The following is a 71,643-nucleotide window of genomic DNA, read 5'->3' on the forward strand; positions in this document are numbered from 1 at the left end:
CTGCTCTGCACCCAAATTGCTCACCGTTTCTCCATCCCTCTGGCTTCCCACTGATATCTGTCTCATTAATTTTACCGAATGGAGTCTTGCCGAATTTGCTCCCGCTTTTGCTGCCCCAAAGCTCAGTGCCGCTGTTCCGCTTTTTTTTTTGTATCATCATCCATCCATAGCTATGGCAGCATCTCCCTATCTTTTTGCTTCATCTCCTGAATTTAATTTAATGCGCTTCATGGCTCCCTTCCCAGATCCTTTGTGTCTCCTATTAAGTCAGCGGAGTCCCAGCCTCGTAGTGAATTCCCTAAAGGCACCGCTTGCGTGGCTTTTTGTTTACCATTCTCTGCCAGCTTGAGTCCATGTGAGCATGCCTCATTCAAGTCCGTAGAAATTAACTTGGGAAAGGTGGGGAAGAGGTCGTGTGATATAACAGTCCAGGTTCTGCAGCAAAGCTTAAATCATTACCAACCAGAAAATGGTGCTGCTGCTGCGATGCGGATGCAGTTTTCAAGCTAAATACACCTGTGACTGAGTAAAAACTTGAACAGGTGGCTCTGTTTTGCTAGGCATTCTCCACTGTTCAGGGCTAGATCTAAGGAGTCTGTCATTCCCATTTGATCTGCCGTTAGATTTAGATGTTAAGTAGGCGTCAGAATTGTTTTAAGAAGCACAAATGTTCACACTTTTTCTCATTCCCTTGGACCTGACGAAGCGATTGCCTTCTTTTTTGCAAATTATGTACTCTCCACTTGGAGAAAAGGAGAAGCTGCCACCATGTGTCCTGTCCAGTTGTACAGAACAAATTGTACACTTGGCTAGTGTCGGATTTTCCTGTACTATCACAGAATAATTTCCGCTAACACTTCAGGGAGGCGGGCGAGGTACATTCGAATGGCGGGATTAAGATCATTTCACATTCTTGGTTCAATACTAAAGCAGTAAAGAATGTAGCCAAATACCCTTTTGTAGATCTCCTGCGTGTTTCCAAAATAGTGAGTCATGTTCCAGAAGGCATGAAAAACTGGCTTATGTACTCTGCAGGATTTGGGGGGTGGTTACTTTTACTTGCTGTCTGATATCAAGAGTACATTGCAGTTTTACTTGCAATCTTTAGCATTCCAATACATTTCTTTTCATTTTTTTAATCTGGCCATCTGTGAAGATATGAATCCTGTAGGTTGACTGTCAGAAGGAAGGGCACTTGGGTTAATGCCATGGGAGAGGAAGGACTTGTTGGGACAGAATGTCACATGTACTCCACTGTTAGACAACAGTGAGTTTGAGTAAATTCCAAATATCTTATTCAGTAGAAACTTCATACTTCAAGAATATACCACTTTTCATTGAACATTAATATGAGAAAATAATTTTTCAAGTAAACGTTCAGTGGTGAGAGATTCAAAACAGATAAAAGGAAGTATTTCTTCACACAACTCATGGTTAAATTGTGGAACCCCTTGCCCCAGGATGTGGTGATGGCCACCAGCTTGGAAGGCTTTAAGAGGGGAGTGGACATGTTCATGGAGGAGAGGGCTATCCATGGCAACTAGTCAAAATGGCTACTAGTCATGATGTATACCTATTCTCTCCAGGATCCAGATGAGCTTGCCTATTATATTGGGAACACAGGCAGGACAATGCTGCTGCAGTTGTCTTGTTTGTGGGCTTTCTAGAGGCACCTTGTTGTGTGAACAGACTGCTGGACTTGATGGACCTTGGTCTGATCCAGCATGGCCTTTCTTATGTTCTTATGGCTAGTTATTACCTCCCCTGTTTGGGGTTTCCTTGGAGGCCTCTGGCTGACAGCTCTGCAAAATAGGGTACATGCTCCAGCGAGACTCTCCTTGGGTGTCATTAGCATAGAAACTAATTTAACCATCTTCGAAATCTTCAGTTTTATCCTATGTTGTGCAACGGGAGCGCGGTCATGAACACATTCTTACCAGCTGTACAATTTTTTTTTGTCTACCTCAGCTTTGATAGTTTCCAGTACTGAAAGGATGCCCTCTCGCACCACTGGTTGCTAGGCCTCTCCACTTGCTTTTTAAGCTAAACCAAAGCTTGCCGAATCAAAAATATACCACCAGTATCTCATTTGAGCCTCTACAGCACAGGAGAGGCCCGAGGAGCTAGGAGGTGAAAGTGGGGAAAGTGGTCCTTCAAGATCCTCCATGGCTTTCTTATTCTCTGAGGTGCCAGATGGGAGGGATCTGTCCACAAGGGGGCAGCAGCTCCCAGGCGTGGCCTTCTCTTCTTCCTATTGGGCAGCTGGAAGAGCAGGACTGGAGCATTTTGCAGGCTCCAGAGAGAAGCTTGGAAGGGGAGGGGCTGTGGCTCAGTGGTAGAGCATCTGCTTCACATGCAGAAGGTCCCAGGTTCAATCCCTGGCACCTCCAGTTAAAGGGACCAGGCAAGTAGGTGATGTGAAAGACCCCTGCCTGAGACCCTGGAGAGCCGCTGCTGGTCTGAGTAGACAATACTGACTTTGATGGACCAAGGGTCTGATTCAGTACGAGGCAGCTTCATGTGTTCAAGTGTGCTCGCCGGGAGCAGAACATTTGCTTGGAATGAGAAGTCTGGTCAAGGTAAATGCAGTCTGTTTCAGGTGGCTCCTACTTCCAGTCTCGAGCTGTGTCATTGGGGGGGGGGGGCTGTGGCTCAGAGGTACCGTATCTGTTTGGCATGCAAAAGGTCCCAGGTTCAATCCCCAGCAACTCCAGTTAAGAGGGGAGGTGAAAGACGTCTGCCCTGAGACCCTGGAAATATTGACGTCGATAGACCAAGGGTCTCATTCAGTACAAGGCAGCTTCATATGTGCTCATATGTGATTCTGACTGGCTTTTCTCTTCCTTTGGCAGGTAAGACGATGAAGCAATAGAGATGCTTCCCTTTCTGATAGCCATCCTGGGCTCAGCAGAGGCCAGCTGCCGGTCCTCCAACTGCAACAACAGCACCAAGGATTACTGCTACAGCGCTCGCATCCGCAGCACTGTGCTGCAGGGCTTGCCCTTCGGAGGGGTGCCTACTGTGCTGGCTCTTGATTTCATGTGCTTTCTTGTAAGTACCCTGGCACGGGGGTAGCCTGAATTGAACCAAGACTCCACTCCTTAGTCAGGGACAGCCCAAAGGGTATCTTGGGACCTGAGGCAGAAACCCCAGTTGGCACCTTACACAGTGGTAAAAACCATAACAATAAACCAGTTAATTGTTTGTTCATTTTCATTCTTCGGTGAAGCCCCACATATGGGACTGCGCCTGCGCGCAGGCCTGCCACCGGAAACTTTATTAGCCTCAGACCTCTAAAGGGGATGCCCCTCCCTTCAGCCGCAGACGGCTTCCCACCGAACCCACCTCGTGCTCCTGGGCGGGGCATCCCCTCCCTCCTCAGTTCCTTCTTTGCCGCCGCCGAGTAAAGAGCTTTCTAGACCTCAGAGTTAACTACCTCTTCGGATTGCTTTCATTTTCGTGAGTTTTGCTATACCGTCTGCCGCTTGGGTTGCCCCAACCAGACGTTACCATTTGCTATAAACGCTTGGAGGACTGCTTTCGTTTTTGCCTCGGTCCCCTCGGTCATGTGCCGAGGGCCGGTATGGCTTCCAAGATGCCGTTTAAACTGTGTCCAAAGTGCATAACAAAGATACCGCACACGGACCAACATGACTTGTGCCTACTTTGCCTGGGCGAGGGACATAGTGTCTCTGAGTGCAAAATTTACCAAAAGTTTTCTACCCGCGCCCGCAATGCACAGGCTGACCGCCTCAACGCGGAGCTGTGGAAGAAGGCGCTAATGGCCCCCTCCCCTTCGGCGGGCTCTAGAACGCACGAGACGCTCAGTCTGTTCGATCGGTACCGATCACCAAGAGCCCCGGATCCGGCTCGGATCCGAAGCGCTCTGACCCGACCCCATCATCGGATCCGACGCACGTGTCCAAGAAACACAAGCACAAGTCAAAACACAAGGATAAGTCCGGCAGCATCAGCCTCCCCACCTCTAGAACGGCTACCCCGGCGCAGACGGCTGCGGATCCGATGACCATCACATCGGATCCGATCCCGGTATCGAGGACCCCCTCCTTCCATTTGGGATCCCCACTCCTCTGCTTTTCTGACGTCGAGCTGGATCCTCTTGAGAAAACGATCCTTCCCTCGGATCCGGGCCCCTCAGATCCGAAGAGAGTCGTCCAACCTTACCTGACTCCTACTCCCCAGCCATCCATCTCTCCAGCTTTACTCCAAGAGTGGATTGAATTTTGTAGGTTTAAGCAGATCAACCTGCAAGGCAAACCTTTGACCCAGACTACTCCTCTATTGGGTTCACCTCTCTATCCTCTTACTCAGAGGAGTCCCAGAACCGAATCTGAGCCTAAGGAACCTGAGACCAGAGCCTCAGTTGACAATTCAGAGGGAGCGTCTGAGCCTTCCCCAGACGAGCTGGTGGGTGACACGGAGGCTGTCTCTTCTCCTGAGGATTTAAAGTTGAGAACAGAACAGATGATCGGCATGGCGGAGGCGCTGGACATAAATATCACCACTTTGGATAACAAACGGAAGGACAAGATACTTAGCCGCCTGTATCCAGATTCGCCTGGTATAGCGGCATTTCCAATCCTCGAAGGCCTCTCTGAAATATCTAAGTCAGTCTGGAAAAAGCCAGCTTCTGTGACCCCTTCAACCAAGAAGATGGAGAACCTATATAGGGGCCAACAGAACTCTGCAGAATTTCTGGTTGTACACCCACCACCCTCCTCCATTGTCACTGGCGAAATGCAGACCAGACAACGCCAAGGTCAGCACTCCACTCCTTCAGATAAGGAGAGTAGGAGGATCGATCATCTGGGCAGGAAGGCATATACATCTGCCACTCTAAACTTCAGCATCGCAAATTACCAGACCATAATGGGTGGTTATCAACTCTTCCTATGGGAAAAGGCTACCCCACACATTGAATTACTGCCTGAGGAGTCAAAATCTGCCCTAAAACTGATCCAAGCAGAGGCGACCAGGCTGTCCAAGCAGGAAATTTCTTCTGGCAAGCACGCTGCTGAGATCGCAGCCAGGTCCATGGCCACAGCTATAACTTGAGGCGCCATTCCTGGCTTCGCACCACTGCCCTCCCTTTGGACACCAGAGTTCAGATCGAGGACTTACCCTTTGAGGGTGATACTCGCTTTGCTACAGGAACCACAGAATTCCTCACCAATATTAAAAAGGACCGCCAGACAGCGAGATCCTTGGGCATCACCCCAGCTTTTCAGAGCCAAAGAGAGAGATTTACACCTCGCCAACAGGGCTTCGGGGCACCTTCCTACAGAGACCAGCGATACCAACGCTACCAGCCATATCCTCCCCAGGGAAAGTTCCACCAGCAGCATAACCAACCAGGCCAACACAAGCAGAGCTTTAAGCAAAGGCAACAGGCTAGTCCACACCACAAGGAGCAACGTCAGCAGGCTCAGCGCTTCTGACTATTGGGGCAGACCACTCAAGGAGAGTTCCCATTCCTTGAAAGGCTGGCCCACTTTGCTGATGCCTGGCGCAGCATTTGTTCAGATGCATGAGTTCTCAGAGTTATCGTTGAGGGCTACCGCCTAGAGTTTAAGGCCCAGCCCAGATGTTCACCTGCTACTTTGTCCCGGGACAACCCCTTCCCAGATTTTGCCCCCCAGTTAAAGGAGCTCTTATTGAAGGGCGCTGTTCAGAAGGTTTCATTGCCACGTTTTGGATTATTCTCCCGCATTTTCATGGTGGAGAAAAAGGATGGGGGCTCTAGACCCATTATTGATCTGAAACTCCTAAATAAATGTTTATGTGTTTCAAAGTTTCGTATGGTCTCATTACCCTCTGTAATGGAACTGATCACTCCAGACACATGGTTCACGGTGTGAGACTTGGCCTCATGGTCAACCTTAAGAAGTTCAAACTAGTTCCCTCATCGCAGGCCCAGTTTATTGGAGCTGTTCTAGACTCCAACAGGGGTAGGGCCTTCCTCCCTAGGGAGCGGGTGTTAAAAATCAGACGCATGGACCGGCATTTTGCTAGATGCAGACACCAACCGGTTATCTCTATTCAATGCCTATTGGGCCTCATGGCCTCCACTACTGCTGTAACACCCTTTGCCAGACTGCAGATGAGAGAACTGCAGAATTGGTTTATTAGGTCGTTTGACCAGTCCCGTCACTCCCAAAGGCATAGGTTGTCTATCCCAAGGGGAATTCTGAGATCATTGCAATGGTGGCTCTCTGACCATAACCTGCTCAGGGGTATGCCCTTTGGTTATTGGAACCCTGAATTCACTCTCACCACCGACACGTCTTCGGAAGGTTGGGGTGGTCACTGTGAGGGTATGTCTATTCAGGGCCAGTGGGATGTGAGGGAATCCTCCCTTCACATCAACATGCTCGAGTTAAGAGCTGTCCGTTACATACTTACCTCTTTCTCAGATATCCTACGGGATCCCGAACACTTCATCAATCAGACAATACCACAACTGTTTACTATATAAACAAGCAAGGGGAAACAGGGTCCCTCCCTCTATGCCGAGAGGCACAGAAAGTATGGCAGGTAGCCTTGTCCAACGAAATCCATCTCAAGGCCATACACATAGCGGGAGTCCACAATACTTGGGCGGACTCTCTCAACAGAAGATTCACTACGAATCACGAGTGGGAACTGCAGGAGAGGTTCCTGCAACCGATTTTCCAGGACTGGGGGGTCCCCCAAATAGATCTCTTTGCCACCAGAGAGAACAAGAAGGCAACGAGATTCTGTTCCTTGGCAGGAAGTAACCCAGAATCTCTGGGAGACACTTTTCAGCTGACTTGGTCGGGTACCCTCTTTTATGCTTTCCCGCCCTTTCCCCTACTAGCAAGAGTGCTGGGAAAGATCAGAGCGGACAACACAGAATGTATACTGATAGCCCCACAGTGGCCACGCCAGATATGGTTCACAGAATTGATGTCACTGGCAGGAGGGGTTTACAGGCCATTCCCAAGGGATCCTTCCCTGCTCAAATGGGGACACCTGTACCATCACGACATTGACAGACTGCACCTTGCAGCGTGGAAGATAGACCCCTGGTGGGGGAGGGACTCTCATCTCCAGTAAAGTGAGTCATTCTTCAGGTGAGAAAGCCCTCTACGCGTTACTCTTACAGTAGGAAGTGGGAGAGGTTTGACAAGTGGTCTGAATCTCAAGGGATTTCCCCCTTTTTATGTCCTCTACTAGATTATTTGCTAGAATTGACTGAGGCGGGTTTGTCTGTGGCCTCAGTACGTGTGCACCTAGCTGCGATTTCCGCTTTTCATGGCAAGCTGGAGGGCCATACAGTCTTTGCCCATCCCCTTGCTAAGCGTTTTTTTTGAAGGGGCTCAATAACCTGTTTCCACCAGCCCCCAGGTTAGTTCCCCAGTGGTCACTCTCCTTGGTGCTAGCCAGGCTTATGCTACCTCCATTTCAACCGCTAGCCAGTTCTCCCCTGCCTTTTCTCTCGGCCAAAGTAGCCTTCCTGGTGGCAATCACTTCTACCAGGAGAGTTGGAGAGCTAGCAGAACTTATGGTGTATAGCCCTTTCCTCAAGTTTTTTAGTGAAAGGATAGTCCTGCACCCTAGTCTTAAGTTCATACCCAAGGTGATTTCTCCCTTCCACATGTTTCAGGATCTGGTTCTCCCGGTTTTCTTTCCCCATCTGACGTCTCCTGCTGAGAAGACACTCCATACACTAGATGTCAAAAGAGCACTCTTATATTATATTGACAGGACCAAGCAGTTTAGGAGATCAAAAACGCTCTTTATTTGCTATCAGGGTCATAGGAAGGGTCAGGCTGCATCTTCCCAGTCTATAGCCAGATGGGTAGTCTCGGCAGTGAAATGGTCCTATAAGGAAGCCAAGCAGACTGTGGCAATGCCACAGTGATCATGAAAACAGAAGAATACAAAAAGAAGATTGAGGAACTTCTGGACCCTGCCACATACAAAAAACTAAAACGAGATCCAACTTGCAAAATTACCAGGAAAACTAGCATTCTGATCAAGAATTCCACTCTTCATCCCGACACACACAGAAAACTATGCAAGACTGAAGCACAACCACCACGATTATATGGACTACCTAAAATTCATAAGGATTCCGTTCCACTCCGACCCATCGTGAGTGCCATTGGTTCCCCAACATATGAATTAGCTAAATATTTGACCACCCTCCTACAGGACCACATTGGAAAAACCACTTCTTACATCAAAGATTCAACTCACTTCATCAACAAAATCAGTCCGTTAAGACTCAATCCAAAGGATATATTAATCAGTTTTGATGTTGTATCCCTCTTTACCAAGGTTCCAGTTAAAGACACAATCTCATTGATTAACCAGATTTTTCCAGAAGATATAACAGCCTTATTTCACCATTGTTTGACAACAAGTTATTTCCTATGGGATCAAGAATTTTATGAACAGATTGATGGAGTAGCTATGGGAAGTCCACTCAGTCCAGTAATAGCAAACTTTTACATGGAATATTTTGAAAAGACAGCATTAGAATCAGCACCTTACAAACCTACAGTCTGGTTCAGGTTCGTAGATGATACATTTACCATTTGGAGCCATGGTGAAGAAAAATTAATGGACTTTCTAAATCATCTTAATAATATCCATCCAAACATTCAGTTTACCATGGAAAAGGAAATTGAGGGTAAACTCCCATTTCTTGATACCCTTGTCATCCGTAAATCAAACCTTCAGTTAGGTCACAAGGTCTACCGGAAACCAACTCACACAGATCGCTACTTACACAAAAACTCCAACCACCACCCCCGACAGAAAAGAGGAATAATCAAAACATTAATGGACCGTGCAAGACGGATCTGTGAACCACAGTTTCTCAAGGAAGAAACTAACCATCTAAATCACGCACTGCTAGCAAACGGCTACTCCAAGAATGAAATCAGAAGGGCCATTGAACCAAACAAAAATCAGAAAACTCAAGAAAAACAGTCTCCCATAGGAAAGGTATTCTTGCCATTTATTAAAGGAGTCACTGATAGGATGGAGAAACTTTTGAAAAAACATAACCTACAAACAGTGTTTAAACCCACCAAGAAAATACAACAAATGCTACGATCAGCAAAAGACAAAAGAGACCCCCTCACCTCTGCAGGAGTATATCGTATACCTTGCAGCTGTGGAGAAGTTTACATCGGGACCACAAAACGCAGCATACAAACAAGGATAAAAGAACATGAAAGATACTGCAGACTTGGCCAACCTGAGAAATCAGCAGTGGCTGAACATGGACTGACACAAACAGGACACAGGGTCTTATTCCAAGACACTGAAAGACTGGACAGTTCTACCAACTATTTTGTCAGATTGCACAGAGAAGCCATTGAAATTCACAAACATCAGCACAACTTTAACAGAAAAGAGGAGAGTTTAAGAATGAATAAGGCTTGGCTTCCTGCCCTGAAAAACCTCCAGACAAAGACAACATTCAACAATAGCCATACAGATTAGTTTTGGATTACACACATTAACAGATCACTTCAGGATACAATGGTTCCATATTAACATACCATATCCTCATTAGCACATTATCTTGATACTTACAGGACAATACTTTTGCAGGACAATACTCAGCTCAAACCCAACCCCTTTCTGACTATATATTACTCTTTCTACACCCTTGACACTGAGAGACACTGTCCTTCAGTGTTACTACTCTGAAGATGCCTGCCACAGTTGCTGGCGAAACGTCAGGAAAGAAAATTCCAAGACCACGGTTACACAGCCCGGATAACCTACAAGAACCAATGAACTCTGACCGTGAAAGCCTTCGACAATATTTTGAACGCCTCTACGGGGAGGAAATATTTCAACAGACCCGGAGATTGGAAACACTTCGGAACAAGAAAGCACATCTACTTTGTTCTTTAACTTTTCTACTGCGATGCAGAGACACTGGAACCATTCCATCTTTTCTCACAAGTAAAAGAATCTTTAAAACTTCCCGAGCTAACCGCATTTATGACCATCTAGAACGGGCTCTCTTACGAGAGAGAATTCACACTACCCGCAGAGAACTTGCTGCCACAGACAAGGAGTTGTTTTCCTTACATATCAATACTAGCCACAAAATGAGAAGCCATGATTGGGACAAGATTGATAATCTCACCTACAGAAAAATGGAACAGGGGTTAACCAGCCATACTTCCAGACAGAAGCAAAAGTTTAACAAATTACAGGAAAGAAGACAGAACAGTCCAAAACTTGACAACAAACGGATTATCTTCAATCTGACAGACCGACAACTCTCACCTGAAGAAACTTCCATCTTAGCTAAGGGAGGAAACTTTGCAGTCACTCCCAACCAAATTCCAGTGGAAGACATCATTGCAAATGTAGAATCTGCCATTCGTAATCTACCTGAAGAAGATGCTGAGGAAATAAGAGGAGAGACAGCAAGAATTCTACGAAAAGCAAAGCCCCCTGCTAGCAATATAACACGCAAGGAGAGAAACGCCATCAAGACCCTCAATGCAGATCCAGAAATCATTATTCTACCAGCTGACAAAGGCAATGCCACAGTGATCATGAAAACAGAAGAATACAAAAAGAAGATTGAGGAACTTCTGGACCCTGCCACATACAAAAAACTAAAACGAGATCCAACTTGCAAAATTACCAGGAAAACTAGCATTCTGATCAAGAATTCCACTCTTCATCCCGACACACACAGAAAACTATGCAAGACTGAAGCACAACCACCACGATTATATGGACTACCTAAAATTCATAAGGATTCCGTTCCACTCCGACCCATCGTGAGTGCCATTGGTTCCCCAACATATGAATTAGCTAAATATTTGACCACCCTCCTACAGGACCACATTGGAAAAACCACTTCTTACATCAAAGATTCAACTCACTTCATCAACAAAATCAGTCCGTTAAGACTCAATCCAAAGGATATATTAATCAGTTTTGATGTTGTATCCCTCTTTACCAAGGTTCCAGTTAAAGACACAATCTCATTGATTAACCAGATTTTTCCAGAAGATATAACAGCCTTATTTCACCATTGTTTGACAACAAGTTATTTCCTATGGGATCAAGAATTTTATGAACAGATTGATGGAGTAGCTATGGGAAGTCCACTCAGTCCAGTAATAGCAAACTTTTACATGGAATATTTTGAAAAGACAGCATTAGAATCAGCACCTTACAAACCTACAGTCTGGTTCAGGTTCGTAGATGATACATTTACCATTTGGAGCCATGGTGAAGAAAAATTAATGGACTTTCTAAATCATCTTAATAATATCCATCCAAACATTCAGTTTACCATGGAAAAGGAAATTGAGGGTAAACTCCCATTTCTTGATACCCTTGTCATCCGTAAATCAAACCTTCAGTTAGGTCACAAGGTCTACCGGAAACCAACTCACACAGATCGCTACTTACACAAAAACTCCAACCACCACCCCCGACAGAAAAGAGGAATAATCAAAACATTAATGGACCGTGCAAGACGGATCTGTGAACCACAGTTTCTCAAGGAAGAAACTAACCATCTAAATCACGCACTGCTAGCAAACGGCTACTCCAAGAATGAAATCAGAAGGGCCATTGAACCAAACAAAAATCAGAAAACTCAAGAAAAACAGTCTCCCATAGGAAAGGTATTCTTGCCATTTATTAAAGGAGTCACTGATAGGATGGAGAAACTTTTGAAAAAACATAACCTACAAACAGTGTTTAAACCCACCAAGAAAATACAACAAATGCTACGATCAGCAAAAGACAAAAGAGACCCCCTCACCTCTGCAGGAGTATATCGTATACCTTGCAGCTGTGGAGAAGTTTACATCGGGACCACAAAACGCAGCATACAAACAAGGATAAAAGAACATGAAAGATACTGCAGACTTGGCCAACCTGAGAAATCAGCAGTGGCTGAACATGGACTGACACAAACAGGACACAGGGTCTTATTCCAAGACACTGAAAGACTGGACAGTTCTACCAACTATTTTGTCAGATTGCACAGAGAAGCCATTGAAATTCACAAACATCAGCACAACTTTAACAGAAAAGAGGAGAGTTTAAGAATGAATAAGGCTTGGCTTCCTGCCCTGAAAAACCTCCAGACAAAGACAACATTCAACAATAGCCATACAGATTAGTTTTGGATTACACACATTAACAGATCACTTCAGGATACAATGGTTCCATATTAACATACCATATCCTCATTAGCACATTATCTTGATACTTACAGGACAATACTTTTGCAGGACAATACTCAGCTCAAACCCAACCCCTTTCTGACTATATATTACTCTTTCTACACCCTTGACACTGAGAGACACTGTCCTTCAGTGTTACTACTCTGAAGATGCCTGCCACAGTTGCTGGCGAAACGTCAGGAAAGAAAATTCCAAGACCACGGTTACACAGCCCGGATAACCTACAAGAACCAACCAAGCAGACTTGTCCCCTGGGAGTCCATGCCCACTCTACTAGGGCCCAGGGCTCTTCTGCTGCTCTTCACAGACAGGTTCCAGTCCAGGAGATCTGCATGGCAGCAACGTGGTCAAGTCAGGACACGTTTGTTCGGCACTAAGCGTTGGATCTACACGCGAGACGAGATGCCGCGGTGGGAAAGACGGTCCTTCAGACGTTGTTCTCCTAGGATCGACACCCACCTCCTTGTATGGTAAGCTTGCTAAAATCCCATATGTGGGGCTGCACCGAAGAATGAAAATGAAAACAGAGTTGCACTTACCTGTAACTGCTGTTCATTGAAGTCTTCGGTGCAGACACACATCCCTCCCTCCGACCCCGCTGTTGAGCTAAAGAAAAAAGGGAAAAACAAACAAGTTAATAAGTAAGAGAGATTTGGTGACGGGGAGACTATGCACTGTCCAATTTTATCTTGGCTAAGATATCAGGACCTAAGGTCCCTAGTCACTGGTCGGCGGCAGGCAAGAAACTGAGGAGGGAGGGGATGCCCCGCCCAGGAGCACGTGGTGGGTTTTGGCGGCAAGCCGTCCACGGCTGATGGGAGGGGCATCCCCTTTAGAGGTCTGAAGCTAATAAAGTTTCCGGTGGCAGGCCTGCGCGCAGGCGCAGTCCCATATGTGTGTCTGCACCGAAGACTTCAATGAACAACAGTTACAGGTAAGTGCAACTCTGTTTTGCCCTTTAATGGAACCCTAAATCTGCTATCTGAGGCAAGTTGCCTCACCCTGCCTACTTCTCCCTTTGACTCTCTGGCCACGTCTTCAGTGCCAATGTAATTGTCATTGTGAAGGGGCCTGGTAGGGTTGCCTACTCACGTTTGCCCCCGGTCTGTCTCGATTGTTCCTTGGAGTTATGCATGAGTTTTCCGTCCATTTGAGATGACCTTCCTGCCAGCCCTCACAAATCCCGGGACCTCCCCTCTCTCTGTTAACCCGATTCTTCCCTCTCACCTGCGCTCAGCCCGGGTGAAATCCCCATGCATAAGGCAATGCGCAGGATGCACAAGCTTGGTTTCTATCACAGAAAGCATGCAGCCAATTACAAAGCAGCATGTATAGAGGTTCAAATGCTTCCTGCTTCCTCAGAGCTCTTTCTGAGCAGAAGAAAGGCTTTTTTAAAATGAGGTTTGGATTTCTCCCCACCACCACCCTTTCAGATTGCTCCATTTTTTGTTTTTCCTTCTTAAAATGCTTTTTTTATTTGGCAATTGGGTTTGGGGGGATTTTCTCTCACAGTAAGCTCTACAAGGTAAGCCAATTACAAAGCAGCATTTAAAGGGACGGGGACTTGATTTGAGCTTGGAGACTGCTGGTGCATAGATTCCTAACAGGAAGGTGTGGGGTCCAGCAAGCAATGAACCTCAGGTAAAACTCCCATGCATAAATAACCATAGCCTCACAACCGGTGGAAGATGGCCCCCTCACAATGACAAAAACTTTTGGGCGAGTGCTAGAGTATGGCCCCAGCATGATACCGGCGCTTCCAGTTCACTCTGGAAGCATCAACCTGCTTCCACCTGCTGACCAGCTGAGTGTCAGCGGCCATAATAACCAGGAGTTTGCCCACTGTTAGCAGGCACCTGGTAAGCCTAGGGCTTGGCCACAGGATGAAGGATGCAGCCATGGCATTTTTGCTGCTGAAAACATGCCCATTTCTATCATTGTGTCTCTTTTGTACTTCATAGTTGTGAAAAAGAAATTACAAGGTTTTTTTCATTTTTGTGTGCAGGGATCAGTTTTAAAAATTATTGCAAGGCCAGTTCACTTGATTTTATTTTGAGTTTGAGTTTTAAGGGAGGTTATTTATTTATTTGTTTGCAAGAAGCATTCCAAGCAGGTGTTTAATGGGAGGAGTTACTTTCTCTAGCCCAAAGGAGTCAAGTGCAAGTAGTTTAGAAGGACGTGTTCACTACCTACCAATACCCCAGGGGCCATCAATTTTTTACTGAAAAAGACAATTCCACATAAATTTAATACCAAACCATGCCCCCCAATTAGATACAAATATGAGAGAAATCCGACATTTCGCCTGTACCTGTGGCAAGTTCGCAGACTCTGGAGAGTGAATGAGAGAGATATTCCCTAAATAAATACATTTCCCATCTCTTATTAGCTCAGCAGCACCTTTCCCAGTGGTGCTTTGCCACAGAGACAGGGCTGTCAGGCTGTTAACATGTGGCTGCAACCCTTTCCACCCACATCTGTGGTAGGCGGAATGGCATGGGTAAGTGAGGTGCTTTAAGAATACTTGCAGATAGATGATGCATGCCTTCAAATCTGTTTCAACAACTGTGAAGGCTAAAATCTTTCACAGTGAAAGCTGAGAGAATACAAGAAACTAAATGCACAAACTTCCCTACAGTTTCCACCGTGTGCAACTACTACTAGTATTCTGCAAACTGGTTAACTTTGGGGGGGGGGGCAAACAGACCAAATATATGGTTTTCCATATGCCAAAAGCTGAGCTTCCCTATTGCATGAAATTTAGAGCTGATAAAGCTATCTTCACCTGTCGCATCATTTGAGCTGGGTGGACAGGAGCAAGGGAAGCCTTGCCTTATTTTTTTCCCTTATTTGCCTTTCTGCAGGCGCTGCTGTTTGTTTTTTCCATTTTACGTAAAGTGGCCTGGGACTATGGGCGCCTGGCTCTGGTGACTGACGCTGACAGGCAAGTACAGCTATTTCTTTTGATCAGACGGGGGAGAAACATCCTCTTGTGTAAAATGGCAGCTGGGGTGAGGTTAGAACTTAAGCATTCCCGAAACAGAAGCTCTAACCGGCCCTACAGCTTAAGACTTTGAATCAGAAGCTCTTCTGGCAACATAAAAATATGCCCCTCCTCCTGGTATACTGGCATAGGCCTAAATGAAGTTCGTTAATGAGGTTCATGAAGGAGTCTCTAGCCAAGATACTTGACTTGCAGAAGACTCTGTGTAAGGTAGCCTCTAGATCAGGGGTGTCAAACATACGGCCCGGGGGCTGCTGGACCCTTTCTAGATGATACAAGCAGGAGATGGGGTGTTCAACAAAAGGAAGTTTACTGAACAGAGCAGTTCCTGATGATAAGAACATTAAATAACTGAAACTGTATTTTGTATTTTCATTTCATTTCTATCCTGCCTTTCTTCCTGGGAGCACAAGGTGGCACATACAGGGTTTGAACCAGGCCCAGGGCTGCTGAACTTTTGAGGCCTTTGGTACTAAATAGAGATTAAAGCCAAGAGTTCCAAACGGCCCACCTTTATGTTCCTACGGCCCAATTCCAGACTCTTTCTCACGAATTGTATATAGATGGCCTAAATACCAAGTGAAATCTAGATTTGAGTTTTGCCAGTTGCTGGGACTGAGAAAAGGCATGGGCACTTGAGTTTCCAAACCCCATGTTCATTCTTAAAAGGAAGCCAGTGTGGTATAGTGGTTAGAGCTAGGATCTGCGAGACCCAGGTTTAAATCATCGCCCAGCCCTTGAAGCTTGCTGGGTGTCCTTGGGCCACTCTGACTGTCACACACTCTCAACCTAATCTACCTCATGGTTGTTGTGAGGAAAACATGGAGGAGAGGAGAACAACGTATGCCACTTTGGGTCCCCACTGGTGAGAAACCGGGGTATAAATTAAGTAAATAAATAAGTTATTAAAAACGCAAAACCTATATACTGGATGCAAGCTTTTGACTCCCTGATGCCATCACTTTTCCTTCCTGTATACCAGTGGTTTCCAAACGTTTTGGGCCACCGCCTCCTTGGCTCCACAGACTCAACCCCAGTGCCCCCTCCCCATCCTATAAAAAGCATTATTCCAAATAGGGGTTTGCATGACTCACTAAAGAAGATAATAACAATAAAATTTCAAAACACTAACAATTAATTGCACATCTATTCAAAATCAAATTAAAAAATTTTAATTGAAATTTATTCTACAAAACTGACGAACTTGATTGTCTGGAAAAAATTCTGATAGTTTCCACAAAATTTGCTGGCATGGTGCCATAGCTTGGTCTATTGTAAATTAGTAGGTTTGCCAATTGCCCAGTGGTGGCGGGTAAACTACCCCCCATCCACCGGGCTCCCCGCTGGCCAGCTGAGGGCCAGCAGGCACTGCGGGCACGTGCACGCAGACACGGTGCGCACGCAGACGAGGCGCACGCGTTACTTTTGGGTAAACCCAAAAGTGATGCGGACGCTCTAGTACCCTCGGCCAAAACTTTGGCCAGGATCGCTAGAGCGTCCCCATCACTTGCACATTGTGCTCTAACGCCACGGCACCACAAAGCTCCCACCGGTGGAGCTGTGGAGCCTGGCAAGCCTATAAATTAGTGAACAACACAGCTGGAGGGGGCCCACCTCTAGTGCCCCCGCGCTGTCCCCTTGCCTCTTAGTACCCCCCTAGGTAATTGCACTCCCCCCAGGGGGTGGTACTGCCCACTTTGGGAACCACTGCTGTATACCAACAGCCCAACTAACTTTTTTTTAAATCCAGAGTCCTATTCCAACAGTCAGTGATGGGCCAGCTCATCCTGTGAGCTACAGAAGGCTTTGGGAGACCAGAGGACTTGATTATCACAGAGCAGTTCAGCAACAGGAAGCATCCAACTCTTACACAGGAAAGGATGAAGAAATTCCAGAAAAGTACTGTGGCCCCTAGCCCTGCTCCACCCGTGGAGGTTCTGTCAACTGCAGTCAGGAACTGGAAGTCCCACTAGAGAACCATTAGGGCCCTTGGTGATACTGTGCCCAAGGGACCCTACTGCATCTGTTTACAACCGCTTCTCTCTACACAACCCCTTGTTGGACAAATCTAATTGTAAATTCTCTAACATTATGCCACCCTTCCTGCCTTAGCTCCAGGCATGAAAGTAATATCCTATGACTTGCATGGCTTTGCTTAGAATCCTGGATAACAGGATGTCAGGATCTCCCTTATCCTGATTCAGATGAGTGGTCCAAAATGCCCGTTATTGTCCGCTGTGACTGGCGGCAGCAGCAGCTCTCCAGGATCTGAGTCTTTCTGATCCCTGTTTCTTGAGAGCCTTGAAATTGAAAATGAAACCTTGGGTCTTCTATCTCTAAAGCATTGTTTTCTGAGTTGTGCCTCTCCCCCCCCCCCCACAACATTTGGGAGTACTTGTATTGAGAGCATTGGAGAGTCGTTAGCAAAATTTATTTCCTCAGATGCAAGTGGGATCACGTGACTGACATACGAAGTTCTTAAACGGAGATCCTGTTAGGAGCATCCAAAGAAGTAGATGGCAAATTTCCCACACGTCTTGTCCCGTGATGGTGCTACATAAGTAAATGTAAAAATACTGAGTGTTTCTTAGTGGCATCAAGGAAGAGCCCTGCCTTGATGCTAATGTGTTCTGCATTAGTAAAATGTATCCAGAACAGCCATTTAGTCTTTTATAGGGCTGTGGATTGGCCAAAATACCACAGTCCTTGCAAAATCAATTCCCACTGGTTTCTTCTAAGCTCAAGATACTAGAAAACCTACATAACCAACAAGGAAATTTCTAATGTTGTTGGTATTTGGAGTAATTTTTCTTCCCCAGGAACGCATCTGTCTATGATGAAGTAAATGTCCTTTAGCAAAAGCTCATTGTTTGCGGCAGCCGTCTGAAAACTCTTAACACTTCAGTCTTCCCAGGATCAGTTTTTCCTAACAAAAACTTATGGGACACCTTTTTTGCCCTAACATATTACATTGACTGAGGTTAAAAAAAAAGACCACAATGGTAAAATCACTAGATTTCTGGAGCTGTTTTATGTTCTAAGTCCTTTTTTTGTTTATAGGAAGGAAACAAATGGTAAATGGCTGCCCATGGAGGAAGCCAATGGGCTTGGAAGGGGGCTGTGACTGTGCTTAGGATGGGGCTTTTCTCTGGAGGCCATTCCTGCATATCAGTTGAGGCTTTTCTCCAGAGGCCATTCCTGCATATCAGTTGGCACATTTCCTCTGGGACAAGCTATGATCTCTTACACTGTATGAGAGTTGCTGCTCGAATGGCACAAGCTCACTTCCTTGGGAGTACAGCCACATTTGGTTCCCCTTTAGATTTTGTCTAACAAAGTGCCGGCTTTCAACAAGAAGGCAGATGTTTTCCGCGTAAAAATAACCCTTTATGTGTGTGCGCGTGTGTCTGTAGGCAACTTTCTCTTCTGTAGTCCTCCCCATCTCTACCTCTGAATGTCTTCATGCGACACCCAACCGTGAGGGAAATCTGATGGCAACGGAGATTTCTCCCCTCACCACCAAAGTGAGCAGGATTAAGGGAAAAGATGAGCCCCAGCTCTTCTGAGCCGTTTATACCAATGAACTATCAGAAAGCCACAGGAGTAAGGCTATTTTCTTCCTCTAGTCATTCTTCGCCAAGGGATTCCTCCCCAAGACCTTGAAAGACCACTCAGCAACAGAGGAACGTCCTGTTTCCGTTTGTCTGCAACTCTCCTTTTTCATTTTTTTCTCTCTCTGTTCTCAGGCAGCGACGCTGGCAGTTGGAGAAAGAGGAACGGGAATAGTACGTTATGGGTTTTTTCCCCCCAGGGTGCTTTCTTCCCTTTCCACCCATCATCTTTTCCCCTCCTTTTTTCTGCTGCTTCTATTGCAGTGCTCTCCTTTTTGCTTCTGGACTAATCTTCACTGGGAAAACTGGGCTTTCAACTTTTTATCCAGTTTGATCACTGCGCATTGTTACTGTCTTATACTTTGGTGTGAGTAGGGAGAGGAGATAATAAGCAAGAGGCCTGGCTTACAGCATCACAAAGCCGGCCAGAGGTATATGGATGGGATTTAGGTTGGTAAGATTTTTGGAAACTTTGGAGCCACGAGGGACTGAGTATTTGGGTTGGGGGGCAGAAATGAAATTTCAGGACAGACTGAAATATGTGCAAACTTATTTTCTTCTCGCTGCAATATTTCAAGGACATTATATGCTAAGGTATATATATATATATATAATGCATTTTAGGTTGCTCTGCTTGGTGTATTAGTGAAATGTATACACAGTTTCATTCAGACAACAATTACTGATATGCCTGTTGTTAGAGGTGAAGCAGTCAGTCCATCCTAAGTATGTCTTTGTTTTTTTCCCTAGTTAGGGAAATAGGGAAAAGTAAGACGCAATATATAGCCCCGTGGTGCAGAGTGGTAAAGCTGCAGTACTGCAGTCCAAACTCTGCTCACGACCTGAGTTCAATCCCAACAGAAGTTGGTTTCAGGTAGCCGGCTCAAGGTTGACTCAGCCTTCCAACCTTCTGAGGTCGGTAAAATGAGTACCCAGCTTGCTGGGGGTAAAGGGAAGATGACTGGGGAAGGCACTGGCAAACCACCCTGTAAACACAGTCTGCCTAGAAAACGTTGGGATGTGACATCACCCCATGGGTCAGGAATTACCCGGTGCTTGCACAGGGGACCTTTACCTTTAAGACACAACATATCCAAGAACACAAGAAATTCATATTTGGAAAGAGGGTTGAGAATACAGGGATGTACAGGGATAATTAAGGCTTGAAACGGACAGACATGGAAGAGCTTTGAAAGAGCCCTCACTTTCTATAATGTACATATTCTTTTGCATTCCTGCCAGCTGACCAAATTACAAAACATTTTGAGGGGGGAAGTATAAAAAAGCTAAAACCTTTCTTTTTAAAAAAAATCACATTCTGCAAGCAGAAATGTTGGAAAGTTTTCACAGGATGTGAGAGAGAGGTACCTTTTAAGGAGAATCAAGCCGGCTTACAATCTCCTTCCCTTCCTCTCCCCACAACAGACACCTTATGAGGTAGGTGGGTCTGAGAGAGTTTAGAGAACTGTGACTATCCCAACGACACTCAGCAGGCTTCATGTGGAGGGGTGGGGAAACCAACCCGGTTCACCAGATTAGAGTCCACCACTCATGTGGAGGAGTGGGGAATCAAACCCGGTTCTCCAGATTAGAGTCCACCGCTCTTAACCACTGCACCACATGGATGACAAACATGGATGTGCCCAAGATTCCAAGGCATGATACCATGACCATCCACATTTTATATACACTCAGGAAACCTGTTTATCTTCATAAAAGGGTGAAGAAGGGGCTTTTTTTAGCATACAGGCCATGACTTATTTATTTCTGAAAATGTTTCTACCAACCATTCCAGCTCTTTCGAAGCAAACAATAAAATGAGATAAAGCATGAAAGAAAGTCAAGGTAAAAAACATACAATTATAAAACAATGTAACCCAATATAAAGCCATGCATCAGTGCCACAACCTGAACAGTTTAAACAAATCCTAATGTTTACTGAGTGAGGGGAGTGATACAGTCCTACTCGAGGAAATGAATTCCATAACTCATAACCTTGATACCACCACTGAAAAGGCCCTGTCGTACGGATGACCTATATGTATGGGAAAATCCATATGGGACCACACAGTCCTTAGTAACTTAAAATAAGTCTTCAAGTGGACAGAATCCTATCATTGCTTGTCATCTACTGAGAATTATTGTGTGTGTTAAATGCCGTCACGTTGCAGCTGACTTATGGCAACCTAGTAGGGTTTTCAAGGCAAGAGATTAACTAAGGTGGTTTGCCATTGCCTGCCTCACTGAGAATTATGACTACATTCATTCTATTTCTAGGCCACCTTTCCAACCCAATAGGGTTGCCAAGGTGTCCTCATCACCAGATTTGTTGAACAGAGAGAAAGGTCAGAATGACTCTCTTGGTCCATCTTAGCCTTTATTGCTGTGGTTTTCAAACCTAGTTGCAGGGAACACTGGGCTATTCAGAAGATTACTTCACAGAGAAGGTAAGAAAAAAAGACAATATGTCTGATGTTAAGAACCTTCCCTCACAATCTTCAGCTTTAGAGAAGGACTGGGTATGTCGCAGGTGCATAATCTCACTTCACTTGACTGTGAGGTCCAACAGGCCTCGTTGGCATCTCCACACAAACTGAGAAGATGCCTTCCACATGTCCCAGAATCTTCTTCAGTATGTGGGGGGTTCCTTAACAGGCAAATTGAGATGAAAAGGGTTCTCAGTGGGAGATATTTAGAAAGCTGCTGCTTTGTGTTAATCCAGTCTTTACCTTTTATTTTGGGCAGGGACTGTAATGCTGAACCTCTAAGCAGAGAGCAAAGAACTCACAGGATAAAACCTTGCCTTTCTTAAATATTCAAGACACATTCTTAAAAGATTCTACCTTTCTTCTTTAGGGACTTTACTGCACAGTGCCATTTAGAGAGACCCCAGACCAAAAATTCCTACATATTTTGCCACTGTTATGACCAAGTGGAAACTTATCTTCTGCTTCTGTTTGTGAGAATAAAATCGGGGTAGGGCCCTCTGGTGACCTATAGCAAGAGTACAAGTAGTTGATTAGCTAGTCTCCTAGGGATGTTGTTTTCTGTAGGCTCCTGCACAGGTGCTCTTGAAGCTAAAAGGAGAGATGGGCTAGCTGCCAGATAGGCATGCCATCAATTTGGTTACAGGCCCCTCCCTACCACTGTGCCCCAAGTCTCAAAACTTGGTATTCTTCTCAAGGACAAACTAGAACATCAGAGTTGACCCATGGAGTAGAGTGAGGTGGGAGCCTCAGACAGTAGGTTTGAGTGCCTTTTAAAGGAAAGCGGTGAACTTTTGTTCTGTTACCATGGGGAGGCCTAATTTGGATTTCCCATCTAGGGCAGAAAAATGTCTTGGAATGTTTTTATTGATTATTTATCCCATCCTTCTTTCAAGGGACTCATGGCATATGTAGTACTCCCCGCCCTGATTTTATTCTCACAACCAAAAGCCCTGTGAGGTAGATGAGGCTGTGAAAAAGTAGCTGGCCCTAAAAATTTGTAGATGAACAGGGATTTGAACCCAGGTCTCCCCAGCCCAAGTCTTGAGAACCTGTCCCACTATACAACATTGGCTAATATGAGGTGGAAATGGTGTGTCCAAGTGCAGTTGCTTCTGAAGAGAGGAGTATCAGTTCTCAACTTCCTGCTTGGAAGTCCTGCCTCTCAGTGGCAGGTGTTTCAGGACTTGGCTGCATTTATTTGATGGGGAAAGAAAGATACTCTGAATGTGAGCAAATGTATTCTTTATCATGTTCCAGGACTGAGCTTTGGTTTGGAAAACGAGCTCAGAATCCTTGATATTGGCCCAGCTGTAGTTCTGATTTTTTTAAAATATAAGGGTGGGTAACAACAGTATAGGAGCCCCATGGCGCAGAGTGGTAAAGCTGCAGAACTGCAGTCCAAGCTTTGCTCACGACCTGAGTTCAATCCCAACGGAAGTCGGTTTCAGGTAGCCGGCTCGAGGTTGTCTCAGCCTTCCACCCTTCCGAGGTCGGTCAAATCAGTACCTAGCTTGCTGTGGGAAAAGGGAAGATGACTGGGGAAGGTAGCGGCAAACCACCCCGTAAACAAAGCCTGCCTAGTAAACGTCGGGATGTGACGTCACCCCATGTGTCAGGAATGATCCGGTCCTTGCACAGAGGACCTTTACCTTAACAACAGCATAAAATATAAAACAGTTGAATTAAAAACATTAAATCAGATCCATAGTACATTTAAGACCATATTAAAAAAAAAAACATTCTTAAAAGAGCTTATGCCTCACTAGGAGGATATAACCTTTGGCTCAGGCTGCCCTTAAAGTTTTCTGTCTTTCAGCCTAGCTAGAAAACCAGCCCTAGCTGGAATGTGCACCTTAAACAGTGAAGGCTTGGCCCTGCCACTGCTTCTTTCAGTGCAGAGCTATTTCCCTCCATAGCACTTCCAGCCTCCTCACTATCACAGTCTGGAAGTTTCCTCACAGAGAATCCTTTTCTCAGCGCAGCCTCTTCCTCAGCCCCTCTGTCCCCCCCCCTTCTACGCCCACACTCATGCAGACACCTGTCTGTGAATCAGCTGTTTGTTCTTCTTTAGCAGAAAGAGGAGGCGGGCACCTGTATGTCAGAGATCCCACCCCCACCATCTCTCAGAGAGATCTGGGGATCTTGCAGCCCAACAGGGATCCACGCCCACATTGCCACATCTTACATCACACAGCTGCAAAGCCCACTGTTTGAATCTGCCTGGCAACGTGTTACCCTCTAGCTCCCTCTTGTGGACCTTCGCTCTCGGTGGTCACCTTTATGCAAACGCATAAATGCAGATGGCAATTGCACAAAATTGACATTCTCGATGATAAGAGTATCAGTGTTCATTCTGATAATGTGTGGAGCATGAAGCCAATCTCGCCTTTCTTTTTCTAGTGGAAAGTGCTGTCAAGTCACAGCCGACTTATGGTGACCCTGTAAGGTTTTCACATGAACACACGAAACTGTCTTATACTGAATCAGACCCTTGGTCCGTCAAAGTCAGTATTGTCTACTCAGACCAGCAGCGGCTCTCCAGGGTCTCGGGCAGGTGTCTTTCACAGTAGTAGAGCTCAGTGGCAGAGCATTGTCTTGGCATGCAGACGGTCCCAGGTTCAATCCCTGGCATCTCCACCCTTTAACTGGAGATGCCAGGGATTGAACCTGGGAACTTCTACCGCTGAGCTACAGTCCCGCCCCAAGACAAAGTGACAAAGCAAGGGTGGTTTGCCATTGCATTCATCTGTATAGCAACCCTGGTGTTCCTTGGTGGTCTCCCATCCAAGTAGAAACCAGGGTCAACCTTGCTTAGCTTCTGAGATCTGACAAGTTCAGGCCATCGAGGTCAGGGCTTGTTTTTCTACCTCAGTCTTTTTTCTTTCTTTTTTTGCAAGTATACCACAGGGCCATTCTAGTCTATGTGCAGCCCCATTGAGGGCTTGGAGTCATTCTGCCACTAATCTCTTGAACTGGGGACCAGGCCAACTGCATAGGAATGGCCCTGGTATGGTGTCAGGCCAACAGGCCCTCCTGCTTTTTTCAGTAGAAACGTCACTAACTCTTGACAGCCTGTGTATCTGTGCTTCCCACTGGCCACTCCTCTGCTCATTCTTTGCACAACCAAGCTTTAAACAGCCCAGGTTTTAAGGCTACTGTCTCCCTTGTCATAAGACATATGTTTATAATCCTACAGACTTTATTTTTAATTTCCCCAAACTTGCACGTTGAGTCCTCAGAGTTATAAATAAGTAAGGGAGATTCCCTTGCCACCAATTCACATACTTTGCTGGTTCTGTGTCCCCCCGAAAATCTCCAGGTATTTCCCAACCCGGAGCTGGCAATCCTCTGATTCACCCATGGAGCTTGATTGCAAATTGTAATTGTGGTAAACCTGGTGTTCTCCACAGAAAAGCCTCTGGCTCCTCAGTCACTGTAAAACACTACCTTCATCCTACAGTTGTTGATCACGTGATCCCATGTTGGTCCCATGGACTGCGGAGCTATTTACAGGCTTCACAAGATGCAGAGAATTGTGTTGACAGAACTCCACAAAGTGTGCTCGTCTTAATAGGCCCCAAATTAGGGTTAGGACTGTGAGGGGAGGGTTAACTCTTCCACTGCATTGTTCTCTTGATATGAAATGGCCCTGCAGATGCTCTGTTCGTTGCACTGGGCTAAACCTACAGGCAATAGAAGAGTGAGTAGAGATCCCTGACCTTTATAATAAATTGAAAGCTGCTGATATAAAATATCAACATTATTCACACGCATACCGTTCAGTCCCAAACAAAACTACACTTTTCTAAGTCCAATGAAATCAATGACTTATAAGGGTATAGTTCTGTTAATGAATGCACCGTAATTCCTTTTGATGCTGATGTACAGCAACATCTGGAAGATGAAGGAGCCAAATCTTTAGCAGTTAAAATCCTGCAGATGTGGAATCACGGTTGCCATTGGTGTGCATTAGTTTAACCTCCCTAGTCAACTGGAGAGTTTTCCAAGGCAAAAGTAAATTCTGCTTTAATGTCTGTTGCAATTCTCGGCATTATTACTTTCCACTTATCCATGCTAATAATTGAACACTAGTTAGTGGCATGAATGCCCTTAGGTTAAGTATCTGTCTTGTGGTTGCGGGAAGTAGTTTTTATAATTGTTTCTTTAGTTAGCCATATGCTTTTGTATTCCAATAATTTCATGTCACAAAAAGGGAAGCACGGGCCCTCAGCGCTCACCTGTTGTTTATCCCTATTCCTCTTCTTTATTCGTCTCCTTCTGAAGCAGACTTTTAACTCCTGCAGCTTTCTTTATGTGTCTCCTCGCCGCCTCATGGTAGTTTGGCTGTGGAATAGTTGAAGGTCTCGCTTGCTTTGGTTCACACATAGGCACATTGGTGGTGTCCGGATTCTGGCATCACCGCTGGGGCCATGTGGTGACTCAGTAGGCTAGAGGATGGAAGCCCCTGTCTTTCTCGTAGTCCCAAATGACCTGTTTAAATTTTAATGATTTGTTTCAACAGCACTTTTCAAGCTAGGAAACGCTCTACAAGCTATATCATTTTAGCCTCAAAACAAACTATGAGGGAGATTAAAGCTGGGAAATAGTAACTTCTAAAGCCACTGAGAACAGCTTCATAAATTGTCTTTTTTCCATGGTGCAATAATGTCTCTCTTCTACACAATTAATTTTTGCTTGGGAAGCTATAATTTATGAACAGGGTTGTGTGCGCACCACAATTTGGGGGGGGGGTAAAGAATGTAGACTATGCTGTTGAATTCAGAACCCACTGAGAATCTCTGCTTTTTGTTGTTTTTTAAATCAAAATTCTAGCCCGTATTGTTGCAAAGATACACACTTATATTTGATCTGGAAGCAGAAATGTGGGGCTGAATAAATTTTCTAGTGGTTGGTGGGGTGGGGCTTCAGTGCCCTACTTAGCTCTTTGGTATGACTAGCAAAACTCAAATTATGCAAATTATGCAAAAATAGCAAACACTTGAATAACTTATAACAGTTCATGGGGGGGATGTACCTTTTGCAGAGGTTTTTTTTTAATATTACTTTTTGTAATAATGCGTAGTACACACAGCCCTGCTTATGAAACAGCCTGCAGCAGTAATCATGGGCCAATTCTTTGTCCATTGCAATGAGTCCACTAGCCTGGTTCTGAGACCGAGAGGCCTGCAGTGGACCTGGGTGGTACTTCTAGCCTTTCAGGGAAAGAGAGGGGCAGTCTCCACTAATGGCTTTTCTCTTTTCTCTCTGGTGTCTATGGAAGTTTTCTCTTCATCTCGGCTGAGGGAATAACTGAACCTGACTTAACCCCTCTGACCTTCTGGGGTCTCGGCCTCTGTGCTCTTTCCAGCATCTGTCCCCATTTAACTATCTTCTCCATTGTAATTCCAGTGTGGCATCTGCCCTGCATTCGGACAGCCACGACCGTTACGAACGCCTCACTTCCGTCTCCAGCTCTGTTGACTTCGACCAAAGAGACAATGTGAGTGGCAGCAAAGGAAAAGAGTCCAAAGGGGGGGTTGTTTGGGTTAGTTATCGGTACGGCATGTAGCCCCCTTGATTACAGACCAGGAAGTGGAGAAGTGGCGATGTTTGTGAGTCATAGAACAAGGAGCATAACTGTAGTTCCCCATCCCTTTGCCAACAAGTCTGTCCATGGTAAAGATCCTGATACCCCGGACAGTTAATTCCACCCGAATCTGAAGCTCCACTATAGTCGCTTACCATCTCGAGAGATCAATAGCAGCCTTCACACCTTCAAGTTGTTAAATCCCACTGAAAGCTGAGGAACTCTGTGTTGCTCAAGGATCAGTTTTCCATATTAGCTGTCATTGGAGTAGTGTGGCATCTTCCAAAGTCAAAATGGAGTGGGTGGGCAAAATGTAACATGGTTTGTTGGACAGAAAGAAACTAGGGGTTACGGCAAAAATCAAAAATACAGTTGCCTGGCCTTGGGGTTTGGCCTGAGGTTTTAGGGTTTTAGCCTTCCCAGGGCCTCTGAGGAAAGAAGAAAAATCTCACAGGCAAGAATTGAGAGGGCCGCCTATTTTCTGCTTGTCTTGATACGTTTCCATTCACTCCATCACGCACATCCCCTAGTGTCCATCAGACTCAATCCTGAGGCACCAGTTACATCCCCTATCCAGGGCCATCCTCTGCTTCTGGGAACAGGTTGCATTGACTAATCTACTATATGCCAGCCCTTAGTCCCCAGGCAGATCATGAGTGTGGTTCAGTGGTTAGAGAGTCCATTTAAAACAGGGGTGGGGAACCTTTTTTTTCCTCCAAGGGCCATTTGGATATTTATAACATCATTCGCAGGCCATACAAAATTATCAACTTAAAAATTAGCCGACCAAGCCCCAAGTAGGCAGCTGCCCCAGTTGACCCCCCTGATGTGAGCAAGCAGGCAGGCATCCAACCGGTGGTGCACTCACCCACCTGGTGGTATAGGATGGGCTGTTGCACTAGCTGGTCATAGCCATCCAGCCACACACCAGAGTTGCTCCTGCTCCACATTGTCGGGCCGGATTCTACAGCCGGCTCCTGCTACCTCTGCCTGCAGGGGTGAAATGAGAACACACTGGCTAAGAACTTGCCCCCCCCCCCCGTGCATTCTGGCCCTGCCCCCTTTAACCCCTCCATTGTCACCACTTCCACCCCAGCCCTCTTGTAGTACAGAGGAAATATGTTTCTCCACAGCCTGGGTGGGAAAGGGTTAATAGTTTCTTGGGTGGTCCTAGCAGCTCCATAGCTAACGACTCTTCTGCAAGGGGGGAAAAGGCTCCTTTTCTCAGCAAAACAAACTCACATCCACCTTGAATAGAGGCTATTCCTGTCCGCAGGAGAGGGAGGATCACCAGTCTTAGATCCTTTTGAGCTAGAGATCTGCTAGGACCTATGAAGGGCCAGACCAAATAATTTCGAGTGCCTTAAACGGCCCCCAGGCCTGACGTTCCCCACCCCTGATTTAAAACATCCTTTGAGACTTGAATTCAGTCTTGCTGATTTTTCCAGAGAAATAGACCTGTGTTGGCTAGCCTGCAAGAGAATAGGTGGCAGCTTTGAGAGCATGACAGTTGTGCTCAGTAGAAGAAAAAATAAAAATTTTGTAGTCAGTTTGTTTAGTGACTTCTGGCCAAAGCAGTGTTTCTGTGCTTTTAGGAGATTCATAACTAAGTCACAGGAGGAGTTCAGCAAGTAATGCTTGCTTCTTGGATGCCAGTGGCCTGATATTTTATAACTTAGAGTGACTCATACTGATGATTTGGTGACTTCTTCTAGGACTTGCCTGCAGTCTTCCATATGTTAAGCTTTTCTGATCTCTGCCTTTTTCAGTCCTCTGTTGTTTGACACTTAGTTTAGAGCCAGTGGAGTTGGACACAGTCAGCTTTTTCTGCTGGTGAACAAAGGAGGAGGTATCCTCCTAGACCAGTGGTTCCCAAAGTGGGCAGTACCACCCACTGGGGAGTAGTGGGATTACCGAGGGGGGCACTAAGAGGCAATGGGGCAGCAGGGGATGCTAGAGGTGGGCCCCTTCAACTGTGTTGTTGGATAGGGTAGGGGGTGCTGGGGTTGAGTTTGTGGAACCAAGGGGGCGATGGCCCAAAAAGCTTGGGAACCACTCTCTTAGACTATCTAAAAAGGCTGTGTTGAAAATCATGAGACCTGCATGTACACAAGCTATGTGGGATGGGGCCTGTAGTATGGAGGGGAATTGGTGAGATCCTGGATCCAACCCAGTGTGTTGTTCTGATTTGAAGAAGAGTTGGTTTTTATATGCCGACTTTCTCTACCACTTAAGGGAGAATCAAACTGGCTCACAATTACCTTCCCCTCCCCACAACAGACATCCTGTGAGGTAGGTGGGGCTGAGAGAGTGTGACTAGCCCAAGGTCACCCAGCTGGCTTTGTGTGTAGGAGTGGGGAAACAAATCCAGTTCACCAGATTAGCCTCCGCCACTCAGGTGGAGAAGTGGGGAATCAAACCCAGTTCTCCAGTTCAGAGTCCACCATTCCAAACCACCGCTCTTAACCACTACACTACACCACAGATTTGGAGTGGGGACACCCAGGCTCAAATTCCCTCTTGGCCATGACACTCACTGTGTTGAGTGACCTTGGGCCTGTCCCTGTCTCTCAGTCTAATATACCTCATAAGGTAGTTGTGAGGATAACACTGGAGCAAGCTGTTGAGCCTCTAAGAGGAAGGACAGGAGAAAAATGTAAGTAATAATAAATGTCATAAATGAATTGTTAGGGAAAGCTGGTCGTTGGAGAAAGATTCCCAGAAGAGGAGAGCAGGCTAAGTAGGGTAAGCGAAAAAGATTAGCAGTGACCGAAATCAGCTTAATCCGGACTCTTTTTTGTCTCTGCATAGGGCTTCTGCTCCTGGTTAACTGCCATCTTCAGGATAAAGTAAGTGACCTCATGTCTATGCAGATAGTCCTCCAGTCCAGCACTTAGGTGCCACCAGCAGCCAGAGGAGATCATGGTGGCTAGAGACCTGATACTTTAGGGCTGTACTACTAATGTTATTGTGATTTGTTGCTTTTTACTAGTACTTCAGTATTCCCAACCAATACCAAGGGCCTATTGCTTAAGGAAGAGAAGGAACTGTCTTTCACCTTCCCTTAAATGAGGAAAGGTAGAAAATAGTGAGTTAGAGCCAGTGATTTGCTTGCACAAGGTTCACAGATCTCCTTCCCTTTTCACTCCCCGTAGCAGCTGTTTCTGCCACCTGAAAAGTTGATTCCTCAGAGTCAGAAATGGCTTTCTGGTGTGCAGAATGGAAAAGATCTGTGATTCTAGTTGAAGGATCACAGCATCCAACCCAGTATTTGAATCAGCATTGTATAAATGGGCAACCAAGGCCTTTTCCAAGGTCTGGTTGGGAGTATATTTCAGAATTAAGAATCTTCTGTATCTCTGATCTGTTATTATGTTTCTTATGTGCTTTGGTGATGTGTTCCACGCTCAGAAGTCATGTCCCATGATGAGCAATCTCCACAAGTTGGTTAAGCCCCAGTGGTAACAGTTTGAGATGCTCACATCCAAAATGTTTCAAAGCATGCACGATTGGGGCTAGGACTCTCCTCTTCAAACGTAAGGTGGTTCCAGCATACAGAGCTGGAAGTAGGAAGAAGTAAAGAAACTGGAGCAGTAACTCAGGCCATTTATGCATGGCTGTTTTGCTCTCAGTTGCCCCGCTTCAGGGCTTCCTTTTGATTATTCGTGCCTTTCCCCACCATCAGAGGTCACCTCGCTCTCCCAGAGCATTTCCAAGGGTTTTGCCCATGTTTTTCGAATGCTGTTTTAACCAGAATCTGGAAAACGCAGGCAAAACATGCGGAAAAGCACGGGGAACGCGGGGTGACCTTTGACAGTCAGGAAAGGCATGCATAATCAAAAGGAAACCCCGAAGCAGTCTGCGGGGTGACTGCGAGGGAAACAGTCCTGCATAAATGGCCTCTCTGTTGCCAAATGGGAAGGACTGAAAGTAAAGTGGGGGTGGATGGCAGCCAGTGCATTTGAACAGAGCTGCCACCATTTGAAAGGAGAATCAGATTTGTTGCCCTTCCCCCACCATCAGTAGCTGACTTCTGTAAGTGAGAACTAGGTAAGTAAGAGAAAAACTAGGTCAAGGTTTTAATATTTATATTCACGTGCATATAAAGTGGAATAAACAGGAAATGTGGAGAACAACATTATTTTAACCTGCATAGCCAATCAGAAGACCTGCTGAGCAGGAGACTCATCCACTTTCTAAAATCACTTGGTGGGCACCAAAAAGGGTATTGGCGGGTGTCGTAGGCCCATGGGCATGGGCACTACACTGGTGACCCCTGCATTATTGGGTCTTCTAACAATTTATTTAACCTTAATAAGTATTTGGGGGAGGAGGTGCTGATCTGGATTGGAACTATGACACTAGGTTAGGGAGACTTCTACTCTTATTACATCCTCGGAGTATTTTCTCTACTAGAAATTCCTCCTGCCCTAAGCTGCTATTAGATGTGACCTAGGGTGGGGAGAGGAGTGCAATATCTTGCCTTTTTTCTGTCTTTTCAAATAGCAGCTCCACGGTAGGTGAATCCTATTCAGGAAATGGCACAGGGGGAAGGAGTAATCCGCCACCCCCACAGCGCAATCCTGATCCTGCTTTTTACTGTTAAAGAAAATATCCAGTAGTGGGTCTTCCGTCACTTGGCCCTCTGTCTCTAATTGGACATTGCTATTTCTTTACAGAAGACACAGCTGCTAAAATGCTGCATTTTACCTTCTCTTGACTTAGGTCACGTACGCACAGGTTGTTTGCCTCAGCTTGGATACTATTGGGAAATGGGGTTTTCTCCCACTTCCCCGCAGCTTTGTGGTACTTCTGTGCACCTCCCCGGTTTTCCCTTTCTTTCCTAAACTTGCTTTGCCATGATATTTTGTGAAAGATTGCCACAAAGTCAGGACACCATCCATGTGAAAGGATAGGCGTGGATTTTACCAGAACCATTTTTCATGTCCCAGTCCCCCAAAGCAGCAACTTCCTCCCCATAACGTTATAACAATCAGGCTCTCAAAATTCCCAACATGTAGCACCTGCCAAGTTTCAATCAGTAAGATTGATCCTCTACACAACCCATCTGGTGAGAAGACGCAATCAAACTCTCTTTCTCCTACCATTCCCCAAAAACCTGTGGCCTGTCGGACAGTTAATTTCCCATGACAATCCTTGCAGGTGGTTGCTCTGGCATTATGGTCGCAACTTGTCTTATGACGCTTTTGGCTAGTCAGTTCTTCAACTACCTGCTTGTTCCTTTCCAGAGACGATGAGATCCGGGACAAGTGTGGGGGTGATGCAGTCCATTACCTCTCCTTCCAGCGGCACATCATAGGACTGCTAGTTGCCGTTGGTGTCCTCTCTGTGGGCATTGTGCTGCCTGTGAACTTCTCAGGGGATCTTCTAGGTGAGTGGGTAGCTGTTGCTTTCCAGCTCTACTGGAATGAGACAAGCTTGTTCAGTACTGAGACCCTAATCATTCTCGTGCTAGCTGAGGGGGCCAAGGAGAGTGTAGGTTGCCAGGACAAGAGTGGTCATTCAGCCCCCAAATAGCTTGTCGCTACACAGGAAAGCAAATTGGGATCGTAGAAGTAAAGGGAGGGAGGGAGAAAGGAGAGAAATAATTAGTGTAACTCATAATATTGTCGAAGGCTTTCACGGTCAGAGTTCATTGGTTCTCGTAGGTTATCCGGGCTGTGTACCAAGACCACGGTTACACAGCCCGGATAACCTAAGAGAACCAGTGTAGCTCATGTTGCATTGTTCATCCCGCAAGGGTCGTTCAGCAGCTGCCCTCCCAGCCAGTAAGCAGTGTTATGATAAAGGAATGCAGGATACCTTGATTAACACTCAAGGAGGCCCTAATCTCAGAAAACATTCTTTCCTGGAAATGAAGTCATAAACTCTTCAGATTTCTGGCTTAGAGGAGATGAGTTTTCTTTATGAAGACAAATAGGCAGGATGAAGATGACCATTTGCCCACCTGCCAAGAAGAGGCAAGGTAGATGGCTATTTGGATGTCCTGAGATGGGCCATAAAGGTTGTGTGGCTGCATCTTGACTTGATGGGAGAAACGGTGTGAAGCAATTTGCATGGGGACTCAAACCCCCATTTCATGATAGGTCAAAGTAAAACCCTCCAAGCTGGGACGGGAAGGGCTGAAAGGTCTGGACACCCTGTCAGAGACGCGCAAGCCAAGGAGCGGGGAACAGGGAGCAATGGAGTGAAGTCTGTCTTGACTAGCCTGTATTTTTCAAAGTTCCAGGACGCGTGTGTCCATTCAGGGAAAGGGAATGCAAAGGTAACACCACTGGCTGTACAACCTAGTTAGCCTCATGTGTTTCTTTGCTTAGTTCTGTAACACCCTGTAGTGTTTTTTATATAGTTTTCCAGTTCCCTTGTGCTCTAATGAATTGAGATTGTATTTTGGTAAATAAAGACCTTTTAAAGATCTCAGACTGTGGCCAAAGATCCCGCCCAAGTTGCCTGACTGCTCATTCCACACAGAGACCAGAAACTCCTGACTGGGCTACAAGCGGCTGGCCAGTGGAGGAGGATGTGTGAAGCAATTCACACACACACATGTGCACATAGCCTTTATATGTGCCTCAAGCGGTAGGTAGAGAAAGGAGAGGCAGAGCTTGGGTGGTGGCAGCTATCAAAGATAGGAAAGAGAGAGGGGGAGGCAAGTGGGGTGAGACGTCTCACATGCGCACACAAATTTCCCAACGCCTCTCAAGCAAAGACAGTGGGAAGTTGGCATCTAGGTCTGTTGCAGGGTTTGGTTCCTGGATTTGTCTCTCTGTTAAATGGTAAGAAGCTGATTTAAGTCGGGGGATTGTCTGTGAGGAAAGGCCTGCCACCCAAGGTCTGTGAAAGAGAAACATCCTTATATAGGAGAGGATGTAGGCCACTGATGATACACCAAAGTGGTTTAAGTTGTGAGCTGTAAGTGACAGCAAGTGAGGTTCTTTCTCAGATCTTGTAGCGAGTTAGCTCTGGATACCATTCTGGCTTTGTTACTCTGCTCCTTACCAGGAAGTATACCCAAGTAGATGTCCTGTATTCAGCTGCCTCCAGGTGTATTTAATGTATCTTCTGCTAACAATAGGAATGCAGTTTTCATGGCATTAGTAATTTTAACTTGACCCTGAACTGCAGTTATGAAATTGTCAAGACTGGAATTTGAATCACTGGAAGAATGCAAGCAAAAATTAATGATCAGTCTAGGAATGAAGATGGACACTTTGAGCACCTGGAGAGAGAGAGAAATTATTCCATTATAGTAAATCCAGCTGTTTTTTAATGATGCATTACTTATTACAGATCACTTTGAGTCTCAATGCTAAAAACAGAGTAATTTTTTTTCCAGATAAAAGTTCAAAGGTATTTATTACAGTCCATGACCAGCAAAATCTCAGATAAATAAATCATATCTACTTCTATAACTTTCTCATTTTTTAATTTTATCTGATTCATGTTCCTTTATCTGTTTCTTACCAGAGAACAACCCCTACAGCTTTGGGAGAACAACTATTGCTAACTTGAATTCAGGGTAAGTTTGATACAGGTTGCCATCAAGGGATCATGTTTAGAAAGGGACTATACAATGTTAGAAAGAAAGGTTTCTCTTTGGGAGGCATTTGGCTTGTCTTTGGATGAGCGAGCTGGCCCGTAGTGCAAAAGTGATGAAGGGAAAATTTATTTCTCCGATGTGGGTCTGTGGTTAAAAAATCAATATTTGCTTGAATATATGATGATGGAGTCTTTCTGACTCCACATGATCCCCGGCAGAATAAGCAGGAAAGTTTTGTTTTTGAGTCTGAGGTTGCTGTATCGGTTAAGATCAGTGGGTTTGTGATGAAATAACTCTGTTCCTCAGAGAACTGTTAAAAAAAACCCTCAATTTTACTTACTTTGTTACATTCATGTAGTTAAGTTGAACTTACAGAAACAATGTAACTTTTCTTACACTTTGAAAGCAGATATAATAATGTCTGAGCTGATTGAAACGTACATTCTTAACAGATAGAGGGGGGGGTTTGACAGACTGACAGAGAGATTAATCAACCGATCTAAATGACAGAGACAGGACTCTGTCATGAATTCTCCCAGCATGTAATGCCCTCCCTCCAATGGAAACAATGTTCTTACGCAAGAATGTCAAATCTCAAGAAGGGATCGTGTTTAAAAAGGGACTATACCTGGACGGCCCAGGCTATCATGATCTCATCAGATCTCAGAAGCTAAAGCAGGGTCAGCCCTGGTTAGTATTTGGATGGGAGACCACCAAGGAAGTCCAGGGTTGCTGTGCAGAGGAAGGCACTGGCAAACCACCTCTGTTAGTCTCTTGCCTTGAAAACCCCAAAAGGGGTCTCCATAAGTCGACTGCGACTTGACGGCACCTCACACACACATACAATGTTAGAAAAAATGTTTCTCATTGGGAGGCGTTTGGCTTGTCATTGGCTGAATGAGCTGGCCCATAGTGCAAAAGGTCCTCAAGCAGTGGTCAGGACAGGATCTCTCTCCTTTTTCTTGTGCAGGGATGAGCTCTTATGGCTGCACACCTCCTTTGCCTTCTTGTACCTGCTGCTGACTGTGTACAGCATGCGCCGCCACACTTCCAAGATGCGCTACAAGGAGGATGACTTGGTGAGTCCAAAACAGCATCTTTAGTCTGGTCTGCCACCACGCTTTCATTGAAAACCCACACACACACACACAGCAATTGCTGGGCCCACTTGCTGCTCATGGTATGACTATAGCAGCACAAAGCTTTCTCAGACCCATGACGTCTGTTCCTCTCCAGACAAACTATAAAGTACCCCACATGTTTCTCCTGTACTCTCCCAATTGGGTTTTTTCCCCCCTGTTTAAATTTCTAGGCCATTTTACAGTTACAATTGTTCTCAATGTGACTAACAACAAAACCCTAATAAAACAACCAACAAAGTAAACTTCCAGTGAACAATATGTTAGCCCCAATGCGTCACACAGTAAAACTAGAGTCAACCCCAGTTTTCAGAATACTTTGGTGAACAAAAATGTCTTTGCAGGATTTCCTAAAAATCATTGCGGAAGCCTGGTGCTTTTCACTGGAGAGGAAATTCCACGGGACATGTGCCCCCACCAAAAGATCACTGTTTTGAATTAACAGCCACTTCTCTCACCTGAAGCAAGATCTGTCCCAGAAAACTTTAATTCAATGTGTAGCCAGCGTCATTCAGAGCAAAGATGTCATTATGATCTCTGTAGTTAGCACCAGAAAAAAAGCACGCAGCTACATACTTGAGTAGCTGAAGTTTCTGGGGTGTCTTCAAGACCAGCCTCATGCAGAATATGTTGTAGTAGCCAAGTCATGAGGTTACCAGAGGATGTCCAACAATGTTGGAGGTTCTCTTATTTATTGGACTCAGCATGATCTTTCTTATGTTCTTGTGAAATTAGCTATTTGTTGTCGAAGGCTTTCACGGTCAGAGTTCATTGGTTCTTGTTGGTTATCCGGGCTGTGTGACCGTGGTCTTGGTATTTTCTTTCCTGACGTTTCGCCAGCAGCTGTGGCAGGCATCTGCTGGCGAAACGTCAGGAAAGAAAATACCAAGACCACGGTCACACAGCCCGGATAACCAACAAGAACCAATTAGCTCTTTGTTGTTATGTATTTTGGTATAAAAGTATGATCCTATTGCTATGTTTTGATGGATTTTAGTTTCTATTGTACATGTTGTAAACCACCTTGGGGTTTAATAACTGAAAGGTGGTATTACAAGTAAATAAATAAATGAGTTTTCAAAATTGCTAGGACCCTAGCTTCCCACCCACTCACCCCTCCCCACACACACACACTTTTCCTCCCTCCCCAGAGTGGAGAGAAATATTGTCTCTGTGGCCCTGCTGCTGTTGCAGATGAGCAAAGGATGGCCCCTGGAGCCTCTCTCCCACTTACTTGTGACCTTTTGTCTGTGCCAGGTGAAACGAACCCTCTTCATAAACGGCATCTCAAAGTATGCTGAGCCTGAGAAGATCAAGAAACATTTTGAGTGAGTCTTACTGGCTAATTAAATTCCCTTGTGCGCATCCCCTGCCCTCTAATACCCAGGCAATCTTTCCCCACAGGTAACTCTGTGGCCCAGTGCAGTCAAAAGGTGACTTTTATGGAGGTGGCCACTATGTGGGGGTACCCTTCCTTTCTCTTCAGTTGCCCTCTCCTTCTCTTCCCACCCACCCTCCACCCCCTTCAGAGCCTAGACGTGTGAACTTCTTTCCAGAGGCTAAAGTTGAAGAGGCTTTCTTTCTGGGGGCCTAAAGCACCGTTTCCCTAGGAAGTGGCTTAGGCCATTTATGCAGGGTCAATTTTGAAGCTCGCTCAAAGTTCTTTTTTAAAATGCGACCTTTAAAATGACTATTCAGGGTCCCGATGCAAAAGCAGAAATTCCACCACCACCCCACTTGCCTGCTCCTTGTTTGCATAGCCATTAGCAATGGCCGGTTGCATAGCTAACGTGCAGCTGTGATTTTGCATGTTTCCTCGAGGGGATTCTTCGTGGCGGCGGCGGCGGAGCAAACACAAAAGGTCGCGTTAAAGGGGCTCTTAAGTAATGCGAAGCAGGTACGTGCTGGCTTCGCAGACACTTCCTGAATGATTGTTCACCGTGAAAAAACTCCCAAAAAAAATATGCGGGGCAATTCAGACTGGAACGCGCTGCTAATCACCAAGCATAAATGGCCTTAGAGTACATCTTCCCCCATGTTCCTCGATAGGTGCAATTACTTTTCTGGGGGTCTGCTCATCCTGCAGGTTTCTCACAAGCGTCCGCTGCCGGTGGTTGTTTGTTTTCTGTTGCAGGGAGGCCTATGCCAATTGCACGGTCCTGGAGGCTCGCCCTTGCTACAACGTGGCCAGGTTGATGTTCCTCGATGCCGAGAGGTAGAGTCCGGGGGCTGTGTGGAGCGGAAGCCGCTAACCGTTGGAAGCCAGGAGAACCGAGAACCGCGTGGGCTAGGCTGCATGTGCAGCCCCCAGATAACATCTAGTTCCAGCACGCTTTTGTCTTGAACAACAGCTTTCTCGTTCCTGGGACTAGCAGCAGATGAGGTTGAGGATGTGATGGTAACATGGGTAATGCGGGAGAGCTAATGGATTCATTTCAGGGCCATTGGCTAAGGCCCATTAAAGGAAGCCAGGCTAGGACAACAGGGTCTTCTGGTCTGCACTGAGGGGCAGTGGCAGAACTCTGTAAGGCTGAACTCCCGACTCAGATTATGAAGATGAAGAAGAGTTGTTTTTACACTCTTCCTTTCTCTACTTTTTAAGAGCCCCGTGGGGCAGAGTGGTAAGCTGCAGTACTGCAGTCAAAAGTTCTGCTCATGACCTGAGTTTGATCCCAATGGAAGTTGGTCTCAGGTAGCCGGTTCAAGGTTGACTCAGCCTTCCATCCTTCCGAGGTCGGTAAAATGAGTACCCAGCTTGCTGGGGGTAAAGGGAAGATGACTGGGGAAGGCACTGGTAAACCACCCCATAAAACAAAGTCTGCCTAGTAAACGTGGAGATGTGACATCACCCCATGGGTCAGGAATGACCCGGTGCTTGCACAGGGGACCTTTACCTTCCCCCCCCCCTCTACTTTAAGAAGTCTCAAAGTGGCTCACAATCCCTTCCTCTCGCCACAACAAGCATCTGGTGAGGTAGGTGTGGCTGAGAGAGTTCTGAGAGAACTGTGACTAGCCCAAGGTCACCCAGCAGGCTTCATGTGGAGGAGTGGGGAATCAAACTCGGTTCACCGCATTAGAATCCGCTACTCTTAACCACTATGCCACGCGACACCACACTTATGTTGGGCATAACGCAAAAGGGGGCATGAATAAGCTGTATTACTACAGCAGGCCATATTCTTTGCCACAATTTGCCTAGTAAAGCAAGAAATTATTGCTAGTAGCCTTATATCATGGAAAGGTTAACGGCTTGCTCAGACATCATAGAGATGCTGTGGCAGAGCAGGGGCTGGAAGGAGCCTCTCCTAAATCCTGCTCAGTGACCCAAACACCCTATCCCATATTCAGACTTCATGTTTCTCCTTCAGACTGTGCATTTTCAGGAGATGTAATCATCTGTGATGAAAGGGGGGGTCACTGTGGCACCAAGGTATCAAGGGAGGATCCCTAAGAAAGCACCATATATTGACTCACAGGAAACCTTCAGGATTGTTTTCCTGAGTATACCATGAACAGACTTGCAGATTACCTGACCTTGTGCTTGTTTCTATCCTTCCGTGCCCTCATTAGCTTGCTGACCCTTACAATGATCAGGGTTTAGTTTTTCTAAGCTTTGTCGTCTCCTGTGTATTTTCCCTTTCAGGAAAAAGGCAGAGCGAGGGAAAATCTACTTCACCAACTTGCAGGCCAAGGAGAACACCCCATCCATGATCAACCCTAAGCCCTGTGGCCATCTCTGCTGCTGTACTATCAAAGGCTGTGAAGAGGTACTGGGGGGGGGGAGGAGTTACAAAGGCCAGAAAGATGCTACTAGGAAGCATGGGTGTGTGATTCTGGGAAGGTGCAGGCCCATTACCAGAAATGCTGCTTCGGCTGTTCCCATTGTACTTGTAACTCGTGCATGTGGAGAACAGTCCTGAGTCCCAGGTTATTTAGCTCAGACCTCCGTCTTCACTGCTGACACCTCTTTCCTAGAATTTAAAAGAACCATCTGGGGGAAATAATCATTTAGCCTTGTTGCATGTTTATTGTTTTGGCTAATGTGCCTAAATAGTGAAGATGGTGTGTGATGTTTATCTGTAACAATCTCTAAAGGGTTCAGTACAGGGGCCGCACAGTCTCTCAACAATCATGTGAGGTGGATTTGGCTAAAACATCGACTTATCCTAAACTATACAAATAAACATCCTGGCTGTATGAGGACTTGAACCCAGATCTAGTGCAAGACTACGGCACACTGAGCCTTTATAGCATATGAAACTGACATTGCGGCGGGTGGGGGGTTGCTTCCTCTCACTGGGGAGCTGAAGATGCTTAGGAAGTGTGATGCTGCCATTAGGGTTGTCAGATCCCTCTTTGCCATCCGCAGGAGGTTTTGAGGGCAGAGCCTTAGGAGGGCGGGGTTTGGGGAGGGGAGGGACTTCAGTGCCATAGAGTCCAGTTGCCAAAGTGGCCATTTTCTCCAGGCAAACTGATCTCTCTCGGGCGGAGATCAGTTGTAATAGCAGGAGATCTCCAGCTAGTACCTGGAAGTTGGCAACCCTAGCTCCCATCCACTGGTCTAAGAACATACATGACCAGGACTGAGTAGTCTGAAGTGATGATGGAGTTTTGTGATTCTTTCTGTCCTGTTTATATGCATATTTAGGTGGAAGCCATTGAGTACTACACCAAGCTGGAGGAAAAGCTCAAGGAAGACTACAAACGGGAAAAGGAGAAGGTGAACGAAAAGCCACTGGGCATGGCTTTTGTCACCTTCCACAATGAGTCCATTACAGCCATGTGAGTACCGGGAGGTCTGGGTGGAGAAGCGTGGTTTTAGGGGAAAGGGAAAGAGAGCATAAAAACCATTTGACTTGCCTTGCTGGGTCGAACCAGGGTTTATCTAGCCCAGTACTCTGACGGTGGCCAGATGACTGTGGCATCCGGGGACCCATATCCAAGGAATTATAGTAAAGGTGATGACCGTCCTTGAGAAATCAGAGGGGATGCTGCCTTTGGAAGGGTGGCAGCCATGGATAGCCCATCCCTCCATCAAATTGCATTAATCCTTTATGTTTTTAAAAAGTCATTTAAGCTGCCACTTCTCGTGGCAGGGAACTTCGTATGTTAATTATGCATTGTGCAGAGAAGTACTTCAGGCTGTCTCACCTGAGCCTGTGGTCTTTCCGACAATGAGGATCCCTCTGTTCTAATACCGTGTGTGTGAGAGAAGTACCTTTCTGTTTGCCATTTCCAGACTGGTCATAACTGTATAAACTTTTAAGGTTCCACCTTAAGGCTATCCTCTTGGTGGGAGAAAAAGAGCTATTTTTTTGTTTGTTTGTTTGTTTCGTTTGGGCTAGAAAAAGCCACGAGCGGGGCGTTCCGTTCTGGAGGCTGCAGACCTCCTCCCAGGCAACCCTCATCCCTCTCTTCTTCTTGCTTCCTCTCAGAATCCTTAAAGACTTCAACGTGTGCAAATGCCAAGGCTGCAAGTGCCGTGGGGAACCAAGGGTGTCCGCCTGCAGCGAGTCCCTCCATGTCTCAAACTGGACAGTCTCATATGCACCTGACCCTCAGAACATTTATTGGTAAATGAAACACTGCCCGTCATTGGCCTGTGGAAACGGAATGCGCCATGAGGGCACTAGGCCTCGAGTGGAATATTCTAGGCCTCGAATGGAATATTCTAGGCCTCGAGTGGAATATTCTCTGGTATACAGATGCTGAGAAGCCAGACCATCCCTATTCTTCCTTTGATTGGCTTGGTCAGGCCTTGCTGGTGAGGCTGCATTTCGATGGAAGAAGGAACGGGATGGCTTTAAAGGGAGTTCAGGCTAGGTTTGCCAGGTCTCTCTTCGCCCCCGGCGGGAGATTTTGGGGCAGAGCCTGAGGAGGGCAGGGTTTGGGGCGGGGAGGGACTTCAGTGCCATAGAGTCCAATTGTCATAGCGGCCATTTTTCTCCAGGTGAACTGATCTCTATCAGCTGGAGATCACTTGTAATAGCAGATCTCCAGCTACTACCTGGCGGTTGGCAACCCTAGTTCAGGCCCAGGAGGACTGGATTGCCCTGCCTCAAGCATCTTTTGTGGAAAGAGCAAGGTAGAAGTTATTAATATAGATGAACACAGCATCGGGCTCTCCCACACTCCAATTTGGCTTTTCTCTTTGGCTTCCCTTCAGGGAGCACCTGTCCATTCGTGGCTTCATCTGGTGGCTCCGCTGCCTCATCATCAACGTGGTGCTCTTCATCCTGCTCTTCTTCCTCACCACTCCTGCCATCATCATCACCACTATGGACAAGTTCAATGTCACAAAGCCTGTGGAGTACCTGAACGTAAGAAAACTGGACTGAGGGATCTGTAATGAGAGTGTTCCCTTCTCCCTTTTGCCCAAAGGCGTGGAATGCAAACAGCTCCAAGAAAATGGCTCCTCTCTTCCATATCCAGTAGGCCTCATCTCATGAGACTGACTGAGTGCTCCTGCTGCCCCATGGATTTGAGGTCTCTTGCACAGATAGGGGAATGGAGAGACAGTAGTAATGTTGTAGGCAATACTGATACATTTTCATTAGGACCAATGAAAACGACACAGAATAGTTATCAAGTTTTCAAGTTCCCTGGATTTTTCCTTGAGGATTTGGGTATTTATTACCAACAAAGAGTGGGAATGAAAGAGAAGCCGTTTCAGGCCATGGTGGAGAAATCTCTAGTCTTTAAAGTCTTAAAAATGGTGTAAAGTTTTATTTCTGATTTCCCTTATCAGTAAAGGCCATGTCTTTTGTAATGACTTTGGTCCAAACTAACAAAGCAAAGATTCATCAACTCTTCAAAACTGTGACTCTTTGGGTTGAACTTTGTTTTGGGAAAGCTGTGCTAGGATGTTCGTTTGGGCTCTTCATATTTTAGTTTCTACAAATTCACCCCAAGTTATCCAGCATTCCTTGAAACAAGTGACATATATTTTTAATTTTTTCTCTCCTACCAGAATCCCATCATCACACAGTTCTTCCCTACTCTGCTACTGTGGTGCTTCTCCGCTCTGCTTCCTACAATTGTGTATTATTCGGCGTTCTTTGAAGCCCACTGGACCAGGTGAGGATTGGGGAGAGCTGTATGCCCCTGGGATGGCTCGGCTCAGAATGGGTCCGCCCAGCCACCTCGTTGTTGTCCATTTCAAATAGGTTTTATGGACTTATAATTCCTTCTCCTAACAGATCTGATATAATCTCCCCAGTAGCCTAAATTCCATAAAAAGGTGACGGTCCCCTGTGCAAGCACCAGGTCATTCCTGACCCATGGGGTGATGTCACATCCCGACGTTTACTAGGCAGACTTTGTTTACGGGGTGGTTTGCCAGTGCCTTCCCCTGTCATCTTCCCTTTACCCCCAGCAAGCTGGGTACTCATTTTACCGACCTCGGAAGGATGGAAGGCTGAGTCAACCTTGAGCCGGCTTGCCAACCCTGGGTCCCGTGTTCTGTGACCATATACTTGAGTGTGCACCTGCTAGCATGAACTGGAGAGGATTCTAGCAGCACAGCCTGGCTGGCTGGTAGCCCAATATTCTTTCATTAATTGTGCAGATCTTCTTTAATGTGAATTTCAAATTTATTTACAGTGACCAGAGGAATCTAATACTATACCAAAAGTGGTAAAACTGTCTAATATTATTAATACAGTAAAATAATTCCCTGGTCTAAATGCTTAGGCTACTGGGTGCTACTCCATCATTACAGGCTACTCATATCTTTATACATACATACACATCTATCTATCTATCTATCTATCTATCTATCATCTATCTATCTATCTATCATCTATCATCTATCTTTCATCATCTATCATCTATCTTTCATTATCTATCATCTATCATTATCTACCATCTATCATTATCTATCATCTATCTATCATCTATCTATCATCTGTCATCTATCTATCATCTATCTATCATCTATCTTTCATCATCTATCATCTATCTTTCATCATCTATCATCTATCTTCTATCCATCTATCTTCTATCCATCTAATCTACTTACATACAAATACATACATACTATTCTTATTTAGAGAAGAGCTGTGAGGAAAAATCTGTGGATTTCTGAGGTATGGTATTTTCGTGTCTGCAACCACTTCCCGCTTGCCAGTCCTTTTCCCCCCAAGTGTTTGGAAGTGCCCCCCCCTTTAGATCCTCTTTGCATGTGCGCTAACTTTTTGTGTGTTGGCAGATCTGGAGAGAACAGGACAACTATGCACAAATGCTACACCTTCCTCATCTTCATGGTCTTGCTGCTGCCATCTCTGGGACTGAGCAGGTAAATTCAGAGACATTGAGTTGGGAGAAAACGTGTTGACTCGGGCTAACTAGCCTTGCCCAAAGATATGATGGACCAACATAGCCTGGCGTTGACCAAGCAAAGCATCTGAAGAGATGCCCAATTGACAAAGCATCCAGAACTGACAAAGCATCCATGTCTTAAAATACCACTTAGTGATCGTGCTGCACTTCTTGTTTTTATGTTTCTTTCCCTAGTCTGGATGTGTTTTTCCGCTGGCTGTTTGACAAAAAATTCCTGGCTGAGGCTGCGGTGAGATTTGAGTAAGTGATGTCTTAAAATAAGGGGAGATGGGACAGAGAATGTATTGTGTGTAGCCTTTCCTGTAAAGAACAAGTCTATCTTCCTTCCAATCCTTGCTCACCCTACTTCCAGCCTTGCTGAGTAGATAGCCTGCAGGTGACCTCTGGCCAACCAGTCCTCCCAAATGTGCTATATGAGTCCCAGCATTTTCCACTCTCCTCTGCTGCCTTTCTGCTGCCCTCACAATGTTCTTAAATCCCTCTGTTGCCCCCACAGTGGTTCCTTAAATCCCAGTTGCTAGCGTGGTGTAGTGGTTAAGAGTGGTGGTTTGGAGCAGTGGACGCTGATCTGGTGAACCAGGTTTGATTCCCCATTCCTCCACATGAGCAGTGGCGGCTACTCTGGTGAACTGGATTTGTTCCCCCATTCCTACACATGAAGCCAGCTGGGTGACCTTGGCTAGTCACACTCTCAGTCCCACCTACTTCACAGGGTGTCTGTTGTGGTGAGGGGAAGGGGAGGTGATTGTAAGCTGGTTTGATTCTTCCTTAAGTGGTAGAGAAAGTTGGCATATAAAAACCAATTATTATTATTCTTCCTTAAATTACTGTGAATGCATAGAATAAATGCAGAGGAAAGGATAATCCATGCTAACAAACTGTATAAAGCAGAGGTGACTCTACCAGGATCTGAGAATGAAAGAAGGCAATTGTATATGAACAAACATGCAGCATTCATGGATCCAGGAGCTGTGGATGTGTGGTATGACTAATAGTTCCTTAAAGAGTAGGGACAGCCTGCAAAACAAGTTATCTGAGCAAAACTAAGAAAAATCTCCTTTTGGAATGAGCTATGATAATCATACTTAAGGCCAGTGACATACATAAGTTCAGCTACAGAGAGATACGAACTAGATACCTTCCTTTCTGTTGATCCTCTTGCTACTCCCTGTGTGTGTATGAATAGGCAAACAATTTTAGGTGATCCTCGTCTGTCTCTCTTCCAGGTGTGTATTCTTGCCAGACAATGGGGCCTTTTTTGTGAACTACGTAATTGCCTCTGCATTTATCGGAAATGCCATGGACTTGCTACGCATTCCTGGCCTGCTGATGTACATGATCCGGCTCTGCCTGGCCCGGTCAGCTGCGGAACGCAGGAATGTCAAACGGGTATGTGTATCAGGCCGGCGCAGAGCACAACTAAGGGTGCAACTAGACATTGGAAATTGCTACTAGAAACAGATACAATCCATAGATTACCATTGTAATATGACAGAATAGGCAAATGGGATCCTCTTGCCAAATATTTTCTTCAGAATTTGTTCTGGAATGCAACACATCTTGCCTAACTGGCTTTTGGCAAGAGTCCAGTTAAATGCTTACCAGTGTCTTATCAGTGGGGAAAGTGTGAGTTAAATGTTGTGGTAGGCACAGTCTCTGCCTCCTAGACTGTAAAACCTGAAAGTTTACAATAATATCAGATTTTAAAACCATTAGTACAATGAAAAACAAAGCTAAAATATGTCCAGAGACATTCAGACAACAATTAAAACATTTGTTGAGGAAAATTGTTCCGTTCGGCATATTTATGGAATTTAAAGCTATAAATGTCTTCATTTTTCTAGAAGAAATGGCAAATATATGCAATACTTGAGAAAGAGTTGGAAATTGCTGCACTCTATGCTACCATAACACATGTATCTTTACTTTTTGAATATGTTGTATATGCCTACAGTATACATAGGAATTATTTTCTCTAATGTTGTAGATTCTTACAAACATTTTCATACTGCATAGTTTGAGTAAAGTTGTGAAAGAAAAAAATGGGAGGACTTTTGTCTCCTAATCTTTTCCATCCTCCCCCCCCCCCCCAGGCCTTCACATCTCTATGCTAGATTTAAAATGTGTTGGTCTTGAAGGTGATTGCTTTATCACAGCTGTCCTGCCAGGCATTTTTGAGCATGCTTTAGTGACAGGATGTTTGTTTCCTTTCTCTGTCGTTCAGCATCAGGCCTATGAATTCCAGTTCGGGGCTGCTTACGCGTGGATGATGTGCGTCTTCACCGTGGTCATGACCTACAGTATCACCTGCCCCATCATTGTTCCCTTTGGTAAGCACCGTCGCACGTCCTCGGCCTCACTTTACCAGGATTTGGTTACAAAATAATTAACCGTATATATACATCCACAATGGTTTTATATTGGTTCATTGAAATTGATTTCTTTAAAACGACATCTGGGTAATACAGGGCCATTCTTTATCCTGAAAATTCTCAATTCAAGATGGTTTTGTATGGTATTGTATTTTTGGGAGCATTGCAAACCACTATATCCTGGTTCATTTCTTACTGGAGGCTGGACAACTCAGTTCTGAGGGGAAGAGGGCTGGTTCTTCAGGTCTAGTAATTTCTCCCAGCAGACAAGCAAAGGAGCCCTCCCTACTACTTAAACTGTGGTCTCTTATCTAGTGTTCAGCCAAGAGTTCAGCTTTTCTTTCCTCCTCCTTCCTCTTTCTCTGATAGGTCTGATGTACATGCTACTGAAGCACCTGGTAGACAGGTACAACCTATACTATGCTTACCTGCCAGCCAAGCTGGACAAGAAGATCCATTCAGGGGCTGTGAACCAGGTGGTGGCAGCACCTATCCTCTGCCTCTTTTGGCTCCTTTTCTTCTCTACTGTGCGTACAGGTGAGTGATGGAGGTAACGGTTGGGGGGTTTGCTTATTGGATTCATTGGTGGAGTTTTTATCCTGATGTTCTGTTTGGTTTGCTAACTTGTGTCTTGACAATATGTGAGTTTTTTTCCACTGAGGTGTAACCAACATGCTGACTTGTACCCATCATCTCTCAAGCAGGGTAGTAGACAGAGCACTTCCTGGTCATTTCGAAGTGCACTTAAAGGAGCTGAATTATTCTGTTATTTTAGAGTATAGTCCTTTGGTAGGGGGCATGAGGAATGAAGGCAGAAGGGCCTAATTCTACAGATTCCTCTTCAGAGTGCAGAAATATGGATGTTGTCAGCTGCTTTGATTCCCCATTGGGGAAGAAGGATGGGTACAAATGAAATAAACAAATATGAGCTGTACCAGCTTACCCTCCGTCAAGGAAACCCCTGGGATCTTTTTCCTGCGGTTTAGTTGGTAGAGGGCAGGAACTTCCCAGCTGAACCAGGAGCTCCAGGATACCACATTCTCCATCTGAGGAGTCTTTATGTACTTTATTCCGAGTTCCCTTAGGAATGTATTGCTGCTACCTCCCATCTGCCATCGCTCGGCTTCATCTACAGGGTGCTGCCTTCCCTTTGCTCTCCCTGTACCAGATCTGTTCCTGGCACTCTGTACCTGATGCAAATACCTGGCAGCACAGTTTGTCCATGCAGCATCACTACTGATAGTGAAAACAGTCACTGAACCAGCTGCTGTGTTCCCTATGCTGCTTTTCATGAGATTTGAGCCAAGGTTTGCCAGACATAGCCGTAGTAAGTGCTCCAAATCATAACAAGGGAGGGAGATCACAACAAGAGCATGATTGGATAAGACTAATGATCCATTCTGGCAGCCTGTTTCCCACAGCGGCCAACCAGAAGGCCCATAATCAAGGGCGCCAAGTCCAAAGCTTCCCCCTGTGGCTGCTCCAGCACAAATACCTCTGAACAAGGAGAGTCAATTTAGCCTTTGCGAGTAATAATAATTAATGGACCTATCATCCATGAATTTGTCTAATCCCCACTTATGCTAGAGGCCATCCCATGGAAGTGATTTCCACAAGTTAATTTTACATTGTGTGGAGAAATACTTGCTCTTGTCTGCCCTGATCTTGAGCCTCTTGGTCTCACCTGCTGACAGTTGCGTACATGCTTCTGTTGCTCAGCACAATGGTAGATGAGCGAGTGAGCGAAAGAAACAGAGTACATGGCTGAGAAAGCTCTGCACTTCCAGTAGTAGTGACATGGAGTAGATATTTCAGGCCACCACTGGTAATGTCGCAGGACGGAGGGCTAAAGTAGGAGCAAAGAGAAGAGTAATAATGACCGTGGATCTTTGCCTCCTTCAGGGTTTCTGGCTCTCACATCAATGTTCACCTTTGTGGTTCTCGTCATCACTATAGTGATCTGCTTGTGTCACGTCTGCTTTGGACACTTCAAATACCTCAGTGCTCACAATTACAAGGTAATGGGCTAAAATTTATTTGCAGAATGGGTGTTATAAGGTCAGAAGCGGGATCAGGTTGGCGATAGCTATCCCATACACAGCTTCGTGTGTGCTTTTCTTACCGAGATAGGGGGAAAATCCTCATAAACCTCTGAACGTTGTAATAGGAAGATCACGGGCTTGTCTGTTTTATTTGGTGTGCATGCAGCTGTAAAATCATAATGTGTGAAGCAGACATGAGAGCATAAAAAGTGCTCTTCTGCATCACGTCAGTGGTTCATCTATCCCGGCATACCTTTTTGCAAGCAGGCAACCAGTTTCCCTGGTAGGCCAACAAACAGGGCATAGAGACCAAGGCCTTTCTTCACCTGATGCTTCCTCCTAGCACTGATATTCAGAGGTTTGCTGCCTTTACATATGAAGGTTCCCTTTAGTCACTCCTTGGTTGTCCTCCAAGAATCTCTCTAACCCCTTTAAAGCCATCTGTGCTTGTTGTCATTACCATATCCACTGGCAGTAAATTCCACAGTTTAATTACTCATTGAGTAAAGTATTTCCTTTTGTCTGCCCTGAATCCATTGCCCACCAGCTTCACTGTGTGCCCCGAGTTCTAGTATTATGGGAGAGGAAGTAAAAGCTTTCTCTATCAATTTTCTTTAGGATATGCATAATTTAAAAAATCTGTGATGTTCCCCCTTAGTCACCTTTTTCCTAGACTGAAAAGTCCCAGACTTCTCAGCCTTTCCTCGAAGGAAAGGTGCTCCAACACCCTAGTCGTCTTGGTTGCCCTCTTCTGCACTTTTTCCAGTTCGGCAATATCCTTTCTAAGATACAGTGACCAGAACTGAACAGCGTATCCCTGGGAACATAGATCTATCCCCAGGCATTACATTATTGGCCATTTTATTTTCAGTTCCTTTCACAATTATCCCCAGCATGGAGTTTGCCTTTTTTCACTGCTGCCATGCACTGAGTCAACATTTTCCTTGAGGTTTGCACTATATCCTCATGCTGTCTTTCAATCTTGGTCTCAAGTCAGTTCTGACCCCATCAGCATAGATTGAAAGTTGGGGTTTTTGTTGTTGTTGCTCCAGTGTGCCTCACCTTATACCAACAGTAAACTTCATTTGCCATGTTGTTGCCCACTCACCCAATTTAGAGAGATCCTCCAGGAGTTCTTCACAATCCACCTTGCTTTTCATCAACTTGAATAACGTGTTATCATCTGCAAACTTGGCCACTACAGTGCTCAATCCCAAATCATTTCTGAACAAATTAGCACCATTCCAAGTACTGATCTTTGTAGAACCCCCACCACTCACTTCCCTCCACTATGAGAACTGTCTATATATTCCTACTTTCTGCTTCCTGTCATTTAAAAGGTAAAGGTAGTCCCCTGTGCAAGCACCGGGTCATTCCTGCCCCATGGGGTGACGTCACATCCCGACATTTATTAGGCAGACTTTGTTTATGGGGTGGTTTGCCGGTGCCTTCCCCAGTCATCTTCCCTTTACCCCCAGCAATCTGGGTCCTCATTTTACCGACCTCAGAAGGATGGAAGGCTGAGCCAAACTTGAGCCGGCTACCTGAAACCAACTTCCGTTGGGATTGAACTCAGGTCGTGAGCAGAGTTTGGACTGCAGTACTGCAGCTTACCACTCTGCGCTACAGGGCTCCTGTCATTTAACCACTTTTTAATCCATAAAAGGACTCATCCTCTTATCCCGTGACCTGTAAGCTTACTCAGGAGTTTTTGGCCAAAAGCCTTTTGGGAGTCCCAAGTATATCAGCCCTGAACTGAGGTAATAAAAGAGCATCTGCTACTCCCTCCTCTTTTGCAATGTTCTTTCTGTGCCTTCTGCATGTCATTGCCACAGAAGAGGAAAAGTTGCTGTGCTTCCATGGGCCTCCCTGAGGGACTGTTTCCCCATAGCAGTGGGCTACTACTGTAGTGCATGGATGAAGGAACCATGTGGGCAGGGCAATGTTTTGGTTCCCTCCCAAATGAACGCTGTGTGGGGAAGGCAGCAGTGGCGAACTGTACTACACATGGTCCTTTCATTGATTCCAGTCAGGAGCAATGTGGGGAGAAACCCAAGAAGTAGCTTCTGCCGTGAGGCAGTAACATTTGGCCCTTACAGAAGTCTTTTTGGGGAGGTTGAGGACCTCCCTCTTACATATGTAGAATATCTGAAGCCCAACACCTGGGAGTTCTGGCAGCCAAAATAACAGAGCAACATGCTGAAGACTAATCAGGGTTTTGCGTCATAAGCATTCATGGAAATGGAGGATAAAGTAAAGGCAGGAATGTTGTAAGCAGCTTTGCATCCCCTGTGAGGAACAAAGTGTGGTATCTGTATGCTAAATATCTATATATCTATATGTGGTATCTATATGCTAAAAATCAGTGTGGTGTAGTGGTTAAGAGCGGTGGTTTGCGGCAGTGGACTCCGATCTGGAGAACCGGGTTTGATTCCCCACTCCTTCCCATGAGCGGCAGACACTAATCTGGTGAACTGGATTTGTTTCCCCACTTCTCCACATGAAGTCAGCTGGGTGTCCTTGGGCTAGTCATGGTTCTCTTAGAGCTCTCTCGGCCCCACCTACCCCAAATGGTGTCTGTTGTGGGGAGGGGAAGGGAAGGTGATTGTAAGCCAGTTTGATTCTTCCTTGAGTGGTAGAGAAAACTGGCATATAAAAACCAACTCTTCTTCTATATGCTAAATAAATAGCCATAGCCCACTTTGTCTTATGCAAGACATTGCCACCTTTTGCACCCTCCTAGCAGAATTATACATAAAATGCTCCTGCAGCTGTGCCAGGAACAGGATGGCAGGCTGCCACCTTTGCCGCTGAATCTCATGCCTCTCTCTTGCTTCCAGATTGATCACACAGAGGCGGATGCTGTGGATGGAAGGGAAAACGGACGACCGGCTGCCAACCCGCCAGCTCCTAAATCAGCTGTGAGTCTCCAGCTCCTCCATTTGCCTCCTGAATCACCAGATGTTCTGTGTCCTCTTATGGCTGAGTATGGGGAGGAGGGAGAGGCCTGGACAGATTTCCTGTCAGACTCCCACCTTTTTGGCTATGCGCAGGCAGCATCCGAGGAGCATGGGCAGAAAACAGACTTCTCTGTTGCTGGCCCTGTCTGAGATGATGGACCTGCAACCTCTTTATTCCCCTCCCCATGCTGTCTGTTCATTTTCTGCCTCTGTCTCTCAGCTGGACAATGAAACCAGACTGGTCAGTGCCCCTTTCTCTTCCGCTTTCTGGCTCTAATGCGTGGGCATGCGCTGTGAGTGCTGCAGAAAGAGTTGGGGGCTGCCATCTCCCCGTGCACATAGTTCATGTTGGAATGGGAACACTGATTCACAGGCGGCTTCATGGTGCACCCCTTCCCTGCATCCCAAGTTCCCTGAGGCGTTGTGGAAATTTTAATGGCTGCAGTCATGCCACAAAGAGCAAAATAATCCAACAGGGCTTCCAGCAGCTTGGCAAAACCCTGAGTGTTTCAGCTGTTTTTCTTTTTAAGTTACTAGCCTACCTTGTAACAGAGAAGAACTTGGCAACAGAATGGTTGCTAAATGTACAAAAGACAAAGACCACAATTATTATAATAGTAGTAGTACCTATTTATATATAATTCCTAATGTGCAGAATTCTTTACAGTCTTTTACTTAATCCAGAGCCCTTATGTCCCCATTCGTTGCTCAATGGAGCAAGAGGGTCCACTTGTCCATCATCCTTTTGCGTGTATGGAATTGCCTCTTCCATTGGAATGAATGGAGAAACCTTGCAAAGGAGTACCTTGTTTGGTACATCTGAGCCCTTTTGCTTGCAAGGGATCAGTGATTCGTGGCCGTAGCCTTTCTTTGCCTTTCCAGTATATTCAGTGAGGAAGGTTACCATTGTTCTTCTCTTCTAAAAGAGGAAGTGAAGCTCAGAAAGGGATTTGCTCAAGCAGCCCCAACTAGTCCCTTGCTCAGGCAGATCTGACTACTGCAGATGGGCCAGGGTTCGAATGGCTGTCACCATATTGTTGTGGGGAGATACTTTATGATGAACGACATCTTTCATTGATTTCTCAATAGGCAACCTTATGTTGCAGACAAGAGATTAACCAACATGGAGTAGAAAAGTGGGATTTTCCATATTTCTGTAATCTGTTGGCCCAGCAGATAGATGGTGGCATTTAACCTTTTCTGTAGAGGAATTCTCCCTACCATCCCGAAAAAGAACTTCACTTGCTAGAGGCTTTCAGCTCGCTGGGAGAGCTACAGCAGGAACGCACTGTCCTAAGATCTTTGTATCCACAGTGAGCAGTCTTTGTAGGGTCTTAGTTGAAAACTTTGTTTTCCTCGAGTCCTGCTGAAGGAAGACAGAGTCAAGCCTCCTTGATTTCCCTCCGAGCTGGGAAATGTCAGAACTAAGTTCTTCAGTGCAAATTGTTGCAATCTGGAGGAGGGGTTTTTTCAGGACCTTAAAACGGAGTTGTATGTAATATAGCACATATATGCTTTAAAGAGAGATCAGACAGCTTCAGGGAGGATAGGCCCATCAGTGGCTACCCGCCATGGTGACTAAAGGGATCCTCTTTATTTAGCAGCAGTAAGTTCCTGAAACACAGTGCAAGGAGGCAACATTAAGGGTAGGCCCCGGCATCTATGCCTTGTTGTTGGCCCTCCAGAGCAACAGGTTGGCCGCTGTGTGGAACAGCATGATGGATTAAATTACTCAATGGTTTGATCCCACAGGGCTCTTCTTATGTAGTTATTAAATACAGAAGGGCAAATGCTACACTGCAGGCAGCGTTGCAAACATTATCCATCGTTTGAAACCAAAGCTCTCGGTCACGTGACGCTCCTGCTCCTTCACGCAATAAAGCAGCCACTCCGTACAACGTAGGGTTCCTTTCTGTGCCAGCATGACTGCCCTCAGCCTCCCAATTGCATGGCACTTTCCCATCCTGCTCTGCTGCCAGGGGCTGACACGGACGGGACGGACTAACTGGCCACTCATTGTTGTTGTTTTTGTATCCACTCCGCTGCAGAAGTACATCGCCCAAGTGCTGCAAGATGCTACGCCCGAAGGTGACGCGGCCGAGTCTGAGGAACAGGGGTCCCAAGACGAGGAGCTCATCAACCCCAACGGCATAAACGATACGGATTTCCAGTCTTGCGAAGACAGCTTGATAGAAAACGAGATTCACCATTAGGGACGTAGGAGTGTGTGCAAAGGGGCAAGGGAGTCCTATAAGACGAAGAGGTTGCTGCACACTGTGTGTATGTATGTGTGTGTGCGTGTGAGAGAGAGAAAGAGTGAATGATGGAGAGAGGGGCAATGGAACTGAAGGAACGGACGACCCAAGAGAGGCACCGACCACTGCTCCTTCCCACCGACCTGGCTGCTGCATTTCTGCTCGTCCCAAGATGGGGGAGGGACCTTTGCATCAGACCTCCATATCCTGCCTTTCCTATCACAGTTCTCTCTCTGTGTCCCCATCTCCCCCCCCCCCGATGGAAGAGGAATTCATCTGACATGCTGCCAACCCTTAACAACTACTGCAAACTCTACCGAGCCAAGGTGGAGTGGAGGGGTGTGGTCTTGCTCCTTGCTGCTCCCACTGTGATGGAGGAGGGGAGCAGAAGCCAGCCAGGACAACAGGAGTCTGGATGCTTTGTAGTGGCAAGATTCTCCTCCTGGCAGCCCACCCTGGTCTCTTATCCCCAGCTTAGAATCATGAACACTAATCGCTTACTAAGCTTAAAAGAGAACTTGAGCTTTGCTCGAGGTTCTAGATCTCCCAGCTAAGTGTGGGGTGGCTTTGATCCTGGAAGGGATTGGTGGTTTCAGCCACACACAAAGCTGTTTTTAACTTGTGTACAAATCTCCTACATGACTGTGCATCAGCAAGCATTCCCGTTCCGGTGCCCAAGACGCAGCCCTGTGATAACCTGGTTCTCAGCCAGTCCTTCCCACTCTGTCTCTCCCAGGGAAAGGTTGCCCATGTGCAGTCTAGAGGCAGAGGTGTTGTACGAAAACGGGCTGCTGTTATGGGCCCCTACCCAATGAAAGCCACAACTGGATTGTGCTGCCCAGCGTCAAGAGATTTGCCAGTGAGCAATTGCAAATGGCAAAAAAACTTTTCTGGTGGCGAAAGAGTCCCTTGCAGGGCAAGGGGGCGAACAGGGAAAAGGCAGGAATGATTGCTCCAGTATGTCTTGTCAGCTTCCCCCCCACACACACACACACACACACACACTCCTGAAGAAACTATAGTGGCCCATGTTGACTAATGGCCTTGGTCTTGATCCCGGGGCACAATGATTTGGGCTACTCAGCATTTTTGCACATTTTTTGTTTTACCTTTTAAAACTGACTAAAACCCAAATGTTCTCCTGATCCATCTGGTTAGTAGGGAAGAGGAGGGTTGGTTCGCTGTGGAGGGAGAGACCGCCGGATTCCAGGTGCTGCCCAGCCTTTCTGGCTCCCCCACATTCACCTCAGGATCTTCCACAAGGGCCCCTGGATGTTCACATTTAGCAGCTCAGCTCTTGTTTCACCAGCCCCTTTGCCTTGCATGTGACTCCAAGGAACTGCCTTCTAACGCCAGGCGTCGCCGTCTCGTGAGCTTTGGTCCTAAAGAGTTGCCGAGCCCAAACGTTGTCTGCGTCACTTGCCCAGGAGGCTGGGAATGCCTGGAGTTCAACCAATAGGGCTCTTAGCTTCTTTAGGATTGGCGTGAACCAAAGGTGGTCGTAGAATCAACTTCTATAGGCATTTTAATATACCTATTTGGTACTTCCGACCTCACAGGAAAAAGGCAAAGAGATGGGGCAGTGGGCTTGACGTGCATGACCCACCCTATGGGGTGTCTTGTGGAGGGAAGACCGGGGAGGGGGAGGGAGCACTGAACTCCTTTTTCATTTCTGGTGACACCTGTCTTTCTCTGGGGGGTGCAAGGGCTAGTGTCTGAGGTGAGCCGACTCTGTTTTGAGATGAACATCTTCTCTGAACCACCACCTTCCCACTCCCCTTCATAAGAAACATAAAGGAATCACATCGTGCTGTTTTTAATTTTTGCATTCCCTTCTCTCCTCCACTCCCCGCCTGCCACAAGCAGCCTTTGCGAGATGATACCAGTGTTAAGAGGAAGCAGAGTGAATGATGCCCTCCCCCCAATCACATACCCATGCCTCCAAACGGGAGACCAGTGGTTTGAAAAGTTTTGTAGAGGTTAACAAACCAAGATCTCTGTCACTACTGGGCAGGGCTGTGCTGGGAGGACACACCTCTGCTCCCTCACCACGGTCAAAGCAGAGAACTGAAGCGCCGGAAGAGAAGACGACTCCGTCAAGGTTGCGGAAGTTGGGCCTAGCACCAAGAAGGCCTTGCTTGAAGCTTCTTGACAAGGATTCCCAGAAAACTGGGAGGAGGAGGAGGAGCTGAACTTCGTACTTTCTTCCAGGAGGAGAGGCAGGGGAGTTTGAGGGCCTCAGTTCACCCTTGGGAGACGGGCCATATTTTGTGGTAGGTTTTCTTTTACAGTGTTGTCTGGGGGGCCTGGCCTGTGTTCAGAGCATCCCTCGTTCCTCCCCCACACACACACACACAAACACACACACGCTACCTCCTCAGCCACACTACAGCTGAAACGCAGGGAGGGTTTTTTATTTTGTTGGTTTGTTCCAGGATGTCTCTCCGATAACTGTCTAGAAATAGTCTGTGCCCGTACCGCCGGTCCCTCGGCACCGTATTCCTCAGCCCAGCCGCCACTGCCCCATCCGCAGCAGCCCCCCCTCCGCCTCAACCCGTCCCTGGCACACCAGGAGCTGACTGGGACGGCTCTGATCTCTCTGTACTTACAGCTGCAGTGCAGGGCTGGCCGACACCGGTGACTTAATGGCTGTGTTGGGCGTGGACCACTGGCGCTCCCTTGAGGGGAGCTGTGTTCCGACTGGCACTGTGTCTGTGTAGAGATGTGTATAAATACCCTGTATATATTTGTGTAAAAAAGCAAAAAAGGAACTTATCATATTTCTGGCCTCCGTGTGTCTTGTGTGGGGGTGATGGGGGCGGGGAGGGCAGGAAGAAGAAGCAGAGTTGGTTTTTATATGCCGACTTTCTCCACCACTTAAGGCAGAATCACACAACACAACCCTTTATTCGTGAAACTGCATGCTGAAAAGAAGCATAAATGTAGTAATTCCTATGGCACCATAAGGCAGAATCAAACCCGCTTACAGTCACCTTCCCCTCCCCGCAACAGACACCCTGTGAGGTAGGTGGGGCTGAGAGAGTGTGACGTGCCCAAGGTCACCCAGCTTGCTTCGTGTGTAGGAGTGGGGAAATAAATCCAGTTCAGCAGATTAGCCTCCGCCACTCATGTGGAAGAGAGGGGAATCAAACCTGGTTCGCCAGATCAGAACCCACTGCTCCAAACCACTGCTCTGAACCACTACACCACGCTGGCTCTCCCACGGCTTGAAGAACAGCATCAGCAAAGCCAGGCTATACATATAGCTGAACACAATCAGGAAAGGGTAAATGGATGCTACATAGGAGCGGTTTTGGTAGATTCCAACTTTTCCCTTTCCAGGAAGAACTACCGAACTGGTAGCTTGATAGCTAATGCAGAAGGAGTGGGGGCTACTTTATTTTTCTAGTCACAGGCGTTCCCCACCCCCCCACCCACCCCGGCCATCTCTCTTTCCATTCAGATAAATAGAGCAGTGAACTTGGTAAGCCTAAGGTTGCCAACTCTGGGTTGGGAAATACCTGGAGATTTTTGGGGGTGGTGCCTGAAGAGGGCGGGGATTGGGGAGGGACTTCAATGCCAAAAGAACTCCAGGGGGAAGGGACAGTGAGAGCACCACTCCAAAGCAAGTGTCCATTGGCCCAGGGGCTTGTCACTCCCCAGGGATGGATCGGGGAGGGAGGATTGGCCGAGCTCAGGGTTGGCCCTCCCTTGAAGAAGCATTTAAAGGGTGTTCCAAGGAGTGGGGAGGAAGGGGGGGAGAGCCAGACCAGACCCATTCCAAGACAACTGGGGATAGGTAAATGGCAGAGCAGAGCGAGGAAACTGGGCGAAGAGGAACCCCTTCCTCTTGCTCTATTTTGAGGCTCTATCCTGGGGCATTTGCCCAGCTAAAAGCAACCCTGGAGTTGGAGGTTGAGACAGCCCTGGACTCAAACCCTACGGTAGCAGAACCCAACACGCTCTTATGGACAACTTCTTTACATTTTGTTCACTGTACCTGAAATGCCAGATTCGAGGCCAATAGCGCCTTAGAAACCTGCAAAGTTTGGGGGGTATCAGCTTTTGAGAGTCCAAGCTCCCTTTGTCAGGTACAAGTCAGAATGAAGATCCCTGAGGCCTTATATCCCAGTCAGAAGGTGGGAGGGGTGTTGCAAGGAAAAAACTCAGTAAGGTACAATGCAAAATGTGATCAGTTTGATTAGAGCAGGGGAGAAATGCTTATGGACAGAAAATTAGAATCTGTAGTGAGACCGGAGTTCTGTGTGCCTGTTCAGCCCTGGAAGCGGGGGGGGGGGGGTCCATTGTTCTGAACTTGTGAATGAACTCAAGTTCAGTAATCTCCCCTTGAAGCTTCTCTGTTTGAGGACTGCCACTCTTAGGTCAGTAATGGAATGTCCTGGAAGATTAAAATGTTTTTCCACTGGTTTTTGAGTGTGGTGGTTTTTAATGCCAGATTTATGTCCCTTTATTCTTTTGCATAGGGACTGACCTGTTTGTCTGATGTAAAGAGTGGAAGGGCATTGCTGACATTTAATGACATATATAAAACTGGAAGATGAACAAGTGAATGAACCTGAGGTGGTATGGCTGGTATTGCTAGGTCTGGTGATGGTGTTGTCAGAGTTAATATGGGGACAGAGTTGGCATTTTGCTGTGTTGCAGTTCCTGATCCCAGAGTCTATGTCAGGAAGTGCATTTTTGTGTGTGAGAAGTTGTTTAAGGTTAGTAGGAGGCTGTCTGTAGGCAAGGAATGGCAGAGTGAGCTTTTAAAATGCTCATTTCGAATTATTGCTCTCGGGGATATTGAAAGATAGAAATGGCTTACCTTTCTATGAGGTCTAACTCAAACAGTCTAGGCAGCAAGGTCGGCAAATTTGCATGGTGACAAGTTGCCAGCCCAAATTTAACCCCACCCAACTGGACACTTTTTAGCCATTCTTTTTTTTTAGCTAGGAGAAGATTACGCTGCTGTATTTGGTCCAACAAGCCTTGACTTCTAGACTGGAGTACTGTAACATACCGTATTGTGGTGGCTTCCATTGAATAGTTCTCAGGAAGTACTAAAGGCCCAGAATAGGACTGCTGCTTTGATTGCATTACCCCAACCATTGCCCAGCTTCAATACAGCTCTCAGCTCAAACTGGTTCAACGCATCATTAATGACCTGCAACCTATGCTGGACAATGATACTCCCCTCTCACAGGCATTGGGAGAAAAACCTTTCTCTAGCATTGTGTTTTATACTTTCACTTGGCTGCAACACAGGCAAATCTTTACAAAATTGATTTCATTCCAGCAACACTTTGATGTCTAATATGAGTGCAGATAATAGATTTAGATGGACTACTTATCCTTACTGAACTACTCTGATGGAAATGTTGGGTAGGTTTTTTTTTTTAAAAAACATCTTAATGACAACCAGCACCACAATATTATTAACTTAGCAAGACAATCTCTAACTAAAGTGAAACAATTGGCATTCTCCAAATGACTAAATCTTTGCCCTTATACAGAGCCTGATACTCAGTGGCAGAGAATGTTTCTATTCCAATCCTCCAGTCTTGAAAGGGCTTCCACAGCTGAAGGTCAATATCTTTGGGACAGGTTAAAAGCCAGAACGGGCCAGAACGGGCATTAAACAAATAATACCACAGCAAAAAACAGTGGCATGCCTTGCAGGGGCTCCAGAACTATATTTTAGAAATCAAAATGCGGAGACAATGTGCATTTATTAACCCTTTTCAGGCCAAAATGCCTCCGGAACGGCCTGGAACAGGCATTAAACAAATAACACCACAGCAAAAAACAGTGGCATGCCTTGCAGGGGCTCCAGAACTATATTTTAGAAATCAAAATGCGGAGACAATGTGCATTTATTAACCCTTTTCAGGCCAAAATGCCTCCGGAACGGCCTGGAACAGGCATTAAATAAATAACACCACAGCAAAAAACAGTGGCATGCCTTGCAGGGGCTCCAGAACACTATTTTAGAAATCAAAACGTGGAGAGAGCGTGCATTTATTGACCCTTTCCAGGCCAAAATGCCTCCGGAACAGACTTTAAACAAATAACAGGACCACAAAAACTGTGGAATGTGTTGAAAGCCCTCCAGAACAATATTTTGAAACTAATATTCAGAAATGGTATGCATTTATTAATCCTTTCTGGGCCATAATGCCCCCAGAACGTTCATCTTTCATTTTTAAAATAGCAGTTGAATATATCATTATGATATGACAATGTGTCTCTCTAATTCTCCAAATTCCAAGATGTCTTTTTTTTTTTAAGTGTCTAGCTGCCTTTGTTGCAAATATGTTTTCCACTTATATCTCTGCAATGAAACGGGCTAGAGACTTACTTGTTAAAAATGAAAGCTGGAAATTCAGAGAATCAGCTAGATACATTGTTATAACATAAGATTGGTATAATGATGTCCATGTGCTGATAAAAAGAGTCATGGTGCCAGAGGGAGTGAACTACTGCTTCCGTGGACAGGGGAAGGTAAGATGGCTGTTGTGTGGGTTGGCCTGGCAAAATTCTACTCACATTACAGCCATCCCCTCTTTAGGGGGACCACCTTTCCCTTGGTTCAAAGGCAAAGCTTGCAGCCACCCTCTTGCCTTGAGTGGCCATTTCCCCCTTTGCCAATGCGTGGCCTACAGTGCTGGGAGTAGCCGGTGCACGAGGTGGCTTCCAGGTGGTGGCCCAAGGGGTGCTGCCACACAGCCATCAAGGGCTCCCACCTGTATAGGCACAGGGGGGTGGCAGGAAAACTATGTGAGGATGACGGAGGACATGCTGGACATCGGGGAAGGCACGACGTGTTCAGATGGGTGGCTGCATGGCGGTTGTACTTGCCAGCACCGAGGACTGAGACCTCACTGCCACTGGTGATGCCAATCTGGGGCAGGTAGACACGGATCCATGGGAAGGGTGCCTCGTTCCCCGCTATCTACCCGCTCCCCCTCCTGTCTGTGCTCCCACCCCCCAAGCCCCGTTGCCTCCCAATAAAACTGCTGTCACTGAAGGCAACGCCTCCTGACTCTTGTCTTGGTGGCGGGGGAGCGGCGGTTGGATTGGGGGTAGCCACAGCAATCCCAGGCCCCGGGGAGGGATGTGGGCACCCATTGAAGGGGCGCTTCTGCTGCCATCTCCACGGCAGCCACCTCTTGGTGGCTGTACTCTTGTGAGGCTGAAATTCAGTGGCTGGACAGCTCCCACGTTGGCCGCAGAGCCAGAAGGGTCTGTGTGTGTGTGTGTGTGTGTGTGTGTGTGTGTGTGTGTCTGTCTGTCTGTCTGTCTCTCTCTCTCTCTCTCTCTCTCTCTCTCTCTCTTTCTCTTTCTCTCCTCCCCCCCCCCCGCCGTTCCGGCTTTTACCCTGTCCCATTATCTTTCATTGTTGACAGAACAGCCGATGGGGGGACCCAGTGTTTTACAGCTGTAACTTGAACTATTGCGTAAACAACAGGCTAAATAAAACACAGTAAAGAGATTACTTGATCTGGGGAAATTCCAAGAAGCAAGCTATATTTGCATTATTGAAGATCTTCCCACATAGTTAAGAGTTAAGCATTTTTCTATTCTGTCTGATGAAGAATTCCATATAATTAAAAAACTTGCATAATCTGCTAACAAATATAGATATGGTAAAAAAATAACTTTTCAGAAGGATCAGTGTGAGCTTAATGTAGATGACAAGTACAGAGTCAAAAGGAAAACTCATAGCATTGTCAGTTGGGTCAAATGGTTGGAATATGAAGATTGTCAAGGATTAGGAAATATAACATTCAATTTTACATTATGATGATGGCCCAAGAATGACCAGGCAAGTGGTTAAATGGTAATAAGGGTAAGGGTAGTCCCCTGTGCAAGCACCAGGTCATTACTGACCCATGGGGTGATGTCACATCCCAACGTTTACTAGGCAGACTTTGCTGGCCAGTGCCTTCCCCAGTCATCTTCCCTTTACCCCCAGCAAGCTGGGTCCTCACTTTACCAACCTCGGAAGGATGGAAGGCTGAGTCAACCTTGAGCTGGCTACCTGAAACCAACTTCCGTCAGGATCGAACTCAGGTCGTGAGCAGAGCTTGGACTGCAGTACTGCAACTTAGCACTCTGCACCACAGGGCTCTTAACAAAATGGTATTACTAATAACTATTATTCAGTATCTAGCACAGTCCCTATCATTATGCTGGGTGGTGTGAGCATATATCCTTGTCCATTGAAAAGGGGTTGCAACAGATCTTCAAGCACTTTGCATACATACACAGACACAGTTAGTCCCTTGCAGTGATCAGGCCACTTAAAGCCAGAGGCAGAGAGCAGGTTTCTCCAACTGTAGTCTTCATTTCAAGAGAATAGACAGTAGCCACTCCCCTGTAAAATACAGAGATGCATTCGTTGAAATTGGCAGCCGAAATCAATTCCTGCACTGTGACCTCCCAGCCATTAAGAATCAAAAATAATCCAGCTAAAAATTAAAGCTAGAGAAAGAATTGTTTAAAGCCGAAGTATCCAGGGAACCTTTGTCCTCCCCTTTAATTGCCGCCCATTGTTCAATCACCACAGTGCATGAGTCAGTCACACACCCTTTCATAATAATTTGGCACTATCCACTACAATAGGAAACTGGGGAGAGCAAACCAAAGGTATTTACCAGACCTTTGTATGGAATTGTAGCTCTGCAAAGAGAGAAAAAACCCCCAGTAACAAAGCACTGGAAAAGACAGTCATGCTAGGAAAAGTTGAGGACAGCAGGAAAAGAGGAAGACCCAACAAGAGATGGATTGACTCAATAAAGGAAGCCACAGCCTTCAATTTGCGGGATCTGAGCAAGGCTGTCAAGGATAGGACGTTTTGGAGGACTTTCATTTGTGGGGTCGCCATGAGTCGGAAGCGACTTGACGGCACTTAACACACACAACAAAGCATCAGAGGCAAACTTTCTCGGGCAAGGTAAGGGGAACAGGAAAATTCAACAACAGGATGAAGAAGCCTGCACTGGATTTTCTTCTTCTCACAATTTAGGAAGTTTTAGAAAAAGTTTTAATTAAATGCTTTGACCTGCACATTCTGAAAGCTTCGGGCCTTTCAGACTTTCTTAACAGCACTCAGTGATCGCTGCTGAGTCTCCCTTTCCCATTTTGCCCTCATGTCTTCTTCAGGGTCCAGTGGCCCCCAGGACCATATCTTGAGAAGAGACATGGTGACCTGCAGACGGAGGGAGGACCTGGTAGAAACTGCAGCCCTCACATGAGATAATCTAAGTCTCTAGAACTGTGTGACTGGATACAGCCCGGACATATTAAAACCCTTAAAGACAAAAGGTAAAATGGGTTGCAAAGGAGGGGAACACATGAACACCTTATACTGAATCAGACCCTCGGTATTGTCTACTCAGACCACCAGCAGCAGCTCTGCAGGGTCTCAGGCTGAGGTCTTTCACTTCACCAACTCGCCTAGTCCCTTAACTGGAGATGCCGGGGATTGAACCTGGGACCTTCTGCATGCCAAGCAGATGCTCTACCACTGAGCCATGGCCCCTCCCCCTTCCTCCATGGCAGGCAGTCTCCATGGTGGTGTGAAAAACATGGACATGTACTCGGTGCGATGAGCTCCTGGCTCTCCCCAAAGTGGTGAAGGTAGCCAAAGAAAGTGAGGCTGCGTCCACGCACCACTGGATACTGCCCTACAATAATTTGTAACTATGTAGATAAATCAGTTCATTGTGCAACTGACTGCACAGTAGGGCTGCCAGGTCCCTCTTTGCCACCAGCAGGTTTTGTGGGCGGAGCCTGAGAAGGATGGGGTTGGGGAGGGGAGGGACTTCAATGCCATAGAGTCCAATTGCCAAAGCGGCCATTTTCTCCAGGTGAACTGATCTCTATCGGCTGGAGATCAGTTGTAATAGCAAGAGATCTCCAGCTACTACCTGGAGGTTAGCAACCCTACCGCACAGTGCAATGATAGCATATGGGCCATTGCTTTGCCATAACATTAAACCAGCATCGTGGTCTCAAAGGCGCGTCCGCATTCACTGTGCCGCTGTGGTCCGACACAGCGCACTTTGTATTCCCAGCGATGTATTAAGAGTTTGAAAATGTTATAAAAAACATCGCTTTAAAAGGGTTTTTGGATACTACGGCTTATAAATGGTTGGAGGACGTCTTCACAGCTAAAGGGGCGAGACAAAGCGCGAACAGTATTTTTTGTATAACGTTTTCAAACTCTTAATACATCGGTGGGAATACATAGAAAGTGCGAACTGTGTTTTTTTATAACGTTTTCAAGCTCTTAATACATCGCTGGGAATACAAGGGCGGTAACCCCCGTTAAGTTTGGGAAGCGCTCTGGCTACTTCGACTGTGAGAAATGCCTGGCCGCTGCCGGCAGGAGGAGTTTGCGCGCTGCGCGGAGCGAAGCTCCTCCGGCCGCCACCGACGTTCCCGCCCCGTCTGCCGTGGACAGCCTGCGGGGCAGGGCGGCTCTTTTTTATTGGCCCAGGCGGAAACGGGTGACTAACCAATCAGGTCGGCTCTGCGGAGTCGTAGATGCCCTAATCTAGATGGACGGCGCGGTCGGCTCTCAGGCTGGGGGTGCTGCAACTTTAGAATTGGCATGAATGGCGTTGAAGGTGGCTGAGGTTCTGCAGGCTTGACTCTGCAAATCGCTCCGGGAGGAGGCGGGTTCCCTTTGCGGCGGCTCGGGGTAAAACCACTTTGCGCATGTTTTGCTCAGTCAGCGCCGTTCTTTCGTCTGTTGTTGCAAACGCCAAATCGCCCCTTGGTGCCCAAACCCTCGGCCCAACGCAGCTCGGAGTGGCAGGACTTTCCCCGCCCCGTTATGCGCCCGGCCGATTTGGGTGTGGCAGCTGCCTGGCCGGCATAGCAGAGCCATGACTCAGAGAAGGGGCTGAGATTCTAGAGAGACGCGGCGGTGTCTGTCATTTGGGGAGGACTGAGCTCTTAAAGGCGCAGAAACCGTTTCCTTAATTTCATTTTTCTATTTTGCTTTCTGCTGGGGTTGAATTCAGTTTGTCTTCAATTTTTTCCCCTTTCCACACGGAAATCATGTATTGTTTTACAGTTTGAAATGTGCAATCAACTTCTTCCATGTGATGCATACCGGTTTGTTTGCAATTTGGTGATGGGTAGATCGGGTTGTTGTTGTTGTTGACTGGGGGGTCCTTTTGGAGGTCTAAAGTGCAATTTACCAAGGTAGTATATGCTTCTAGTGCAGTTGTGACAAGTAGGCACTAATGGATGGTGGTGGAAAGTGCTGTCAAGAGACAGTGGGGGTGGTTGCGCTTCCTCTACATAGCAACCTTGGACTTCCTTCTGGTTTCCCATCCAGGTAATAACCAGGGCCGACTCTGCTTAGCTTTCAAGACTGGAGAAGATCAGGCTAGCCTGGGCCATCCAGGTCAGGACACTAATGGATAGTATGGCATGATTAATTGTATAACCCATTAAGATTGGGGAGGGGGCATGGCTCAGTGGTAGAGCATCTGCTTGGCATGCAGAAGGTCCCAGGTTCAATCCTTGGCAGCTCCAGTTAAAGGGAAGTAGGTGATGTGAAAGACCTGAGACCCTTGAGAGCCACTGCCAGTCTGAGTAGACAATACTGACTTTGATGGACCAAGGGTCTGATTCAGTATAAGTCAGCTTCATGTGTTCAAAATGGGAAGTTCAAAAGGCTTTTGGTTTGGAATGCTGTAAGTCAAGTTTTCCTTTGCCCAACCCTCTTGGTCCACATACATCTCTTTTCTTTGCGGAATGTCACACTTTGTGCAGCTTAAATCCATTAACTGAAGGTCTGACTGCTCATACAAATGATTGTCCTGCTGGAGCTTCTCCCTTCTTCTGGAAGCTTGTGTTGTGGTTGACAAGCCACCAGCATGGGCATGTATGAAGCAGGCCTTAGTCTTTCCACCCACCTACTATTTGAAAAATGTAGGCACCATATTAGCTCCCTCAAATGAGGAAGCTGTCTTAACTCATGTTGTCTTTTCTCTCACCCCTCATTTCATCCTACATGGCAGCGCCAATACACACAGGGTTGAGGCAAGATGTTTCCATTGCCCTGTTCTGGATAGTCACCTATTGGGGAGGGGCCGTGGCTCAGTGGTAGAGCATCTGCTTGGCATGCAGAAGGTCCCTACTTCAATCCCTGGCATCTCCAGTTAAAGGGATCAGGCAGGTAGGTGATGTGAAAGACCCCTGCCTGAGACCCTGGAAAGCCGCTGCCGGTCTGAGTAGACAATACTGACTTGGGTGGACCAAGGGTCTGATTCAGTAGAAGGCAGCTTCATGTGTATTCTGTTTACCTTGTCAGTGTTCGTAAGGGTGTGCAAGAGATTCCTCATATGCAGACTTCAGCTTTCTCCATCCTGCAGGGTCTTGATGCTCAGCCCCCTATTTGCCTTCTCCGAGGCAAATAGGGTGCCATTCTTTTAAAGAGCTCCTTTACACGCTATGTTCACAGTGGAGATCATCTTGATAAAAGAAGCCTCATCGCTTATATGCAGTGTTCACATGTCATATCTCTATTGCCATCAATAATTGTAAGAGAAAGCTCTGGGTTTTGTGATGGGAAAATGGATGGCAAATTGTTTGGTGACCTACGGAGTGTACCAAGTCTTCACTAGCTAGAACCTGGAGTGCATAAACAAAATGGGGGAAGGGGAAGTAAGCCCCACCCTTCAGTGGAAACCTGTTTCTGGGGAAACCTGATGCCTTTCTCCTTCCCAGTCTATCCCTGCCCTCTTTCCTTCACCCTCCCTCATGTCTGTTGTACCTGTTGCCCAGAACTATGTACTGAGTTACTCAAACACAACAAAGAAAACAAATGAGTTACTCAAATCCCACAAAGAAAATAAATGAAATGGGAGACTCCTGTGAGAAACAAATAGTGGGGAGGGGCAGTTCCCAAGCTGGCCTTAACCAAGCTCATTCCTAAATGTTCGTTTTCCCAGGGTGCTTGTTCCCCATGTCACAAGGCAGACAAAGCCCAGTGTCCCTGAGTGCTCATTCAGCCTTTAATTCTCAACTGGACATAATCCCAATTATTTTTACAACCCCATTACGCAGGGTATGTGTGTATCCCCAGCATGTAATAAAGACTGGTTGTTTGTATGCACTATTGCAATAACACATACGCTGCAAGCCCAGCCATGCTGTGGATAACTGTGGAGAAAGAAGCAAACTAGCGGTGCGGTCCTAAGCATGCATACTCAGAAGAAGTAAGCGAGTTACTCCCTAGTAAATGGGGTTAGGATTTCAGCCTAACAGCAATCCTAAAAATACTTTCCTGGGAGTAAGCCCCAGTGTGGTGTTGTGGTTATAATGTTGGACTGGGATCTGGGAGACCCATGTTTGAATTTCCATCTTGCTACAGAAGCTTGCTAGGTGATTTTGGGCCACTCACACACTCTCAGCCTAATCTACCTCACAGGGTTGTTGTGAGAATAAAATGGAGGAGAATGGTGTAAGCCACTTTGGGTACCCATTGGGGAGGAAGGCAGGGTAGGTGCAAAAGAGTACAGTTCTATACCAAAGATAATTTAACAGAGCATAGCATTAGCTCACACACACACACACACAATATAATGACTCAACCAGTAAGCCAACCCTCATAGTGCATCAGTTGTTTAGTTCAGTGGTTCATAAACGTTTTGAAATGGGATCAATTTCTAACCTTACTGTACTTTCTGGGACCTGCTTGCAAGTACCTCTGTGCTACTTTCCCCCTCCCCATCACAAACAGCAGGAGTCTCACATCAGTATTTATTAACATTACTGAACAACATACGCATTTGCTGCTGAGATTCCTTCCCGGCTCATCCTGCACCCCCTTCCTCCCCTCCTGGCCTCACAAGTCATCTGTGAGAGAGCCATACCCAACTGTTTTTTGGGGGGAAATACAGAGAGGACTTGAGTTTCAATGTGTAAGAAAGAGACTACCCCACACCATGTAATAAAGAATGCAAGAAATGTTAAAGGATATATTTTCACGTTCCTTCTGTGTAGGTTGACTGGGAATCTCTGTCCGAGTTTGTGCGAGGTTAAACTGAAAATCATTCCAAGATTAATTCCAGAATTGTAGCCAGGGAGGTTGTTACCACCGCAACGAAAAGAGTATTCTGGCACTTCAAGCATCAACAGATTTATTGTAGAGTGAATCAGTGCTTTTTGCATCGATGCTTGAAGCTGGCAGAGAGACACGCACGGGGGGGGGGGGCGTGAGGCCCAAATGCCCTTGAGTTAAGGGTGAAAATGCATGGGAGGTTTCGTTTTGGATTTGCCACTTTCTAAATGCCCATCAACCAAAAGGGAGACTGCAGCCAAGAAATCAGAAGGAGATTGAGACTGGGAACGGCAGCCATGAAGGAGCTAGAAAAGATTTTGAAGTGTAAGGATGTGTCACTGGCCACCAAGACTAGATTAATTCATGCTATCGTATTCCCTATTACTATGTATGGGGGCGAAAGCTGGGCAGTGAAGAAAGCTGATAGGAAGAAAATAGATTCCTTTGAAATGGGGTGTTGGAGGAGAGGGTTACGGATTCCGTGGGCTGCCCAAAAAAAACAAATCAGTGGGTTCTAGATCAAATCAAGCCTGAACTGACCCTAGAAGCTAAAATGACTCAACTGAGGCTGTTGTATTTTGGTCACGGACAAGAATCACTGGAAAAGACAGCCATGCTAGGAAAAGTGGAGGGCAGCAGGAAAAGAGGAAGACCCAACAAGAGATGGATGGACTCAATAAAGGAAGCCACGGCCTTCAATTTGCAGGATCTGAGCAGGGCTGTCAAAGACAGGACATTTGGGAGGACTTTCATTCATAGGGTCGCCATGAGTCGGAAGCGACTTGACGGCACTTCACACACACGCAAATGCCCATTTCCCCCAGGCAAATCCCCCCAAACTCAAAAACCACCCCCCCCCTGCAGAGTTTAGAGAATTCAGATGGGGAAAACGCGCCTCTGGAGAGCGGCAACTCCAAGGCGACGCCTCCCGTGCGTTTTCGCCCTTTCAGATCCTTCTGCGCGCGACGAATCCCCCCCGCGCGCGGCGCCTCCCAGGGGGTCGGCCGCCAAGAGGAGGAGGCGCGCAGGCGAGAGGCGCGGCTCCGGCGCCTTGGACGCCCCCTCCCCCTCGGCTCGATCCGAGCCGCAGGCACATCCTGCCGGGCCAAACCCCACCTTCCTTTGGCGGCGCCGGGGAGGGCAGCTGCTCAGCTCCAAACCGGGCGGCGGTGAGCGGCGGCCGGGCGTAGGGGAACCTCTCCACCGCCGGCCTTACGCACGCCCCGCGAGGCAAGCGAGTAAGTCGATTTGGCTCGCTCTGGCCAAATCCCATTACGAACTCCACGCAGGGCGCTGCTCATTCCCCGCGCGCTCGCTGCAGGGCCGGGTGGGGGGGGGGGGGGAGGGTCGGCTTGACCATAGGCGCCCTGCTTCTCGGCGCCGATTGAGGTGAGCCAAGAGGCACCGAAGCGCCCCTGGGGAAAGGGAAGCCCTCGTTGCCTTTGGGGAGCGGGAGGAGGTTTGGGAAGGGAGCGGCCCGGGGGCTCCGGCAGGCTGGAGCGCGGAGGGTGGCCCTAGTCACGGGCCAGGCTTGGCGGGGCTCGAGGTTCGGGAGGAGAGCCCCCCCCATGGTCACTCTTCTCCGAATACCGACTCTGAAAGGGGGGGTCCTCAGGAGAACGGGGGCGGGAAAGGTTGGTCCTCTAGGGCGCTTTGCTGGTCTTCGGCCACTCCTGGGCTGTGTGGCTAGAAGCGAGGCTGGGTGGAGGCCAGTTGATGCGTAAGTCGGGGGCAGGCCCTGGGCAGGGCCCCAATCTTGCGTCGCCCTGGGCCCTGGAACAGGAAGCTGCGGTTGTTAGGCTTGTGAGAAAAACGGGACGGGGGGATTCCTTGTCACTGCTCGAAAGCCAACCCCACTAAGATGGGTGGTGATGCTCTCCCTCCCAGTGTGGTGTATTGGTGTTTTGGGGCGCTGGACTCTAATCTGGGGAACCGGGTTGGTTTCCCTACTCTTCCGCATGAAGCTAGCTGGGTGACCTTGGGCAAGTCACAGCTCTCTTAGAGCTCTCAGCCTCACCTACTTCACAGGGTGTCTGTTGTGGGGAAGGGAAGGAGATGGTCAGCTGGTTTGATTCTTAAGTGGTAGAGAAAGTCGGCATATCAAAGCCAACTCTTCTTCCTCCACATCCCTGCGTCAGATGGTCCAGCGAAATGCTAGCCTAGGTGAGCAGGCCGCCTGGAATTTCGGGGCTGTTACTCCACTTCTTCGTAGATCACGATGGGTCGCCGTGTTAGTCTGTCTGCAGCAGTAGAAAAGAGGAAGAGTCCAGTAGCACCTTCAAGACTTAACAAAATTTCTGGCAGGGTAGGAGCTTTCGTGAGTTGCAGCTCATGATCTGAAGAAGTGAGCTGTGATTCACAGAAGCTCCTGCCCTGCCAGAAACTTTGTTAGTCTTCAAGGTGCTACTGGACTCTTGCTGTTTTCTTCCACTACTTCATGTCTTTCTAATGGCAGTGAGGGCAAACAACAGATGGTAGTAAAGGGAAAGGACTCCTACTACTTGGCAGTTGAGAGAAGCTCAGCAATAGCTTGCAGCAGAGAAGGAGTCGGCCTGTAGAGTTCATGTTTTACTGGGTTTAGGGGCTGAGATGCTGCTTGGCTTCTTCTTTTTTTTTTTTTTCTTTTTTCTTTTTTTGCTATTTACAGGTGCTGCTGCTCATGATCCCAGGGCACTTCACAAGGGAGGCCAAGCTCTGGAAAGGGCCAGCTGTGCTTCCCTTCTGTATCCGTGGATTCACGTGTTACGGTTTTTGCATTAATAACATATCCTTGGCCACATCACAGGCTAATGCATGATCTAAGAAGGTTGCTCTGTAATAATCTGAGATGCAAAGGTGGCAACTATCTACTTAAGTCACGGTATCCGTTAGCCTGCTTAAACAACCAAATAAGACTTTGAACGCATCAGTAGAAATATCTCGTTCTTTGTCGCTTGGGTTATCTTGTGCATCCAAACGGGCCGCATGCTGCAGAGTTTATGGTGCTTGATGAATGACTAATAACTTCTCTGTAGTTAGTAGATCATGAGGTGCAGGCTAAGAACTGTGAGTGTGCGCTCAGCGTGACCGTATTAAACTGGTTTTCTTTTAATCATTACAGGTATCCAGTTTCCATGGAGTTGTGCTCCTACAGCCTGGCCAGCTTAAACTGGTGTCGCCCCTGCCATTTTTGTTAAAACTTCCTTGTTGCAATCCCCTGTAGCCTAGCTGCTTGTGTTCTTCTTGCCCCACAGATCTGTGTTAGAACTTATGTTTGTATTTTTTTCTCTTGGGTGAGGTGCCCGGGGATGCCTCAGTACAAGGCATGGGCCTTATTTAAGCTTTGCTGGGTGTGGCAATTCATAGCCTTTTACCAACCCAGGAAGATGATGCAGATGACTTGCATACATACAGATGTAACATTAAAACAGAAATTCCCTCTGGTGAGCACTGCTTTCTCTTGACTTACCAATGTACATGATGGATGTACATAGCAGCTGCTTCAGCTATTAGTCATACCCTTCCCATTGTGCCGCCTTGAAAAGTTTTAAAGCGCTACACATGTGATTATACATTTAAACATTCACTTGTCAGTTTAAAGAACACACAGAATCTGGAAAAGCTTTTGGGATGGGAAGATGAGATTATAATGCCACAGACACCAACCAATCTGTGCTGTGTGTGCTGCAGACTTGTGGAACTAGATTTTTTTGGTCCGACTCAAAGAAACAATAGTTTGAACAGAATGTAGCATATGTATTTTTGGAGTGGCCCCACTATTCAAATAATGGGTGTTTGTAACCAGGCCTCTACACATTTTCTTTGGCTCTAGGAGCAATAAGGGGCTACCTAGTAAAGATAACTTTATTTAGGCAATTTGCTGGGCTTTATATGTATTTTATATTTATAGCCAGCTTCAAATTTTATTGTGGGGTATCCCATCCATTGTATTTGGGTGGCGGGTTAGATACAACTGTGTATT

At 46.6% G+C, this 71,643-nt stretch overlaps 1 protein-coding gene and 1 non-coding gene across 2 annotated transcripts; both read left to right on the forward strand.

The window, feature by feature from the left end:
• The first annotated feature begins 2,318 nt into the window (after window positions 1-2,318).
• Window positions 2,319-2,390, forward strand: TRNAV-CAC (transfer RNA valine (anticodon CAC)). The gene has a single exon. It is a non-coding gene; the product is annotated as a tRNA-Val (tRNA).
• A 467-nt stretch (window positions 2,391-2,857) lies between these two features.
• On the forward strand, window positions 2,858-53,629 carry TMEM63B (transmembrane protein 63B). Its single transcript, XM_056853835.1, has 23 exons — window positions 2,858-3,051; window positions 15,098-15,181; window positions 18,988-19,022; window positions 26,747-26,837; window positions 29,736-29,773; window positions 32,174-32,316; window positions 34,413-34,464; window positions 35,456-35,564; window positions 36,882-36,952; window positions 37,759-37,839; window positions 39,268-39,391; window positions 40,273-40,406; window positions 41,060-41,197; window positions 41,791-41,944; window positions 42,595-42,701; window positions 43,834-43,920; window positions 44,139-44,204; window positions 45,191-45,353; window positions 46,189-46,294; window positions 46,706-46,873; window positions 48,239-48,354; window positions 51,219-51,299; window positions 53,387-53,629. The coding sequence occupies exons 1-23, from the start codon at window positions 2,875-2,877 to the stop codon at window positions 53,549-53,551; spliced, it is 2,490 nt and encodes an 829-aa protein (XP_056709813.1). The 5' UTR covers window positions 2,858-2,874; the 3' UTR covers window positions 53,552-53,629.
• Window positions 53,630-71,643: the final 18,014 nt, after the last annotated feature.

The sequence above is a fragment of the Euleptes europaea genome, chromosome 7 (genome assembly GCF_029931775.1).
Source record: "Euleptes europaea isolate rEulEur1 chromosome 7, rEulEur1.hap1, whole genome shotgun sequence".
Taxonomy (NCBI): domain Eukaryota; kingdom Metazoa; phylum Chordata; class Lepidosauria; order Squamata; family Sphaerodactylidae; genus Euleptes; species Euleptes europaea.

Bases quoted from the DNA above. Each gene is read 5' to 3' on its own strand.
- TMEM63B (XM_056853835.1), top strand. From the start codon at position 2,875: ATGCTTCCCTTTCTGATAGCCATCCTGGGCTCAGCAGAGGCCAGCTGC. The intron at 35,565-36,881 runs GTGAGTCCAAAA...TGTCTGTGCCAG, and splicing joins GCTACAAGGAGGATGACTTG to GTGAAACGAACCCTCTTCAT. The intron at 40,407-41,059 runs GTGAGTACCGGG...GCTTCCTCTCAG, and splicing joins AATGAGTCCATTACAGCCAT to AATCCTTAAAGACTTCAACG.